The following is a 66,056-nucleotide window of genomic DNA, read 5'->3' on the forward strand; positions in this document are numbered from 1 at the left end:
GATTCATAAAAATCAATACCCTCTTCTTGATCATAACCTTGGACCACTAATCTAGTCTTGTTACGAACAACACCTTTCATCCTCACCCAATTTATTTATGAAAATCCACTTTGTACCTGCTACCTTCTTACCATTTGGGTAAGGCACAAGAGACCAAACCTCCGAATTGACTTAACTCTTCTTCCATAGCCTTTACTCATGAGGGATCTTCGAGAGCTTGCTTGACATTTTGAGGTTCTAAATGGGATAAGAAAGCAACATTGTTGGATTCAGCTTTCTTTCTTGAGGATCTTGTAGTGACTCCATGAGATGGGTCTCCAATGATAAACTCATGTGAGTAGTTCTTCAAGAACTTACACTCTCTAGGCTTTTAGGATGAAGATTCATCTTGGCTTTGACTGGGTTATGTTTCATTCATTGTTCTTACTTATCTTGTATCATTATGAGACAAAATAGAAATGTCTTCTTCATTCTGAGGAGCAGGTGCATAACTGACTTTCTCCATAGAGGGACCTGAATTGATATTTTCTTGATTCATCTGAGGGCTTCCCACAGCCTCATATCCTGCATCATCATCTAAAACAGCACTTGGAATAAAGTTAGTATCGCAAAAAGACACATGTATGGATTCCTCAATTGTTCTATGTTCTTTGAGGTAAATTCTATACGCTTTACTTGTAGTTGAGTATCCTACAAACATACCTTCATAAGACTTTGGATCAAAATTTTTAAGATTATCTTTGTTATTTAATACAAAACATTTGCATCCAAATATGTGAAAGTATTTGAGATTTGGAGGGGTTCCTTTCCATAGTTCATAAGATATTTTCTTCAAATGTTTTCTAATGATGGTTCTATTTAAAATGTAGCAAGCTGTGTTTACAGCCTCTGCCCATAGGAATTTTGGAATCTCATTCTCACAAAGCATTGCCCTGGTCATTTCTTGGAGACTTCGAGTTTTCCTTTCAACAACTCTATTTTTTTGGGGTGTTCTAAGACATGAAAAGTTATTAGAAATTCCAAACTCATCACAAAATTTTTTAAAAATCTTGATTCTCAAATTCTTTACCATGATCGCTCCTTATATGGGCAATTTTTAAATCTTTTTTATTTTGAATTCTTTTACAAAGATAATAAAAAGCATTGAAAGCATCATTTTTGTGAACTAAGAAAAGTACCCATCCAAATCTAGAGTAGTCATCAACTACTACCAAGTCATAATGTTTACCTCCCAAATTTTTAGTTCTAGTAGGACCAAAAAGATCAACGTACAACATTTCTAATGGCCTTTTGGTAGAGATTTTATCTTTGGGTTTAAAAAAGATTTTATTTGTTTGCTCAGTTGACAAGCCCCACAAATGAAGTCCTTGTCAAATTTTATTTTGAGAATTTCTCTAACCAAAATTTTTTAACAAGTTTTGAAATTTGGTACATGCTAACATTTCCCAATTTCTTATGCTAAAGCTATTTTTTAGATTCTATGGATGTAAAATAAGTCACATTTTGATCATTTAAATCCTCTAGAGTTATTCCATACATATTGTTGCATCTTTTTGCTTCAAACAAAATCACACCAGATTTTTCACAAATGATTAAGCAGTCCAATCTTCTAAATATAACCAAATATCCAAGATCACATAATTGGCTAATGCTTAACAAGTTGTGTTTCAAACCATCAACAAGAAAACATCATTTATGAAGGATGAGAAATTCTTACCCACTTTACCTATGACCACTATCTTTTCTTTGCCATTATCACCGAAGGTTACAATCCCTCCATCATACTCGTCTAACTTGATGAAGAATGTAGACCTTTCGGTCATATGCCTAGAGCATCCGCTGTCTAAATACCACATGTTGTCATTTCTTTTGGATGCTACAAACCTACAAAAATTCTCAAGTGACCTTAGGTATCCAAATATTTTTGAATCCTTTAATATCAAACCATCTCTTTTGTCCAAGACCATTGTAGTTCCCAATTACTTTATACACTTTATCTCCAATCATTCTTTCACTCATGAAACATTAAATAGGAAAATGCCCATTCCGATTGCATAACCGACAAAATCTTTTTGGTTGCTGTTTTTTCATATTGGTTGGGTTTTGAAATTTTATATCATCTAAAGTGAAATCCATATTTGAAAAAGGAGATTTTTTAATAAATATTTTAGATTTCTTGTGAAAACCCAAACCAGCTTTATGATAGAGAGATTTTTGACTAGCCAAAAGTTGATTCAAATTTTTCGAACTTTGAGCAAAGTTAACTAGTCCACTTTTAGACTTTTTACCTCTTTGTGAAACTTTTCATTTTCTTCAAAATAATTTAAGTATGCAATCATAGAATGTTGTTTCTTACAGCCCTAAAGTTTAGCCTTTAGTCGCTTATTTTCTTCAACAAGATCAACAGCGGTTTCAACTTCCCTTAATTTATCTTTGAGAAAACCATTTTCTGCCTTTAGAATGATATTTTGAGACTCAAGTTCATGATTTTCATTCAAGAAGCATCTAAGTTTTTCATTGAGATGATCGATCATAAGATGAAGGTTTTCAGTAGTAGGTTCAATGAAACGTACCTCATTAGTTTGATCGGCCATGAGACAAGTTTGGGATTTGCTTTCTAATTCTTCCTCATCATTAGAATCATTTTCCAGATCTTCCCAAGAGGCCATTATCCCTTTCTTCTTTTCTTTCTTGGTCTTGTCTTCTTTTTTCAACTTCGAACAATCAAACTTGTAATGTCCAACTTCTTTGCAGTTGTAGCAGATGATCTTGCTTAAGTCCTTTTTTGGTTTTCTTGAGCTACTTCCTTTGCTTCGTTCTTTTTGCTTCATCATTTTTCTGAATTTCTTAGCAAACAAAACAAACTCATCGTCAGATAAATTGTCACTGGATTCATCACTCAAGGACTTAGTGAATGATTTGAGAGCAATTCCTTTCTTCTTTGAGTCATTTTTCAAATAAGTAGTTTCAAAAGCAAGTAAATTTTCTTTCAGATCATCATATGTCATTTGATCAATACCACTACTCTCAGCTATGACTATAGCTTTAATTTCCCACTCTTTAGTGAGACTTCTAAGAATTTTCCTCACTAGCATAGGTTCAGGGTGAGTGATCTCCATAGCATCCAAGCCATTGATGATGACGTTGAATCTTTCAAATATTTCATCAATCGTTTCTCCTTCCTTCATGGAGAACATTTCGTACTCTTTGCTCAACATATCTATTTTAGTCCGCTTGACTAGTGTAGTGCCTTCATGAGTGACTTGAAGCTTTCCTAGATTTTCTTTGCTGTTTTGCATCTAGATACCCTTCGGAATTTCTCGAAGCTGATAGCATAATTAAGCAAGTTGACAACTTTGGCGTTGAGCTCCATTTTCTTTTTGTCTTCTTCGTTCCATTCGGCCTTAGTCTTAGGAGTGACCACGTCATCTGCTCCTGTTTTGGTTGGGACTTGGGGACCATTCAGAATGATCTTTCAGATGTTGTAATCTACCGATTGAACAAAGATCTTCATCTCTCTTTCTAGTAGCTGTAATTTTTTCCATTGAAGAATGGAGGTCTGTTCCTAAATTTCCCTTCTGTCAGAGTGTAGGCCACCACATTAGAACTATTGTTATTTGCCATCAGGACCTTTCCTCCAAGCTGCAAAGCTTGATCTCTTTGAGACCAAGCTCTGATACCAATTGATGGTTATCAGTGGCTAAGAGAAGGGGAGGTTGAATCTTAGCTTCTTTTTCTACTGTATAGTACTTTTACTTTTTCACAGAAACTTAGGAGATATTTTTACTTTTGTCTCGTACCGAGTTGAGAGACATTTTCATTTTGTCTCCTAAGTAACAGAAACAGAATCAAAATAGAGAAGAAGAAATAACACCAGATATATCCTGATTCAGCTACTTAGTGCAATATAGCCTACATCCAGTCTTCATCGCAACTATAATAGAATTTCACTATCTTTTTTTCAAGATTACAAACACCAATGCTTCCCTAGGATCTACCCAATCCTATCTGGGACAAATCCAGATTCTAACCCCAATCTAAATTTGACTAGGACTCTCCCTAGCTTTCAACTACAAAGTGCTAAGCCAACTTGCAAGTGAATCCCCACAGGATCATGACACAAAACAGAAAGATGTACAAAAAATCTCTGAGACAACTGATGGCTTTTTCTCGCTGTTTAACTCACTGTCTTTTACATCTCATTGGCTTTTTCTTACAAACCTCACCATGTTTGCCTTTTACAATGAGACTCAGACATATCAAAACTGAAAAAAAGAAAATACTAAATGAACTACATGAAGGAGAAGAACTCTAATAACTTGGGTAGCTATGAGAGTGAACTCTGTGCTTTTTACTTACTCTCCTTTCCTTCAACCCTTGGTCATTCACCCTTAATGTAGAAGAGTGAAGCTTCCAAGGTTGAAATAAGTTCAACCCTCACACTGTCTTTTTCTCCAATATCAGATACTAGCAGTGGCTTCATCAGAGAGAAGAGAGAGAATCGAGTCTGTCTGCATGCAACTCACCTCTTCTCTATCTCTCATCCTTTTTCTTCAAACTTCTTCAATCTTGACCGTTCAGCTTGACTTTAGCCCCAAATTTTGATTATGATCGTTGATGAGCTTCTGACCCAAGATGGCTTCACGTTCTTCTTTGTTGCTTCTTCCATGCTTGAGACCTTGTGGCTTTCTTCTTGGTTCCTCTGTGTATCATAAATGAGGAAAGAAAATTTTGACGTGCTTTGACCGAGTGAGATTAGCTACTTAGTTGTAGCCCCTTTTCTTTGCTTTGATTTGGCAATAATCTTTTTGCCTTTCAAGGCTCCATAGCCTCTGTGCTTTCCTTTTTCTTTCTTTCTTTCTTGGAAGAGTGAGTGACGTGACCGAAGCAAGAGAGAGAAGAGAGAAGTGATGGCTTTTGATGAAAGTTTCAAGGAACTTAATTGAATCGAATTTGAAGTTTCAGTTACCAAGAAGTGAGAGAACCGTATGAAGCTTGTGGTCATTTTACTGATTGGGCTTGGTTCCTTTCTTTGTCTTTATCATACTTGGTTCTTGGGCTTGTGATTGGACTTGAATTTTCTTTCTTATTTTAAAGTCCAGCCACTAAGTTTTGGATCAAGTTGATGGCTGAATTTGTATTGAGGGACATGGACTTGCTTATTTGTTTATTGGGCCAATATGGAACTCAGATTGCTTTTCTGTGCACTAAATAAAAATCATTAAACAAACAATTTGTAATAATTTAATAAACATCTGATTAACATTTTAATAATGTTTGATCATCATTTTAATATTAGTTTTCCAAACTCAACTAACTCCAAGCTCAATAATATAATATTCTATGGAGTCAAACTCCAAGCTCAATAATATTCCATGGAGTCAAACTCCAAACTCAAGTATAATATGTATGCCCATGGGAGAACCCAGGGAGTTAAAGTTCCCAGTCACATCTTGCGACAAGGGTCAACAAATAGCCTCAAATACACGAGCCACATAATAATATTTTTCTTTTTTAAATAACACTTAAAATCAAAACTCCAATTCTTATAGAAATTTCGACAGTATCTCCTCTAAAACTCAAATTTCTGCCACCTTTCACGGGTCCCAACCACCAAACCAAACACCTCTCAATCATTCAAATCATTTCTAGTATCAAATTATTTCAAAACCAAACTAATTCCAATATTAAATATTTTCTAAAAAAATCAAGCAACTCCAATAACAAACCGTTCACAAATTCAAATCACACATCATATACCTTTTACACAATCTATCAACAATTCATTCAGTTCATTCCTATCTTATGGTCTTCTAGCCTGAGTTTTCACGTGACATTAAACATTAACTACGAGAAACCAAAACCATACCTTGGCCGATTTCTCCCTAAGCTTAGAACACCTCAAAAACCTCTCCTTTCACAAGCTCCAAGCTTCCAAGCGTCAATTCCTCAAACTTAATCACCCAGATTTCGTCTCAAACCGTCCAATTGAACTCCAAATCAACAAGAACACAATCTAATTCAAACAATATCACTATAATCATCATAGGATTCACTAATTCAATATTTCATAAGGGTTCAACAGTTTCTTACCTTACCCACGAATCAATTGGATAAAACCCAGTGATTATCCGCTACTAGAGTTCACCTAAACTATCAAAATCATTCAATTCCTCAATACCCAAACCCTAAAATCACGAAATTGAGGAGAGAAAGAGCTGGGAGAGAAATGATAATTTCTTACCACTTTATTCGGATAAAATTGAAGAGAATTTTGAGACGAACACGTGGCCGCTGATGCCTCGTCAATCGGAGCTTCGGATAGAAAGTTACGGACGATTGAATTTTGGTGGGAGGGTTGAGGTTTTTGGCATCGATTTCCTCTCTTCTGCGTGCTTGCAACGAGGCAATGGGGGAGAAAGGGTTGGAGGTACATTTATGTAAGTGGACTTGGGTCTGGTTTAGACTCGGTTTGACCGATTTGATCCGTTAGTCCGGTTTTGGGCCAATATCTTTAAAATTAGTGCCAAAATTTGTATTTTTTATATTCTTACTCCTTTAAATTATAAATTTTAATTTTCTTAATTTTTTTGAATAATAATTAATTTATTGATTAATTATTTATTAATTTTTCGGTGTTTACACAACACTAAAATTAATTCTACCTTATACCAAATTATGTTTTAAACAACACTAAACTATCATTAAATGTAACAAAAATAAATTGATCAAAAAAATAATTCAAAACTCCTATATTCAAATTCAAATCCAAATCCTTAATTATCAACACTAATATTCACAAACAAAAATGAAATTATTTAACTCGTATACAAAACCACTATACAAGCATCAACTATTCAAGAACTACACTAATCAAAAGAACAAATCAAATCTCGTTAAGTTGATTGGATTCAGAACTATGATCAAATTCATCCTGGTTTAACTGATCTGAACTTGCATCATATATTATTTTCGAAAACGAAACTATTATACGTATAAGAAGAAGACAACGATGGTGGTGGTGGTGGTGGTGGTGGTGGTGGTGGAGGAAAACGACGGAGCAGATTAAAGAAAATTCTTAGTTATTAAACATTGATGACACAATAGACGACACGTGGATGAATACTATTGTGACACGTGGCCAAATAGCATTGTGACACGTGGCACAACCATCCACATCAGCAAGCCACATGTCACTGGTCACCCACATCATCGTACTATTACACGTGGCCAAACTATGGAGTGACACGTGTCACTAACAGCCCACGTCATCAATCCATGTCATCACATCGTTAATAGAAAATGGGTCAGGGACTAACATGATGCACTTTTGTCAATCTCAGGGACATAATTGGTGCAATTGGAATCTCAAAGACGATTTTAGTGCACGACGCCAATCTCAGGGACCATTTTGGAGTTTAACTCGTCTTTGAGCACCTCAAGCATGGGACTTGCCCTAATTTCAATCCGCTGCCAAACTAATTTCCTCTGTTTCTCCCACTGCTGCCGCCATGGCCTCTTCTCATTCTCCTACGGCCAACCACAACCACCGAAAGAGGAGCTCCACTTCATCAATCGTGGCCACAGCCAAACCTGCTACATCGTACCACGTGATGCTGTTGGCAATGGTGGATCCATTGCGGTTCTGCGGGAAGACCACATACACATCGTTAGGCTCCACGACGGTTACACCAGTGGATCTGCTGGCGCAATTGGCACAGCAGTCGCATTTGATGCTGCTGGGAGAAAAAGACGATTTGAGAGCTCTTATTATGTTGGAAGACAACGTATAAAAGTTCAAGAGTCCAAAAATATTAAAGGATGAAGTAATTTACAAATTTGATTAAAAAACTAACAAAAATTAAAATTGAGATATTTTTGTCACACAAAATTTATTTTTTAAAAATATAATATTAGTTTTTTTATTTGATAAAAAATTTTATCCGTATTTATAAAATTTATAGACACAAATGCTTGTTTTTCTATTTTGTTCTTTAGAATAATAGGTAAAGATGAGATTTTGGATAAGTTGCTTGCATTCATTATTCGTTGGTGATAGGCCGTTAGGGACTGAACAATGGATGAGTAAGGATGGCGGTTTCATCTTTTGACTATTTTTTGGTGCATTCAATATCAAGGTTCATTCTAGATTATTTGTGAAATGAACTCAAGGAATCAACTATTGGTTACAATTTTCTTTTTGTGACAACTGTTGGTTACAATTTAATAATGGATAAACTATTATTTGGTTGGATTATATAAGTGTATATGATAATGACAAAAGAAAAAGTAGAAGTAATAGCAACAAATAAAATACTGGTGGTTCATAGTGTCGGCATTGTAACTTTGAGCCAAGTGTATGTGCAATTGTGCATCCCTAGTAAAAAGTCGAGAGAGGAAAATTTTCATTTATCATTCTCAAATAGTAAATCAAGTTTTATTTGATCATAGAATAAATATTCGTATATTGAGTAATGATTAAAAAGTTTAGTTTATCTCTCTTTTTTTCTTTTTAACATTTAAATAAATAAAAGTTTCAAATGATTTAAAACTTAAAAATTCTCTTTATTTAAATATTAAAAATAATTAAAAAGTAAAACTAACATTTTCAATCATTTTTCTTTCTGATACCTACACCCTCTCTTTTTTTTTTTTAATTTCTTTCTCATTTTCACATTACATTACATACGTTAAAAATATCCACTGTTGATAATATTACTTAAACTTTCATGCAAAGAGAATTTTTCAGACTTACAAATATCTAAGACAGAGCATAAACTTTATTCTCTACATGGGATTGATTTCTTTTGATACTAATTTTAAATCATTTGAAAAGATAATAATTAATAATCTGATAGGTGCTAGTAACTAGAAATTTCACATATTAGTATATAGCATAAACTTTATTCTCTCTATGTGGTGGTATGTAAGAAGGGATGAAAATAATTCTTTTCTGTTAATTTCCATTTCCACAGGAATTTTACGGAAATGATTTATTTTAGTAAAAATTATGTTAATTTTAATATAATTAAAATAAAATAAGTTTAATATTTTTAACTATATCATATAATAAAAATAATAAATGTTAGATTTTCAAATATTATAGTAATAAAAATAATAAAAATAGTAAAAATAATAAATAGTAATAAAGTCTTAGCTTATATGAACAAATTCAATTATATATAGTTATATAGACAATTATTCCCATAGATTTAAGGTTAATCGAACGAAAACTGAAAGTTCCCAGAAGTGACAAATCACATATCTACGTGTTGAGAGTTGAGAGATCCCTCAACCTGATTCTTCATGCACACATTACCAACCACTTTTCTTTCCATTTCTTTATCCATTCATATCTAACTCTTCCTCTCTTGTTACCTGTCATTCTACACTTTAATACACCCTTACTCTCGCTTTCTTAGGAGTTTTCACACTTCAGTGTTTTTGTCTTCTTCTTCTTCTTCTTCTTCTTCTTTGTTGGTTCACAAAGAAAACAACCCAAAATGGTGATCACCTCCGCTGTCACAGATCCTGAAGAACAAACACAAAGCTTGCACTCTACTTTTGCTTCCAGATATGTTCGTGACCCTATTCCCAGGTCTATATATATCTTAATATCTCCCCTTTATTTTTGCACTAGTCACAACTTCACACTCATTTCTTCACCAAATTCAACACTCATACGCTTAGTTTTATGTAATCTTTGTCATGATATCACTTCTCCACAAGTACATGAATGGCATAATCTCTAGAACGCTTCTCAACCAATAACTTTCTTTCAGGATTGCTTGAAATTTTATATAGGCTTTCTAATAATCTTAATTTCACAAATGATCGATATTAAAGTAATTTGGCACGTGTAGATTTTATTGGGTAAAATTAATTAATGCTTGGTTGATTGTGTTGGAGTGAAGGTTCAAGATGCCAGAGAAGTGTATACCAAAGGATGCAGCATATCAGATCATAAACGATGAGTTGATGTTGGATGGAACACCAAGGCTTAACTTGGCATCTTTTGTGACCACTTGGATGGAGCCTGAGTGTGATAAGCTCATCATGGCTTCGCTTAACAAGAACTATGTTGACATGGATGAGTATCCTGTCACCACTGAGCTCCAGGTTTCTCTCTTTCTTTCTTTCCTTCTTTATTTATTTATCACTTCACTTGATCATAAAAAACTAATTGGGGGTCATGTGAGATCTCTTCAATCATGACCAAGATTGTTTGAATCATGGCTTAAATAGGTTTTTTGGCCTTACAGACTTTTTCTTTTGGTGGTTTTGGTAAAGAAAAAAAGTATTCAGAAGTGAAATCAGTCCCTTCTGCCATCCAAAATTAAATAAATTTGGATATGGTTACTTATCTTTGAATCATCAGGAACCATAGGTTTAGTTTACCATAAAATTGCTAAATTTTACATGGATCATAACCTTATTTAAACCCTTAAGTTCTTATAATTTATAAATTTATGGCTGAGATTTTCGTTGGTTGGACAATAGATCTATCAGTAACAGGTGTTGGAGAAAGGGGGATTTTTTATTTATTTATTTATTTTTTTGATGTCAAAGCATAGACTAGAATAAAAAAGTAGCTTACATATGATAGATAGATTTTGGTTTTTATGATGTTTGCCCTCAAAATTTGGTGTTTCTGTTGGCAACTTTTTGGATCTCGTGTGTTTTCTGGTCAGAAAATGGAGTGAATTGCTATAACTGAAATAGCCACTGAATTCTGAATCTTATGTGAAGTAGTAACATTGAACTATTGAAAGCTGTAATATTATATATGTAAATAATTTATTAGCTGGTAGTTACAATTTAAACATGAGACATTGACAAGTATAATTTGTTCAATTGTGCAGAATAGGTGCGTTAATATGATAGCGCACCTATACCATGCTCCTATTGGTGAGGATGAGGCTGCAGTCGGTGTGGGAACCGTCGGATCATCAGAGGCAATAATGTTGGCAGGTCTAGCTTTTAAAAGGAAATGGCAGGCAAAGAGAAAAGCAGAAGGCAAACCTTATGATAAGCCTAACATAGTTACCGGCGCTAATGTGCAGGTCAATCTCAACTTCTATTTAGTCTTCGTGGCATGCTCCTATCATCGGATAGGAGATACATAGTCTATAAATTAATTTTGAGATGTGGTAGAAAGGAAGTGATTTAATTGATTTGTGGCAGGTTTTGGAAGCTTTGTCCCTTTAGATATTGACATCTGATACTCTTTGAAATATGCTACACAGGTTTGTTGGGAGAAGTTTGCACGGTATTTTGAGGTTGAGCTTAAGGAAGTGAAACTCACAGAAGGATGCTATGTGATGGACCCTGTGAAAGCAGTTGAAATGGTTGATGAGAACACCATCTGTGTGGCGGCGATTTTGGGGTCGACACTCACCGGAGAGTTTGAAGATGTGAAGCTTCTTAATGAGCTTCTTACTAAGAAGAATAAGGAGACAGGATGGAATACCTCGATTCATGTTGATGCTGCCAGCGGAGGGTTCATTGCCCCATTTCTCTACCCTGATCTTGAGTGGGATTTTCGCTTACCATTAGTGAAGAGCATCAATGTTAGTGGTCATAAGTATGGTCTTGTCTACCCCGGTGTCGGTTGGGTTGTTTGGAGGAGTAAAGATGACTTGCCAGAGGAACTTGTTTTTCACATAAACTATCTCGGATCGGATCAGCCAACATTTACCCTCAATTTCTCCAAAGGTAATGGATGAGTTACCAAATTTTTGCAATTGCTATCTTTTTATCTTTAAGTAGTTGGCTGTTCACATGAAAATATCTTCACAAAGATAATAGCTAAGATGTGAATACGTGTTTATGTTAAACAGTTTAATCAAATATATATGTCAAAATATTTAACAGTTCTCGACTATCATCTTCATATAGTAGTCACCCTTTTAAGCGTTCAGCTCGAGGAGCTATCAAAATCCAAGAGTTGTTTTCAGTATCTCTCTGCATATGTCTGTCTAGAGACTAGAATCCATCAAATTTGAAGTGAGCTGAAACAATCTTGTCCCTACCTAGAATGTGAAGCTATGTCTCATTGAATGGTGTCCTTTCTTTCTGTAGCAATTATCTTTTTTAACAACACAACCCTGCTTTTGTTTGTTGTTCATTTTCTTTCAGCAGGCTCTAGTCAAATTATTGCTCAATATTACCAATTTATACGGCTTGGCACTGAGGTAATTATAGTATTGTGTTTATTCTGAATTTTAATTATAAGCATGATAATTCCTTGTATTTTAGGTTAATCCAGATAGAGAGGATACTACATGAAAGGTTTAAGATTACTCATAAGTTTCCCTGTGTTTACGCAAATTGTTTTAAATGGAACCAACTTATTAATATTGCTTAAGTATTTGAAGAGATTTAGCTTCCAATTTGTATGAATATGATAAAAGGGCAAGGATAAAGGCAAAATATAATAGGAAAATAATTGACTAGTTTAAAAATTCATTGAACAGTTGCCACCATTCAACCACTAAACCAAAGTTGAAAAATTATAACTACATAGAGAATCACATAATCAACATCCTAGACAGAACTTCCCACATATTAGCCCTATTTCTTTACATATCTGCTTCATTGTGCAATATCTGTCTTACTTAAATACACATGGTTGTTTTTCTTGCTCTTGTAAAACAAAAGGGCTACAAAAATATCATGGAGAACTGCAGGGAGAATGCAAGAATTCTGAGGGAGGGAATTGAGAAAATGGGCCGGTTCAATATCGTCTCTAAGGACGTTGGCGTGCCGCTTGTCGCCTTCTCTTTGAAAGACAGCAGCCAACACACAGTGTTTGAGGTGTCAGACCATCTGAGAAAATTTGGCTGGATAGTTCCGGCCTACACAATGCCGCCAGACGCGCAGCACATTGCGGTCCTCCGGGTGGTGATCAGGGAGGATTTCAGCCGCGGATTGGCGGAGAGACTCGTGTCCGACATAGTGAAAGTTGTGGATCTCTTGGACACACTTCCAAGCCCTCTATCAACAAAAAAGGCACATGTGGTAGCTGTTGCTAATAATGAGACAAGTGAGAAGGCTAAGAAGAGTGCATTAGAGACTCAGAAAGAGATTGCCTTGTATTGGAAGAGGCTTGTGGATGGCAAAAGAGTTGGAGCATGTTAGGCATCTCATGAAATCTTTTGAGTTTTGGGGTGCCTTTGTGTGATGAGTTGTTTTTGCATATTTGCTTTTACCAGAACATTATGTATGTGTGTGCATGTTGCTACGAGGTTGTCCCCTTCGGTATGTATATATGTGTAGTTCTATAAAGCAATAAGCAATGCCAGTGCATGATGGATCCTAATTACTATTGTTTTTCCCATAATGAATTGATGTAGAACATTTGCTTATTAAATATTTGTGAAGCTTTCGTGGCCGAGGCTTGTGTATTGGGGTAAGGTTAGTTGTCTTTTAGATATTTATACCTATGATGAATAGATACGGACACGGGATATGCGGAGAAGAAATTTTTATTCTTTATTAAGATATAATTGGACACAGAAGATACGCGTATCGGACGAGTATCGAAATATTGAAGAATGTCATGTTCAAAATGTATTCGACACGTAAATACGGTAAATTTAAAAAGTGTCTGTACTTCATAGGTTGTACTAGATTTGAATCCCACCAATAGTTGGGTTATGGTTGAATAGTTTTTAAGGGTTATGGTTGAAGAGTTTTCAAGTGTGAATGGCTGAATGTGTGTATGAAAAAAAAAGGACAAATTGGTCATTGACCTTTTGGTCTGCAAATATTTAAGTCTTCTCAAAAAATTTGGATATATTGATTTCTGGGTCTAATTTGTCTCATTTTAAAATTCTCTAACGTATGTATCTGTATATCGGTCACGTCATTACAAAGGCATATTGATTTTTTCGTTGGGTACTGATCCAAATAAATAGAGAAGCGGATGTGTCTAAATTTTAAAAAATTTAAAAATTTAAATATATTTTTAAATTTTTAAAGATTTAAATATCCGTAAGCCAAAAGCAAGTGATGAAGTCTCAAAAAAAATATTGTAAAGTGATGAAGTCTTCAAAGTGAAAAAGTGTTTTGCTAAGTGTTTTTTGCTCTAGTACGATGAAACTATATTTACATTAATAAATATTTTTATTTTTATTTTAAAAATATATTATATATCTTTTAAGATTAATATTTCTTTAAATTAATTATATAAAATAAAATATTTTTTTAATTGATATTTTTAAAAGGATTAAATAAATTTTTTAATATTATAAAAAATAATATTTAAGAATTAATAAAAATGATTAAAATGTTTTTGTTTAAATTTGTTTAATTAAATTATAAAATAAAATTTGAATTTAAATTTAAAAATTAAAACATAATCATGATAATTACTGTAACATAATCATCTTAAAATAACCTTTATTATATACATCAATATACAATAGAAAGTAATTTACTTTCTAATTTTGTATGGATATCGGAGTAGTTGCTATAAAATTATTAGGCAACTATTCAGATAATGACATCTTTATATGAAGATGATATTATGAATCCTTAGATGATTAATCAAATATATTTAGTCAAACATATCAATTTATCTAATGATTTACAATGCTATCTTTATATAAAGATGTCATTATGAAAATATCTACCAAATTATTATTATAAATCATTTAGGATCACAAAATTATTTTACCAATATTGGTCAGCTATTAAAATCTGTAAAATAAAAAACATGAGACTATGACCAAAGGAAAATACGGACGCTAAAAAATTCTAATAAATGGTGAATAATATAGAAGTAAAAAGTAATTTTTTTTTTAATAATATAAAAAGACAGAACCAATAGCTTCGTCAGGAAGATAAATAAAATTTAAACATATACATAGATGAAGTAAAAGATAAGAGAAATTTATGGAGGCTAGTAATTTTTAGTCTTTTTTATTATTATTTGACCATTATAAATATTAAATTATTTTTAATAAATAAAATTTATTAATTTATATGTACAAATTCTGAAAAATATAGATGTAAAATGTATTAATTTATATATAAAATTTCGATAAATATAGATTTATATAAAATTCTGGTAAATATAGATGTAAATTATATGTTTTTTGTGTACAAAATGTTTTATAAATATGGGTGTAAATTTTTGCTGGTCAAGTGCTGACAAAAAAATACACATTTAGTTTAATTATTCGGTTGGTCCTATAGTTTTGCAAAATTTTTAATTAGGTTCCTATATTTTTTCCTTTTAATTGAATCCTTGCATCAATTTTTTTTAATTGGGTCTCTATACTTTTTTTCCCTTTTATTTGGGTTCTTGCACAAATTTTTTTTAGTTTGATTCCTATACAATTAAACCAACTACTGTCGAGAGAGACCTAATTAAAAAAAAATTGTACAGAGACCAAATTAAAAGAAAAAAAAGTATAAAAATCTAATTAAAAATTTTGTGAAATTATACATACCAACAGAATAATTAAATAAAAAATATAATATTTACTGACTAAGTAACATTGTTCAAAAATAAATGTGTATAACAAATATGACGAAAAAAATATTTAATTGAAAAAAATAAATAAATTCATAATAGATAAAAAAGTATTTAATAAATTTAAATATAATTTAATAATTTTATTAATATACTCACTAACGTTTATTTAAGTATGTCGATCGATAAATTAAGAAATTTTTGTAAATACCATATGAACTTGAGTAAGTCAAATATTAAATAAAAATCAACCTCAAAAAATAAGTTGAGTAATCTAACTATTTTAGAAGTTGAGTAGTTATTTCGGAAACAAATTTACACAAATCTCATTACATTAGAAGTCGACTAATTACTTCAGAAACGAGATTATAAATTTAGGATATTAAACTACTCTTTTATTTTAGCCCATGACAATAGTAAAAAAATTTCGTGACCTATAAATTTAACTCAATAGAATACGTAAATTCAGTTATAATTTTAGTTTTTATTATTTTATCTTATCTTATCCTTATCTTATATTTATTTGTTCTTATTTTATCTTTATTTGTTCTTATCTTTTATAGGCCAATGCTCTATATATATTTAGTTTTACCTTCATAATTTACAATACAATTCAATTCAATTCAATCAATCAAAACATACAAAGTACAATATTCTTCGCCAAGAAGCTATAGCTCAAATGGCATAATTTCCCCATATTCAATTAAGAGGTTGCGGGTTCGATCTCATTTTTTCATAGTTTTATCATGGTATCAGACCTACTGTCCACAAACAATTCAATTCCACATTTGAAGATGAAAATTTTTTTCACCAAATTAAAATCGTACTACTGTCCACGTCCAACTACTAATAAGAAGTTATCGAAGTCTTCGCCGTCCAATGTTACCAAATCACAAAAGAAACCCAATGTGGTCTTACCTAATTTGCCACGCGGACGCGTCGTCCACGCCTCCGCGTCGCTCGTGCTTTTCTATTTTGCGCGGTCGCGTCATCCATGCGGCCGCGTCACTGCGATTTGACCTTCTCCGCGCGGTCGCGTCGTCCATGCGTCCGCGTCGCTTCTCGCTGGTCATCTCCTCAATTTCTTGTGTTCCTTCCATTTTTGCTAGCTTCCTTTCCAATCTCCAACTCATTCTTGCCCTATAAAACCTGAAACGCTTAACACACAGATCACGGCATCGAATGGAATAAAGGAGAAGTAAAATGTATAATTAAAAGTCTCTAGGAAGCAGTTTTCACTCATGTAATAATTTCATGAAGGAAATATAAATGCATGCTATTTTAATGAATAAGTGGGTTAGGATCATGGTAAAACCACACAATTAAACACAATATAAACCATAAAATAGTGGTTTATCAACCTCCCCACACTTAAACATTAGCATGTCCTCATGCTTAATTGAAGGAGATGAAGTAAATAAGTATGAACATGCGAAACTCATGCAATGCAACTATATGATTCTTGTCCACTTGATCAAAAGTAAATAAGTTCTTCAAAACAATCATAATTCAAATTCCACTAATTTAATTCTTATAAAGTAAGAGCAGATAAAAATGCAAGAGGATAGCTCATGAAAGCAGGGAACATAGAAATTCAACAATGGAACCCTCACTGATGGTGTATGTACACTCTAGTCTCTCTAGTGTATAGGGTAATCACTCTATCCTTTTCTAATCATGCTCTCTAACTTTTGTTTTTCTCCTAATCAATCAACAACAGTTAACATATCAATGCAAATATCATGAGGTCTTTTCAAGGTTGTAATGGGGCTAAGGTAAAGGTAGGGATACATATATGGTCAAGTGAGCTTATAGATTGAATCTTTAATTAACCCAAGCTTCAACCCAACCTATATATTTTACATAACTTTAGAATTCATGCCTAACTACTCAGAATTCTCCTTTTACATTCCATACTCATGTATCAACTTTTTTATTTTAATTTTTATCATATGTGCATTGATCCTTGAATTCTTAATTTAGCATTGGGGTAATTTTGTCTCCTTATTTATTTATTGGTTTTTTTTTTAACATAAAAATAAACATAGCTTATCAATGCACATAGATTTTTAATTCTTATAGTTTCACATGAGTAGGTATCCAAATTCTCATTGTATTATCATGACACATTCCCTTAATAACTTTTGTTCCCACAATTTTCCATACTTAACTAGCACACACAATTCTATCTTAAACTAACCAAAAATTCAATTTGGGATATACAATTGTTTTTCCGCTTAAGGCTAGTAATGTGGTGAAATATAGAACAAATGGAATTTAAAGGCTCAAAGTGGTTAACAAAGGTAATTGAAAAGGGTAGGCTTAATTTGGATGAGTGAGTTTAAACAAATAATGGCCTCAATCATGTGCAAGCATATAAATATAATAAATATTGGACATATAAAATAAAACAAAATATAGATTACAATCATAGAGAAGTAAACACACAAGAATAAATTAATTATGGTTAAATAATGTAACCATGTATAAAAGCTCAAATCTTCACAGGTTGTGTGTTCTTTAGCTCAAAAATCATGTTCCAAATAAAACTTCAAGCAAATTTATCATAAAAATTTTAAAAATTAGTGAAATTTTGTTCAAAAGATAGAGTTTTAGAAGAAACTTATTGTCTTTTCAATCAAGCAGAGCATGCATGCAACTAATATATTACTGTGCAATTTATCCTATTCTATAAAAGAAAGAGAATCTAACTAAATATCCTAATTTACTGGTGTACAGAAAAGAAATTACCTCCGGAAGTCAGGTACTGACCGACCTCCCCACACTTAGGGTTCGCTTTTAGTGTTGTGATGTGTTCGAATCTGTGTTGATAACTGATAGTTAAATTTTTATGCTATTGGAGTTGCAATTGTACATAATGGAACAATTAGTTGGACTTCTATATTTATACCATTCTATTTCAGGTGAATTTTTTCTTAAAAAAAATATAATATTTTTCATCAAAAAAAAAAACCAAAATTATAACTAAATTTATGTATTCTGTTGGCTTGAATTTGTGGGCCATGAGACTTCTTTATTGTTGTCAAAAGCGTCTTCTTCAACAATTTTATCGGAACTTATCCAAGCCGTGGATTATTGACATCTTCCATCCATCAGCTTGTGGAGGGTATTAAACTACTTTTCTACCTTAGCCCATGACAACAATAAAAAATCTTATGACTCACAAATTCAACCCAATAAAATACATAAATTTAATTACAATTTTATTTTTTATTATTTAATCTTATCTTTATCTTAGATTTATTTATTCTTAAATCAAACAGAATATTTGAAAATAATTTAATAATATACACTTTGCACTATAAGTTTTTGTTCTCGATTTTAATTTTAGTCTCTCTTCCAACGGCTATCTAGATGTTTTATGTCCTCGTTGATTGTCCCGTAACAAAGAGTGAATTAGCAATGACATTAATAACTTCCTTCAAACATTTTGGAATTAATAACTCCTCGATTGATTTGGTAACAATATGAAGGAAGTTTACTCCTAATTTCAATGGGTTTCGCGGCCTTTGTTTTTTTTTTTTTTGTTATAGCTTGCTGCAGATACCAACATAATGGCTGGACCTTTGAGAATTTGGGTTGTAATTTGAATTTGTGTGTCCGTCAAAGTTTGAGTCTGACCAAAGAATATCAATCTTTAATGGAGTGCATGAATAAGAATAAGATTTAAGTGTTGTAGTTTTCAATTATTCACATAACTTGGCGTTGCTTATCGAATCTTAGGATAAAGATCAACACAAATAAGCCAGTTATTGATTCCGAATTGGAAGCATGTTGTGATATTCTTCGAGATCATTATGGTAATTTTAACGTAGCTTTTAGTGTAAATTTGAATAATTGCTCAATCATTTTGTAAATTTTGAGATATATTTTGGGCTCTTCGTTATTTTGCAACGAAAATCGGAAATATTTAAAACAAAAAAAATTAATCAAAAATAATCCTAACTTATCTTATTTAATATTTATTAATTATTATGATAATTAATAAATATTAAATAAAACAAATTCGGACGATTTTTTTTTATCTTCCTAGCATTATTCACAAAAATATAATAACATCTAAGCGCAGAAAGTCAGAAATAGACTTTAGAATAGTTTTAAATTTTTGTCAGAGCTATTTGCATGACTCTCTTACAGGCTTTTTACGGCTAAAATTTTTAGATATGGATAATTTTAATGTGAAATACGACAATATTTGTTCATTTTGGTATTTTACAATGCTATGATGGTAGTACAAAACGTCACTAACATTTTGTAAAACAAATATTTTTTTAAATATAAAAAAACAAAACGTCACCAACGTTTTGTAAAAAAATATTTTTTAATTATAAAATGAAAAAACGTCATTGACGTTTTGTAAAAAAAATATTATTTTAATTATATAAAGTGAAAACGTCACTGACGTTTTGTAAACACCCACAATAACGTTTAACACCTAATTTAGATCACTTTTAAAGACTTCACCACTCATAATCCAATATACAAAAATAAAAGTTCGCTTTTTACTTCTAAGCAGTGATCAAATTTTATTAGCCAAAAAATAAAATGTGACTCAAATCATATATTCGAGAAAGAGAATAACTGTACAAACATGTTAATTAAATGTAGACACACCTAAATTTTTAATTTAGTTATTTATGATTCACCTTTTAATACGATTTCATTTCAATTTTCTACTGATATTAGTAGATATGTTTTTATATAATACTATGAGTCCCGCTAGGGAGATAATGGACCATTTGTACAATATGTATAATGGGTTATTGAGTTACAAAATGAACATCCCCGATACTATTTAGAATAACCATTTGAGTACATATGTTTTTATATAATACTATGAGTCCTGCTAGGAAGACAATGGACTATTTGTATAATGTGTATAATGGGCTATTGAGTTACAAAATGAACATTCCCTATACTATCTAAAATAACCATCGGATAATAAACATCTTCCCAAAAATTTAAACTGATTTTTGAGTTTACCAAGAATCAAACTCTTCCTTTCGGATTTAGAGCTCTAATACTATGTCATGATACCACTCATCTCAAAAATTTCAGCTGATGGAAAAAGGTAATACTAATGGTTATATCTCTAATACTCCATAAACCTCCATTGTTCACATTGTATAAATATTCCATTAACTTCTCATAATTTTCCTAATATTATTTGTGTGATTAGTTTTTCTTGCTGTATAGCTAACAAAAAATACAAAAAATATTAAAATTATTATAAAATAGTTATTATTGTGGATATCATATTATTAATTAAAAATTTGGTAATCAAAGAGCTTGTAGATTGAAATAATTTTGGTTGAATTTACAAGAATGTTAATTTAAAGAAAAGGATGACAAAAAAAAAAGAGAGATTTTGATCCTTTTATATCTTGTCCAAAAATGAGGTTCCGCATACAATGTATTAGGATTGACAAGATGTCACACAAGAGTAGTTATCTGATTCTGTACTTAGTGGAAACAGTAGTTATTTTTTGGATTTAGAAGGGACATCTGTCAGTGTAAGATTGATTAGATTGCTCTATAAATTAAAAAGGCTTGAAAAAAACAGAAGTTGAAATTCGTTTTTAAAAAGCTCTTTTGTACACTCACATCTTAGCAAATTTTTTAGTCTGTCTTGAATTCATTTCTATACTTCCATATCTTTCTGTCTTTACATTTATCTTTTTAAATTCCTGTAATTTTCCTTCATGCAAATTTTTTCCTTCAGCAAAATCATTTCTTTTCTTTCTAAAAGTCCTCAGTTTAAATTCAAATTCCTTCGACTGTGTTGAAGGCATTCATTACTTTCTTTAAATTGAAGTCTTTTATTTTTTTTTAATAATTTCAATTTCGAGCAAATTAATTTCAATTTATATTTTATATTTCTGAATTTTTTATTTCGTTCAAAAGTGAACTTTTTGGTGCATATAAAAACTAGTACCCGCAAAAGAAGTGTAAATTTCATTCCCATATCATAAATATCGAACAAACTCAGATTTATTAAAAATCCTCATAACACATATAGTGGAGTATTATCATACATAATGAAGCAGTGTTATCAGAATCGGACCGGACTGGTCGGTTCGATCGAAAAACCGGTGAATCGGTAATTGGCCAATTCGGTTAGTAGTTTTGGACCGGACCTGCAATTAAGCCGGTTAACGGTGGTTAAATCCGTTGAAAACCGATCAGTTCGCACCCTATATTCCACTAGATCCACCGGTCGAATCGATGGTCTGGCTGGTTCAGTCAGTAGTTTGGACCGGACCTGCAATTAAATCGGTCAACGGTGGTCAAACCCGTTAAAAACCGACCGGTTCGCATCCCATATTCCACTAGACCTGCGCGGGTCCATGGTGCACCCGCGCGCTACCGAACCATGGTAGAAGCTCCTGTCCAAATTACTCAAAAAATGAGTGACGCGGGATTCAAACGCAGGGAAGCCAGCAATCACGCCCCCCATCTTACCACTGCGCCAACATGTATTTCAATATAATAAATGACAAAAGTTAAATATATAATAAACTATAACTGAATTTTTATGTTTTTTTATCCTTTTAAATATGGATTCACATAGTAACAACTAACAACACATAGTATACAAATATATTAATATATTGATATTGATTGTATTATGTTTTATTTTTTTTCTTGTTCATTAAATTGAGAAAGTATTTTGTACTAGTGACTAATTTATTATCTCATTTTGCACCATAAATTATATATAAGAATTGATATTTGATTGTTATTAATATATTTTTTAAAATATGTATTTAATTTTTAATTTGATTTCTATAATAATATAATAAATATAAATTAATTAATAAATTATTGAAAAATAAAAATAATAGTTATTTTAATATAAAAAATAAAATAAAAATATCTATAATAGAGTAAAAATAATAAAATATTTATTGTTCTTATTCCATATTATTTTAAAATAGCTTAAAATTCTTAAAATATTAGTAAAATATGTATTTTAAATTTTTAACTTTTTTTATTTTTATTTATAATAGGACCGAGTCAACCGGTTCAACCAGTGACCCACTGGTTGAACCAATGACCCAGTAATTCAGTAATCTAACCGGTTCGATCACCGATTCGGTTCTGACAACTATGTAATGAAGTGTAGAATATTATCAATTATGATGTCCTATCATAATAGAGTATGGAATATTTAATATTATCAATTAATGAGACATAAATTTTCATAAGGTGATTTCACTAATTAGTAAGTGAATTAAGTAAATAATATCTCACTATTATTTATTTTAAAATCTTCAACTATAAATATATATTAAAGAAAAGGTTTTAACACGTATCAAGTTTACATTATCTTAACTCTTGTGTATCGTTTTTTTGTAAGAGAAAATCTATTATCATAAATTATCAAGTGTTATATTGTCAGAATATCGTCAAGATATAACTCTTTTATATTCTCATATATATATACTCATACTCATATTTATCTACTTTTATCGTAGTTGTAACAATCAAACCAGATTTACCGGTTCAACTAAAAAACCGATGATATTTTTTGAATTAAGTAAATAATATCTTACTATTATTTGTTTTAAAATATTCATCTATAAATATATTTAAAAAAAAGTTTTTAATACACTTCAAGTTTACATTATCTTAACTCTTGTGTATCATTTTTCTGTAAGAGAAAATCTATTCTCATACGTTATCAAGTATTATATTATGAAGATATCTTCAAGATATAACCTTTTTATATTCCCATATATATTCTTATTTATCTACTTTCATCGTAATTGTAAAAATCAAACTAGACCGACCATTACAACTGAAAAACCGGTGATATTTTCCATCGGATGATGTTTTTTGAATTAAGTAAATAATATCTTACTATTATTTGTTTTAAAATATTCATCAATAAATATATCTTAAAATTTTTTTTAATACACTTCAAGTTTATATTATCTTAACTCTTGTGTATTGTTTTTCTGTAAGAGAAAATCTATTCTCATATATTATCAAGTATTATATTATGAAGAAGATATCATCAAGATATAACTTTTTTATATTCTCACGTATATTTTTATTTATCTATTTTTATCATAATTGTAAAAATCAAACTAGACCGACCATTACAACTGAAAAATTGGTGATATTTTCCAAAAAATGCAACAGCAAAAATTCAAACCTTGAACATGAGACTTATTAGCATGCCACTCTACCACTAAGCCAGTTGTCTCTTTACTACATTTTGTGTTTATAATATTATATATTGAAACCTAGTGTAACTTAAAAAAAAAAGAGTTTTTATTTGTTATATGTATTTGTACATATAAAATATATATGTTATATAAAAATTCATATTACATTATAATTATATATAGTTTAATTAAGTTAAACTTAAGTTATATGAAATATTAATTTTATATTTTAATAATAATATTGTATTTTTTTATTTTTACTATTAACATTTTTACTGTATTATAATTTTATATGTTTATTTTATTAGAAAGGTTAAGTGCGATTTTAGTCTTTAAGGTATAGATCAAAATTTTTTTTCGTCTCCAACCTTTTTTTGCATAAAAAATCGTCCATAAAGTTTAAATTAGTTTTAAAATATCTTTAGCAACAACAATGAAGCATAAAATAATATAATAAAAAAAACAAAAACATAAACAGAATTGGAAACAAAAATAGAAGCAAAAACATAAGTAGAATCAGAAGCGTAAAAAACAGAAGCAGAAGAAACAGAAGCAGAAGAACAATAGGTTAACAAAATAAGAAACAAAATCAGAATTAAAAACAATGTGATTAACAATAGATTAACAAAGTCAGAATCAGAATTAGTGGGTTTAACAATCTTATTAACAAAATTGAAAACAGAAGCAAGATTGGAACCCTAAGGAGGATAGATTTCCCAATCTGATTAACCAAATTCCATTGTAGCTTCAGCATGGTCCTTCAGCAATTGGAGGGAGAGAGAGGTTGGTACCTTTGGAATCGAAGATGCTGAGGAGCTAGAGCAAGTCCCTTTTAGAAGACTCTAGAAGGTTCCAAACCTTGCGAAAATCGCCAGTGGTGATAATGGAGAACACCTGCCAGAAGATGCCGTCATTGCAGCGGCAACAGCATAGGAGGGTGAAAAGCAGTCGAGGGTGACTTCGGCGATGATGCGACGCTCGTTGAGGGGCTGAACAGTATCGACGCGAATGACAGAGCGGAGGTTGTCGCAGAGGAGCTGAGTTCGGCAAAGTCGCAGTGGCTCTCTCTCCCTCTGATTCTGATTCCCGACGGCGACGGCGGCTCCAAGCCTCGCTGTCGTCGACGCCGTCCCCCCTTTCCCCCTTTTCCTTTCTTTCCCTTCTTCCCTTTCCAGTTCTTCTTCTTTCCTCCCCTCGCGTGATTCCCTTTCTCCTTCATCCGTTTTCTTTATTTTCTTTTTTTTTTATTTTATAATTTTTTTGAATAGGAGTAATTTGGTAATAAAATTTAAAATTTAAGTAAAAATAACAATTTTAAAATTAAGTTAAACCTTAGAGACGATTTTTTATGCAAAAAAAGGTTGGAAACGAAAAAAATTTCGACCAATACCTTAAGGACTAAGATCGTACTTAACCCTTATTACAATTTATACCATTACTAAAATAAATATTAAATATTTTAAATATTTACATAATAAAATATTAGTGAAGATATGTATTTCAAATTTTAGTTTTAAGTTTTTGATTTTTTTTTTATTTTTTATTTATGTAGGATCGATTTTATTGGTTATTTGGTTCAACCAATAATCTATTGATTGAACTAATAAACTAATAAACCAGTAACTTGACTAGTTCAACTATCAATTCGGTTCTCACAACTTTCATTATATTTTCACAAAAAAAATTACTTTTATCCTTTTTTCGTTCGAGTTAATTAAAAGGAGTGATTTGTTTTTCTTTTAGAAAAAGGGAGAATGGCTCATTGGTTTGTTTTTTCCTTATGTCATAGTTGAAAAAATTGGACCGATTCAGGAAGTGAGACTGAAAAATGGGTGACCCGATTTCCTGGTTTGTTTGGACTAAATTTTAAACCGTATAAGCATTATGGTTCTAAAAATCGAACTGGACTGGTTGGTTCAACCGGATTAATCGGGAACCAGTTATCTAGCCGGTTTGGGTAAGCCTAAAACCGCCTGACAAAAAATCAGTCACAAAATCGGTCGAACCGGCGGTTAACTGGTGAACCGGCAGAACTGTTCGGTTTTTTGGCGGGTTTTTGGTTCGACAATAAACCCCCCAAACGGCGCCGTTTTGTTTAAAAAAAAAGGAAAAAATGGCAAAAGCAAAACTGAAGTTACTGAACCCTAATTCCCTAAATCAATCCCCGTAACCCATCTTCTTCCCAAACTCATCTCTCTTCTCTTCTCTTCTCTGAGAACCATAGAAGCCACCAAGAAGTACGCCACTGCATCCCCCCGCCGCCACCGCATCCCCCACCGCGTCGCACATCGCCGAGCTCCCTTCTGTGTGTTCGCCGAAGTCGCGTCCTCTGTCGTCGCCGTTGCTCGCCTTTCATGTTATCCTCCCCGTAAGCGTAAACGGTAAACCCATCTCCTCTCCTCTCTTCTCTGAAGACTGAAAGTGAACCATAGAAGCCACCGCAGCGACAGTTTTGAGTACTGCAGCCCCACAGCCCCCACCGCGTCTCTGTAATCGCCGATCTCGCCTTCTCTGTGTTCGGCTATTCGCCGGTGTCGCGTCCTCCATCGCTCGCGTTCCTCCTCGCCGACCTCGCCTTCTCTGTGTTAATCGGTAAGCATTGATTAGCCATCTCCTCGGCGTCTGCTTGCTGGTTTAGTGTTTAGGCATTTAGCACTTGATTAATTGGATTTTCTGAGATTATTGTCTGCTGATTTATCATTTATTTGTTATTTCTGATTTTCTGTGTGTTGAATAGTGATTTGGTTTGGGGGGAGATATGGCTTCTGGGGCCATTGTGTTGAACCTTAATTATTCTTAATTTTAGTGTTTTAGCTGTCCAAATTTGTTGTTGGTGTTGTTGTCAGTCTGTATTCTAGTTCATTTCATTCACTTATCCATAGTTTTGTGGTATTTCCCTTTCATCTCCAACACAGACCTGTTTCTATTACTCAATTTCACCATTTGGTGTCTTTTTCTTTTTCCTTGTCATTGTTTCTTTTCTTTGCATATGTCGTTTCGTGCTTTGATTCAATTTACCTTTTATTGCAACATCAATCATTACATACATCAGAAATAACAAATAAATGATAATTATGATTTTTGATAAGATACCTTTGATTAGTTGAAAACTTGTTTGTTAATGTCTTTTGTGATAGTAGAACATTATGTGTTTGTTATTATTTGCGTTTTGGTTGTTTTTCGTTATGAACTTCGATGTTTGAAGTCATTTGTGAACTTCTAATATTAAATTATGGATAATTTATGGTATGAAATTGTGAAATTTTGAATTTTATTAAGCTAGAAATTATTGAATTTATATATTCAAAATTATATATAAGTTTTTTAATAATTTTATTTAATATTTAATTAAACCGGTTGAACCCCGGTTGAACTCCGGTCAAACCATTGAACCAGTGACCTTACCAGTTTATTGACTGGTCCGGTTCTCGCAACCTTGGTTAGAATTGATTGTTAATTGCCTAATTGATTATTAATTGTTAATAGGCTTCGTTGCTACAATGTGCCTGTTGATTGCCTAGTTGGAATCGATTGCTAATTGCCTAATTGATTGTCAATGTGATAGTGTGATTATAATTAGATAATAGGCTATGTTAGAATTGATTGTTAATTGCCTAATTGATTAATTGTTAATAGGCTTTAATTTCTTAATTGGAATTGATTGCTAATTGCCTAATTGATTCTCACTATTATTGTGTCAAATTAAGATATTATTGTAGTATTGACTAATATGTCTATTTTCGTATTAGTTATTTTAGAAATTGAGACTTGATTGTTGTTAAAGTGTAGGTGAAGATATATATATTTCAAAATTTAATTTTAAGTTTTTGACTATTTCATATTTTTATTTAAGTTGGATCGGGTCAGTTGGTTCAACCTGTAATCCACCGGTTGAACTAGTGACCTGATAGTCTCGATCACCGGTTTGGTTCTGACAACTATGCCTTATGCTACTCTTTGGCCCCTCCGGTCTTCCCTCTCAAAAACGACGCCGAATTTGGAACGAAGCTGCATCATCAGTCACTGTAAGCTCTTCCCTCCCATTCCTCTGTTTCCAAGTACTTCGCATAAAACCTACACATACCCACAATCCAAATTTGTATTGCTATAATCTATTTCATCAATGCCTTCGATTTCAAGAAGCAAAACGATGGTGGGTATGTTTCATAGGTACCTAAACTATCTGAAAAGTCCTTCCTTTTCTCCATTAACCCTTCAAGCTCCACGTCAAACTGAAACCACACTTCAATTGCCAGTTTTTTCTTCTTTTCAGCACTCCCCTTGCCATATTTCAAGATCACATGCTTCTTGTGTTTACTTAATTCAGTCTTCATCACTGCATATTCACTCTTTTGGTAAACATGTTGTTCCAATGCGGAATTATTGTTCAAAAACTGTCTCAGTGATCCAAAATTCTAGCTTTAGTGTGAATGTTGAAGAAGTTAATGGTTTAGAGAGCTATGTTGATAAGGTTTATAACTCTGTGATGGATAGTTCACTAGGTTTTAACAATTTGGAAAATGCCCTTGATCAATTGGGTGTTCCATTGTCTACCCCATTGGTCACCGGGGTGTTGTATAGGCTTCGTTATGACGAAAAGATTGCATTTCGGTTCTTCACTTGGGCTGGCTGTCAACAGAATTATTCACATGAGCCTTGTGCTTATAATGATATGATGGACATCTTATCTTGTACTAAGTACAAGACAAAGCAGTTCCGGATAGTTTGCGACATGCTGGAGTATATGAAGAGGCATAACAAGAACACGGTGCCAGTTGAAGTCCTCTTGACGATTTTGAGGAGGTATACAGAGAAGTATCTGACTCGTGTGCAGAAGTTTGCGAAGAAGAAGAGGATAAGAGTGAAGACACAGCCAGAAATAAATGCATTTAACTTGCTCTTGGATGCCCTGTGCAAGTGTTGCTTAGTTGAGGATGCTGAAGGTCTGTATAAGAAAGTTAGGAAAAGGATCAAGGCGAATGCAGATACACACAATATATTGGTTTTCGGCTGGTGTAGGGTTAGAAACCCGACTAGGGCAATGAAATTCCTGGAAGAGATGATTGAATTGGGTCATAAGCCTGACAATTTCACTTACAACACCGCCCTTGATACCTTTTTCAAGGCAGGCATGATAACCGAGGCACTAAATCTTTTCGAATTCATGAGAACGAAAGATTCAACCATATCTTCTCCCACTGCAAAGACTTATGCAATTGTAATTGTGGCGCTTGTGCAAAATGATAGAATGGAGGAGTGTTTTGAACTTACGGGGCATATGATTAGCAATGGTTGCCTTCCTGATGTTTCAACATACAAGGATATAATTGAAGGGATGTGTTTGAATGGAAAGATAGATGAAGCTTACAAGTTCTTGGATGAGATGGGAAATAAAGGTTACCCTCCAGATATTGTTACTTATAATTGTTTCCTCAAGGTCCTTTGTGACAATAAGAAGTCTGAGGAAGCCCTTAAACTATATGGAAGAATGATTGAATTCGGTTGCCTTCCTAGTGTTCAGACTTATAATATGCTGATTTCAATGTTTTTTGATATGGATGATCCTGATGGGGCATTTGAGACTTGGCACGAAATGGAGGAGCGAGGTTGCAGACCGGACACACACACTTACTGTGTGATGGTTGAGGGGCTATTTCGCTGCAATAGAATTGACGACGCTTTTATTCTTTTGGAAGAAGTGATAAACAAGGGAATAAAGTTGCCATATAGGAAGTTCGATTCCTTTTTGATGCAACTCTCGACAATTGGTGATCTCCATGCCATTCACAGGCTTTCAGATCACATGAGGAAGTTCTATAATCATGCTATGGCAAGACGTTATGCACTAAGCCAGAAGCGTAAGAGCATGAGTTTGAGAGGAAAGTAATAAGTTCTTGATTGGTTTTGTGCTACTAATTGTCATCGGACCCTGGAGGAGGCGAAGACACAAAGTTAGGACAGCTCTTTTCATGATAGGTTCAATGAATATTACCTGCAACCATGGCAGGTTTTTCATGATTTCATACGCCTTAAAGTTCATCACTGCACCATTTATTGGACTATTTCATGACAACAACTAGTTGCGCATCTAATGTGCTTGACTTGTTATGCTATAAAGTGTGAAAATTTTCATCACTGGATCTTATTTTTGCTCACTTTTAGCTCGTCCATTGAAATTCTGGAAGCTTCGATGATGCAGTTTGATTGTGCATTGTTGCTTAGTTGATGCAACCTGCTGATCTAGCGATTTGAAGATCCATGCCTGGATTTTATGGCCTCATGCATTGTGGTTGTGAACTTTTAATAATTCCATTTGTGAGATTCTGTTTGGCATTTTGACGAGGCTACAGTATGCTGTGCCTTCGGAATTATCTCAATTGTGTAACAATCATAACAAGTGGGCCTTTTTTTCAATAAGATCATTATACTTTTCCTTTCTAAACTTTTGGGCACATTGTATTTTCCTATTTCCATTTCCTCATTTCTTTTCTTCATTCACTTTGTTAAAGAGGGTAGTTTGTTTTGCTGGAGAGTTTAGATCAGGTAACTAGGCAAGTGACTTAATGCGAGATCTTTACTTTGATTGCTTTCTGTATCTATCTATTAATCTATTAATATATAATAGGAGAGTAGTAGGTCCTTTACTCGACAAGTGGCGCGTCCAATGCTTGACAAGTGCTAGCTTTCATTGTGTGACATGTGTAACTTATCAAAACAGCAGCTGTGTGAAATTTAAAATTTGAAGCTTAGCAGGGATTTTCCCAAAAAGAATAGCTCCAGTAATATTGAATCTTTTTCCATTTCAAATCCATGATTTGAATCTCTCTCTTGCTCTCATTTCTCATTTTGCTCTGCACTCTGAAGAAGTAGCTTCAAATTTTTGGGATTCATTTGGTGTTTACTTTCATTTCCTCCCCGTATCGGCACCAGTGACATCGGCACCGTCTACCTCTGCCTGGTCCGACTTGCAGAAAGTACTAGCCTTAACCTTACACAGTTGGCACTTCTTCATCATATCTACCTTCTCTGTTTTGAACCGTGTTCATCATGCCTCAGTCTCAAAGAAGATACATTCAGGTGAGTTTTTGTGAATTATTTTCACTATTTTTTTTTAAAAGCTTATATAATTGTTTACATCTACCAAATACTCTGTTACCTATCTTTACTAACCCATCTTCCCACCGAAGCAGAGAAGAAGAAAGCTAGGGCCTTCCACGAAATGCAGGCCAAGGTTGAGAAAGAGATGGACAGTGTTTAAGGTTTTTATTTTCCCCTAAAATCAGATTTTTACTTATTTAAGCCTATTTGTTTCATTTTATCTGTTAATTTTAATTTAATGTTCAATGCTGAGGTTTTGTTCAAGTTGGTAGTAAGTAGCAACATTTTCTCAAGGTTGTTGAAGATGGAAACCTGACTCTTACCCTTCAGGAGGCAAATTGAGACAGTTAATTTCTTTTTTCAATATTTCTTTTCTATATGTGAAATCACTTGATATGGTATGGTATGTGATTCTAAAAGTGTAAACTAGACAAAATTTAAACGGAAAAATATAAGCTGATTGTTGATAAGCTGTGATCTGTGGTTGGAAAATGTGATGGAATTGACTGAGATTATGGTGTTGTGGTAACATGTAGGTAGATGAAGAGGATTGTTATGCAGAGATCCTAAAGAATGCTATTATCATGTGAGATGAATCAGCACTCCCATGAGTGGATCCAGCAACAACACAATCGCTACTAAAGGACTGCTCATGCCAAGGGACAGCAAATAGGAGAATAAGGCTAAGGATTCCAAATAAAGGATTTGTCCTCCTTTAGCTACCGTAATTTGTTTCCAAGGTTCAATGCCATAGTTTTTCTTATTTTGTTTGTTACAGTATAGAACTTGAGTTCAGGCTTATTAGTCCTAAAGATGATTGGTGTGAATCATTTAGTACGTATCCCATGACCTATGATCCCTGTTTTTGAATGGTGCCACAGGTTTCATCAAATTCATTTAAAAAATTGTAGAGTCTGCTATGATTATTTCTACGTGTTTTTAAAATTAAATATATTTTTTATAATTGCAGCTGGAGTATTAGTATCAAGAAATTAAATATATTTTCTCATATCTAATTAATGAACAACATTGTGGATTGGATTGGACTGACAATAGCTTAGTGGTTAGTAGAATCACTACTTTTCTTAACAAATGATATTTGAGAAGAGAAAAAATCTCGACAGATATGAGGAGGAATAATTTTCGTAACTTATATGTTTAGTTGTAGATAATTACCAGCTAATTGAATTTATCAAACAACTTTCTTTTAACATAGTAATTCACAGAAATGTGTATTCAAGCTATGTGTATTCTTACTGTATGTGCTTCAAGATGTTATTTTACAGTTATAAGTTGGTTTACCCATGGCTCTTTAGTAAACAAAGCTCAAAGCTGCAAGAATGCACATTTATGTCAGGCTGGCGTAGCAAAGATGCTATCCTGGAAGAGGAACAAGAAATACCAACTCAGGTAGGAATACAACAATCTTTTCATAAATCATATGATGGAGTTTAGCACACAGAGTACATCATTTTCTGTCAGATACGTCGACTATGTGGCTAATTTACAAGCATGGAGGATAAAACTTTTGAAACATATAATTAAAATTAAATATCAAAACACATGGACCACTGTGATTGCAAAAATACATGGACCACTAAGTTGAACATTAGAATTTACCACCAAATTTTGTGAATATTTTGAGCGTTTTTTCCCATTTGTTTTAAACTCTTATCTTTTTGGCTTTTGAGATGATGCATGATGATAGGATACTATTTAGCATTTTTGAAGAAATGAATTTATATAGAGAGAGAATATGATTTTATATGTGATTTTGTATGAAGAAATCTTAAAGATTATAAGACATTGTATTAACTAGCCTTTTAATTATATATATCTTACATTAGGACTGATTTGTTTCTCCTTTTTTTTCCCTGTTCTCTTTTTTGTACTTCTTTGGACATCTGTTTGATTCTACAAAATGATATCAATGCAAGTTTATAGATAGCTAGATTAATTTGTAACAATCCATTCAGTTTCCAAACAATATAAAAAATAAAAATTGTTCATAGTCAAAATGATGCCTAAAGAGATCATGTATATGTTAATGAAGCTTTTCAAAAACTCAGTGTCTAAATTTGATTTACCAAATATATTAAGTTTGTCTTTTAATTAAATTTTTATTAATACAAGTATTTTTGATTAAATTGAAAGTTAAAATTTTCAAAAATCCAATTAAATTACATAAATTGTATAGCCGTAAGGTTGGTGATATGCAATGATACGACAGCAGATGGGAGAATACACATATATGAGGGGAAGAAAAAATTTCTTGGTGCAATTTCCTTCTGTGCGATTTAATAACAAATTGTGCCCTGTAATCATATATTTCAAAATTAAAAATAAACAACAAAACTGATTGAATGGATTGCCAACGAAGTCCAAAGCTTCTTTGTGTCCTTTGTTGTGTGTGTTATTGTGGTAATGTTTTGGCAGAGAAGATACAGAATGTAGTAGGTCGATGCTGCTGTTAGAAGAGTGTCTGGCAAAGGAAAGAGAAGATGGTGGCAAGTGGAAGATAGAGTGGTTCGGAAGAAGAGGAGAGGAAGGAGAAGCCAGTGAAGGGTGAGAACAAGATCAAGCACAAAATGAAGATTGATTCATAGTTGGAAGTTCTGGAGAAAACTTATGCTGGTAGGTGAAAGTATTTTAACCATTTTTGAACAATATTGTAATTTTCCTTTTCTTTTGTTGGTTTTTTTCCACGGTTTTCGTGTTGTGCATTTTTTTGGTTCAGGGGAGGCTTACCCTTCAGAAGTAGTGCAAGCTAAGTTATTTTGAGAGTACTTTCGAGTATTGGTAAGTGGTAACTAAGACCTTTATTTTGGGCATACTTTCAAGTAAGATGTTTTTGTTAAAAGTTTTTCGAATGCATTCACTTTGCCAGTAATTTCTGTTGCCATGCCTTCATAAAAATCACAGCTACCTGCACTACTGAAGATCAGTTTAGAGATTAATGCCATCAACCTACTCAAAAGAGATATCTTTGGCAGAGCTTTAGGGACTACTTGATGAGAAAGAGGCGAAGTTATCACACTACAAGAGGTAAGCATGTTCAATTCTCTCAAGACTCTAATGAGATATAGATATTGATTTTGTTAATTAGTTGTGATTGAAGTATGGAAGGGAGTATTAGTTCATTGAGCAATTTTGCGAGATGAAAATTCTCAGATGTCAAGAGGCATACATCCATCTCCTGGCATTGGTAATTGAAGCAAGTAATGCTGAAGAAATGGATGAGGAACATTTTTGTACATGTAAGTGCTCAATATTCATGGTAGGTACATTTAGCATCTTAAAACAAATATTCCTATATAAGCAATTCTACTCAACCATTTAATTATTTTTTACAGATTTTTGAAAATTAAAAAAAAAAAAGAAAAAAATAACTAAGATAACATTCTTAGCACACTTATATGTCCATACAAGATCAATGTATGAAGAATTTTTTTTGTTATTTTTCAGCACATCTGAAATTGTGCAATTCAGACTGAAAAAGTAATAATTGAAGTTGTCTTAAATAAACAGTAGTTTTCTATTATTAGAAAATTAAGTAGGCTTAGGCATCTCTTAAAACATAAAAAACAAAAGTCGCTAAATATACGTATGTCATGTTGTATATCATATATATTTTTATTGTTATTCGTTTATAATGTATAATCATTTATTGGTTTGAATTATGATTTCTTAAATGTTCTTCATATCTATGTGTCATTTTGATTTAAATGGAGGAGAATATGAAAAGTCGGTTGAACACCTTTGCTACCTCTTTTTAGATTCGGAACTTCAACGAAGAAACAGATTCGATTTGTTGACATACTATAGTCGTGTAAGTGATGTTGTAAAAATACTTTAGTGACCGTAGCATCATCATTCTTTTTGCTTGATTCTTTAGGTTACACTTAGTAAGGATGAAAGTTATTACTTTATAAACGATAATTGAAACTTAATTTGTAAATATGACACTTGGTTTACTATTTTTTTTTCAATTTTTTTTGTGAGATATCTGTAAAAGCTACTTGGATTTTTTTTTTTACAATCCTTGAATAACTTGGTGAATAAGTGCATTGGTTTTGCTGCTTTATAACCATCAACTGGAGGAGGGGTGGAAGGTGTTTAGATGTGCTACGGGTACTTTGTTATTATTTTGTTTATTCGTGTCCATCTATATCCTAGGGATAATCGTCTCCTTCTCTTCCTTTATGTTTCACAGCTTTTTGTGGCAGCTGATAGCCTGACAAGGATTATACCATGTTTAACTTATGAAAAACTTGAGATCCGAGATTATTGATGCTGATATTATGAGCTGGGCAAACAATAAAGTGAAAAAAAAGTTTCAAAGGTAATCAACCAAATATTTATCAATTATAAGTTATCAATCTTTTATCATGGATACATTGTAAACTGGCTCCCAAAATCTTTTTAATTAAAAATTAGTATTTAATTAAAGGAAGAAGGTCATAAGTCATAACAGTTCCTTTGATATGTCTTTTACAGTACTCCCATATCACGTCTGATTGGAAGTATCTACAGCAAAAATGTTTTGCAGTAAGTAATATTAAAATCAGTTTTTATCATTTTTTTAGTATAGTATCAAACTGAACCTCGTTCTAATTAAGTTAGTATCTAGATCATAATCCACTTTTGTTTTTATTTGTAACATATTTTTATTGTTGACCCAATTTGGTATATTTAATCATATTTTACAAATGTGATATTTATTAAGCTCTGTATTAGTGGGTTTTGCCTTTGATTTTATTTTGTTTATTTACTTTTTTAGGGAAAGCCAGGCTTCAAACATGACGCCATTCCTCTTTGAGAGCAAAACTATAATTATCTCTTAAAAGAACTATTGAACATATAAATAGCAAGTGAAGGATTTAAGTTTTTCATTCTATTGATCTGTAAAAGGGGCAGATCTTTTGCTATGAAAGTCCTTAAATCATTGAGTTTCATTCTAAATATTTTTATATTCTTATTTCTCATATTTGGATCGAAGGTATCAAAAATAATATTTATTGAATGTCTCTAAGATATTGAAATGGTGAGAAAACTAATTTGTTAATTTCATAAAATTTATATATATTTTTTTACCTTTATTTATAAATAATAATATCAATTAGCGAGTTTCAGTAGTCGTATGCCAAAGATTATGGAAAAACTATGTTGTATTATAGTCTATATTAATAGCAAGGAAAATTGGCCAATAGTTGGTTTTAGAAAATTTTACTATACCATTTTTTCAAGCATAGAATTCTAAATGTATAAGTTTTCTTACAACGGTATACTAGCAAGTTTGGATCAAACAAGCTCATTCAATTACACGTTTTAAGGATTTAAGAAAAGGTGAAAGCTCAACATATAAGATTTTTTGCTTTTAGAAATATGTATATGCAAAAGAAAGAAGAAAGAAAAATAAAGAACACTGACAAATCAAATAAAGAAGAAAATAAAAGAGAAAAGAAAAATAAAGAAACTAAAGGAATACAAAAAAGTGAAGAATTGAACAAACTATGTATTTATTTTTGTTCAATTTTATATCATTGTCAAAAAAAATTATCATTTAGCTATGTTAAAAACATTCATTAATAATATTTTAACACTATGTTTAAAATTTTACATGCGCATACATATAAAATATAAAATAATTTTTAGATAAATTGTAATGATATTTTGATATTTTATTAATATTAAAATATAAATTAAAATTTTTAATTATTTTTAATGTCTTATTTTAATTATATCAAGTATTTAAAATATTTTTTGTTTTAATAAATATTAAATAATAATATATAGTATATCTAAATTTATTTTAAGAATATATGTTAAGAATAAGATTGGACACGCTGACACGTGATGGTATTTAGGTGTCTAGGTGTGTCTGGAGAATAATTTTTTATTTTTTATTAAGATACGGTCGGACACAGCAGATACGCATGTCGGACGAATGTCGGTGAGTGTCGTGTCTGAAATGTGTCTGACACGTGGACACAACATCTCAGCAAAATGTCCGTGCTTCATAGCTCCAACATAATTTAAATTTTATAAAATTTATATCCTTTGAGAATTTGTGTGTGCAAATTGATTGAAGTTGGTATCATGCATGATTATGTTTGTGAAACATTAATCATAAATGAATGTAAATTCTCTCATTTATATTTTTTCTATTATTGAATAAAAATTATAAATAATTTGTTCATTAACTTTTTTTCGTCTATTTATTATTAAGAGTAAAAAAGGTGTAGGTTAAAAATATTTATCAGTTTAAACATTAATATAATAAAAAAATTGAGATAAACAGTTTTTTTTTATACTAAATAAATTAATTCTTTCAATAAATATATGTATTAATGTTTTTGTATACGAACTATACATAAATATAATAAAGTAAATTAAGTAAAAGATTTGTGTGTAATGCGAACTATATATTAGAGGTCTAATAATATAACTAAATGTCATTTAGTTGGTATTCGTACATTATATGATTACAATATAAATTATTTTTATTAAAATTTTAATTTTTTTAATTGTATTACAATAATGGATGTCTCAATCATTTTGGTATCATGCTTGGTGACCATGTGGAACGCTAGCTCCTTTGGTTCTTTTTGTGCACATTTCTGATTTTCACTTGAAGTTAGAAGATGTCTGGCACCTTGGGTATTGGCGGTGAGATATTTTTTGCACAATGATTCCGGAAGAAGTTAAACTTGATTTGATGCTCTTTGATCCTATCAAGCAGGCAGGAGATAAAACAGGTTGGTTTTGGACAAACTCAAATACTCTCACCTACTCGACTAAAAGCGGGTATGAATGGCTATTGAAGAAGAAATTTGGCTGGAATGATAATGAAAATTGGCTTTGGCTTTGGCGCTTGAGAATACCGGAGAAGATAAAGTGTCTGCTCTGGCTTTGCCTCGACAACGGAGTTCCCACAGCTAGTTACCGATTTCAAAGAGGTATTTCTACTTCTGATTTTTGTCAGAGATGTTATCTTGCTCTAGAGGATATTAACCACTGCTTTAGGACTTGCCAAAAAGCTCGTCAGATTTGGATTAGCTTAAATTTGGGAATGACCGCTGAGGACTCTAATTTGGATTTTGTGTCTTGGATTTGTTCTAACCTCAACAAAAATGAGTTTCTCTTTGCAGCGGCCTTTTGGTGGATTTGGAGGGATAGGAACAATGATATCTTCCATCAAGATGATCCATGGAGTAAAGAGAAAATTGTTCACTTAGTTAAACATGCTGCTCGAGATTTCTCTAATGTTGTTATCAACCAAAAACATATTATTCCTTCTTCTTTGAAATATAACTGGGAACCACCTCCAATGAATGTTTGTAAAGTGAACTGCGATGCAAGCGTTTTTGAAAATGAGCAATTAGCTGGCTTTGGATGTATTATTAGAGACAGCATGAGAATTTGGATAAAAGGTTGTTCTGCCAATATACCTCTTTCTAGTGTTCTCTGTTGTGAGCTTCATGCTATTTGGAGAGGGCTTGTTATGGCTTGAGATTGCGCGTGCAAAGATGTCATATGTGAAACTGATAATCTTGATGCGTTTCTTCTTGTTTCGCGAGGCACAACCAGCATGATTAGGAATGTCTCTGATCTGCTTGACAAAATCAAAGAGATGCTCAGCGCAATTGGACAGCTACTTTAGTGCTCATCCAGCGAGAGCGGCTGATTTAATGGCTAAGACTGCTATTTTAAACAAGCAGGTGTATCTAGAGTGGTTACTGTCTCCTAATAATTTAGACATTATTATTAGAGAGGAGTACTACTCTTTTTCTTAGGTCTTTTTTCTTTATGTTTTGTTCAGTCACAAAAAAAAATATTACAATAATGGAGTATAATAATATTTATTTAAATATACAAACATAATAATTTTTATATTTAAGTAGAATTCACTAATATGGACTAAAAAAATAAAATTATTTTGGCTTCTAAAAATAGAAGATGAAATAATCTTATACATTGTACAATAAATTTTTAATTTTTCATACATAAAATATTTTTTAAATTAAAAATAACAACTATTATTATCAATAAATAAATATCAATAAATTTTTATAAAAGAATAATATTTGGTCCGGACGCAGCCCAAATTTTACACTAGTATATATATATATATATGATAAAAATGTAGTAGGTGGTTGGTTGCTCAACAAGTGGAGCTTCAAATGGTCGACAAGTGTTAGCTTTCACTGAGTGACACGTGGTGAAGCAATAAAAAATTGTTAAAATAATAATAAAAAATCAAAATTCCGTGAATAAGATAAGTATGGGGCGGGAATTTTAACCATAGGTGGATTTGAACAATTTTGTTGTATCCCTTTTGTTTTTTGGTTTTTCCCACAGTTTAGGTGGATTGTGAAGTGAATTTTGTGTTAAAAATTGATATGTGAAACTTTGTGTCATGGTGTTGTGCACTTTTTTCTTTGGTTCAAGGGAGGCTTACCCTTCAAAAGCAGTGCAAGGGAGTTATTCTGAGCATACTTTCGAGTATTGGTAAGTTGTAGAGCTTTATTCCTGTCTTCTACTTCAGTAACAAAAAATGAAAGAGAGAGAAAAAAAAAAAAAACAGAGAAGGCTCTATTTTGAGCATTCTTTCTTGATTTACTACCATACCTATTATTCATTTGTTCACTTTTAAGTCTTTCATGTTTGATAAATATGTGATGCAATGATTTAGGACTTATTCTTATGAGAAAAAGGAGAAGTGAATGGATCCATGAAAAAAGCGGCTGAACATTTTATTGAAACAGCCAAAAATTAAACCCTAAGAATGGAGAAACTTTAAAATATCTGGGTCATTATTATAGCCCCATTTCCATTGATACTAACAGCGCCCTTAAGTGTTATCAATGAGCTGTTGCTCTCAATCATGGTGATTCTGAGGTGAGGTTAGTTGTTCCACATTTGTTCCTTTTTAGTGATACAAAAAGTAATAATTTAGCTTTTGAATTGTATAACAATGAGGGCATTTTGTAATTTTGTTTATGCTTTAGGAAGTACAGAGACATTTTGGACAGTTCTAAGAAAGTTTGGACATGATAATGATTTTAAACTCTGAGATAGCTTCCTTCCAGTTCCATCTTAGAAGGCTCTTGAGCAGGTCATATTTTCATTTTTTTTACTATCTTGAAGTTCTAATTTTTTTTTACGTGGTATTTTCATTTAATGATTTAATTGTTATTTGGTTCATACAATTCCATAACAAAAAATGTGTCTAATTGCTAAAGTAGAATAGTAAACGTTAGACATATAAATTGTACTAACGAATTTAGTTGTAAACTACGAATTTGAGCTACAGACATTACATATAGTGGAGGCAATGCACGATGAAGTAGCTTTGACAAATAGGTAGTCTTGCTTTTCATTAATTTTTTGTGATAGTGTGATAGTATTGTTATTTTAATTTTTTTTGTCCTCTGTTAGCAAAATCAAAATTTATCTTCTATTCTAATATAATTTCTTCTTATGGAGGCAACATGTCATCACTTTATGGTTAGTTGGTTGTTCTATTTCAATTTGTGCCGAACTAATAATCATAGACCTATAAATATAATTAAACTCATCTTTCTGTTTTTTTCTTTATTTTGTTTTGAGTTATTAACCCTTCATTCAGTTGACATTTTGTGGTCACAATATTATGATGATAATTTTTTTCATAAGCTTTATACGTCATTGAGAATGTGATATGTAGGTCTTCAGCATTTTGTTTCTTTTCTCTTTTGAAATTTAGCTGAAATGCAGATTATTGCTGTATAATTTACATGTCCACTATGTATTATATTCACATGATGTTTCCAATTATCCATGTAATTGAGTTTGTGGCAGTCAAATATGGTGGCTGCCCCAACTGAATATTGCTTTTGTCAAGCATTTGGACTTTTGTTAACTTTTTCTTTTCTCAAGTCCTCTAAGTTTTGTCATGCTTTTATATATGGAGTTCTTTTGACATTTGATTGGTTAATTTTTACTGCAGAAATCCAGTGACAATCTTGATAGTGTTCTCATGCCAATAGTACTGATAGATCAAGACTCGGATACTGAAGCAACAATTGTGCGCTCTTATTGACATGGTGACATGGCTCTTTGAACTTTATTTGTGCTCAAACTCTCAAACTTTGCAATCCATTTGAATGTATTAGTGTATTCTTAGTTAGATATTGTTGAAGTATGATAGCGTTGCTTTTTAGAGTTAGAGAAGATTTATTACTCCTCTTACTTTTGCTCTATTGTCAGTTTTTACATATCCCTCATGCCATGTCACTGTAAGTGAGAAGGTTGTGTTCAATGTAATTTTTTTCTCCTCCAAATCTTTATAAGTCAGTGATATTGCAATGTTTGATGGCTGAAATGAACAACTTGTTTGAGAAGTGATATTGTACACTCATATAAGAATAACAAGTTTCCTTTAGTTTTTCTTGTAATTTCTGATCAGTTCTAACTTCTAACCTTTAGTTTTTAAAGGTTCATTTAGTTCCTAAGAACTTAATTGAAAATGAAGTGAAACTATATGAGTGAGAGTAATTTAACCTTTTTTTAAAGTAACATTTGGTGCAGATATGTTTAAATTGTATTCAGAATCCTAATTATTACAGTTGGCGACTCTGAAGATTCATGTATAATGGTGTTTTGTTGGTCATGAACTGATAAAGAAAAATACTCCCTTTTAATGTTTTATGTATTCAATATACAGATACAATTTACAAAAGCCATTTGGGACAGTTGTTAACCATAATATGACGGTGTTGTAATGTTTTTTTTTTTTTAATTATTTGTCAGAATTAGTAGTGATAACTTTCTCAAGAGTCTTAATTTTGTCACTTTTACAAACTACTAGACAATCAGCCTTTTTGTTGGGATTTTACTATTAGAATGATTTATGATTTACAAATATCATTAACTTTTGGATAAAAAAAATGGTTATCACCACTAATAAGATGTTGAACTCTGTTCTATGTTCTATCTATTTCCCCCCTACAAAAGCTGTTTGATCTTGCCTAGTTTAAACTTAGTTGCATACTAGTATCGTTGGGCTAATCAAGTACTTGTCATTGTCAAGCAGACTTTAATTGAGCTTACATAACCTTGTTCAACTTTAAAAATAGTTAGGAAAACAAATCAAAATTTAGTTCACCAATCACCAAACATCTTTTGTAGTAGTTATTTAGTTACCAAGGTAATTTCCTTAATTATCACATATAATCAAAATATCTTTCTTCACCACTCATCTCCTAAATCACCATATGTAAAAGAATAAGTTGTTTAATGAAACAAGCGGATTTTTATTAAATAAACAAATTAAATTAAGTATTTACCATTATATGTAATTTAAATATTATTTATATTTTTACGTTGTATTACATATCTTGTTATTATTACAAAAGTAATAGGTATATACATATTTTGTTTACATTACAAACAAAATAAATTTATAAAAAAAATTTGCACGTATTTGATTTGTCAACAAAATAAATAATGCAATATTGTGTTATTATTTTTAATTAATAATCTATGTGTAATGCATTTAGGTCTTTTTTTGGGAGGTGAGAGAGCAATAACCAGATGGGCCCAGGTCATTACTAGGGTTATGGGCAGTTCTACTCAATTACAGTACAGTTCCTATTATGGGCATTCTAGTAATTCTACTCACTCACAATTTTCCCGCCGTTTCTCCCAAATAATCAGAGGTTTTTCCCGCCGACCCGTCCCTACCAGCTACCAACAACACTCAGACTGTGTGACTGTGAGTGAGAAAGAAATCCAGAGAGAGAAACCTTGAGAGAGAGCGAGATGAGTGCTTCGACGAGGAAGAAGGTGCAGAGGAAGTGCAAGATCAGAGGGCGCGTCCTCAAAGTCGAAGCTCTTGACGAGATCCTCTCCTTCGTCTCTCGATTCGAAGGCCCCGATGAGGACGAAGCCATCGATCTCCTCCTCGACGAACTCGAACTCGAACTCGAATCTCGTAACCTCAGTTCCTCACTCTCCTTTCATTTAATATTTCTTCCAATTTCAATTGCAATATAGTTTTCTGAATTCTGATGGAAAAAAAATTGCAGAGAAATCCACTATAATCGAGAAAGAGCCGGTGCACCGTGTGGTGAGCCGGCTGTTGCAAGCTGATGCGGCTGTCGAGGAGAGCTCCGATCCATGCTCTGCCGGCGGTTCTGCCATTCGCGTCGTCGATGCGTTCCTGGTCCCCAAGTTCAGATACGACCCTATTAGAAAGCAGTTCTACGAGTAGGTTACTTTTTCTTCCTTTTATTTTGCCCTCTTTTCTTTATCCCTCAAAGTTTTCCCTTGTTTAATTTTCATTCTGGTGGTGAAGATTGAACAATGACTAGAAGTTCTGGCAAATGAAACAAAAGAATGTGTTTAATTGATGAAAAAAATACAGACAATTTTGGGTAAATTACCAAAATTGGAACTTCTGATAAAATATTTACAATGAAAAAAAAAAGGTCTCATTTTGTTTGCTATGTGTTTGTGCAATGAGCAAATTTTATCTGTCTTGCCTGGTTGTAGGCTTCATAGCGATGTTATTAAAAATAAGACGGAGCTCTATTAACATAGGAAGTTTCAGTGCACAAAAGCTGAGGAACTTTGCTATATTAGTGGAAATCTGTTGATGAGTTATAGTTTGAATATATATTATTTTAATGTTTGTTGTCCTGCACTTGGATTTGTTTATCATATGGTGCAAAAATAGGTTTGTGTTTTTCATTTCAGGCACACAGGCAGCTTGCCTATTCATGGTGACGCATCAGCAAAAGCGGCCTTGTATAGGGATAGGTTTTTGTTGTTGTTCCAGAGGCTCTCTCGAGATCAGAATTTTTCGAAACCTGCTTTTGAATCAGAATTTTCACATTTTGGGAGCTGTGAGGTATTGGCGGATGCTGCAACAAGCCTATGAACTTTTAATCTATTAGTTTGTTTGATATAATGCGGAGAATCCGAAGAAAATAATCGTGTAGTATGCTATGTTGTCTTTGTCAGATATCTCCTATCCAATCTCTGGTTGGACAAACGGGTAGAAAATGGGTAATGGGAGTAATATCTCAGCTGGAGGATGGACATTTTTATTTAGAAGATCTTACCGCTTCAGTTGAAATTAATTTGTCTAATGCTATATCCTTTTGACAATCATTACTTATTATTATTGCTATTGTGACTTTTGTTGATGGTGGTGGTGGTGATATATGCTATAAATCGTGCAAGCCACAACATGTATTTCTTATAGGCACGCATGTAATGTTATCAGTTTCTTTGACTATCAATACAAGATAACTACAGGATTCTTTTCTGAGAACACCATAGTTGTTGCTGAAGGCGAGATGCTGGCATCGGGAATATTTCAGGTTCTTCTTAGCATACTCTGCTCTATCTCAAAATCCGTTATCTTATGCACTTTTTTACACCTAAGTGAACACAGTTTTTTCTTAGGTGTAAATTGAATCATATAAAAGTTCTTTGTTCCTTCTATTAAGGGTTTATCTTATAAAGAAATTTAGCATGAAGAAATATTAAGGTTACCTGTGTCTTGCTTTTAAGTTTTAATCTTGCTGTTTAATCTGTTTTTATTTTTACTTGAGATGGTTTGATAATTGATGCATCTGTCTTCAGGTTTTAACGTGTGGATTTCCCCCACTGGAGGATAGGGATAAGTCACTTAGACAAATTGCAGGGCATGATTTTTTCGGTAGTGGTACTTTAACGAAAGAGGAAACTGTATCCTTACTGTCTCCTTTTTATTCGGTAGCATGTTAATTTTTATGAAATTTAAGTGTGTCTAGGAATGTACTCAAGTGAGATTTATTATCCTTTACTATTACAATAGATCAGACTGGCAGACATGGAGAAAAAAGCAGTCAATGATATGTTTGTTATTCTGTCTGATATTTGGCTAGACAATGAAGAGGTATTTTGAGTTGTCATTTTCTTTATTTTTTCTTCTCTTTTCTCTAGCTCCTTTATTTTCAAGCTAGATTGTTATAATCTTGATGCTGTTTCTCCGTAGAGAAGGCTATGGGAAAGCTGGAGACTGTGCTTGATGGTTTTGAGAGTGTGGAAGTTGTTCCTTCCTTATTTGTCTTCATGGGGAACTTCTCTTCTCATCCATGTAACCTTGCGTTTCATGCTTATTCAACCCTCAGGTGAGTTTCACTTAAGATGTTATTACTTCTCTCATGGATTCTGAAGTGATTTGTCGTTATCATTATAACAGCACTAATAAACACCATTGTTATTACTTATTGCTTTGAAAAGGACAATAATTGAAAAGCCTCTTTATGCAGGTCACAGTTTGGAAAGCTAGGGCAACTAATTGCTGCCCATCCACGGCTAACAGAGCACAGTAAATTCCTGTTTATTCCAGGTCCTGATGATGCAGGTAGTTGATTCTTGATAATCACTTGCAATTTCTATTTTTATTTTCTGCAATATTAGTGACAACACTTTCGGAAAATTTTTTTCCCAGGCCCTTCAACAGTTCTGCCTAGGCGTGCTCTACCGAAATATTTGACAGAGGAGCTCCAAAATCACATACCAAATGCCATATTCTCAAGCAACCCCTGCAGGTTAATGGTCAATTTGAATAGGATTGCATGGGACATCTTCAGCTGTATATTTATGTGCTTCTTAGTTGCTGTGACAGCTGATGTCTTTCTGATTGTTCTTACAACAAATAACTTTTTGGTTGCAGGGTCAAGTTCTATACTCAAGAAATTGTATTTTTCCGCCAGGATATGCTGTATAGAATGCGTCGATCATGTTTAATGCCACCTTCTATGGAAGAAACTGATGATCCTTTTCAGCATGTAAAATTTCCTTTTTGCGTGCGGTTTCTGTTATTAACATGTCAATTTTGGTTTTAAAAATCTGAGAAAATTCTAATGGAAATGGTTTAAATTTCAGCTTGTGGCTACCATGACCCATCAGTCTCATCTCTGTCCACTCCCTCTAACTGTACAACCGATCATCTGGAACTATGACCACTGCCTTTATCTTTATCCAACTCCGCACACGGTACTGCTTTTATTTTAATCATGTTATTATCCTCATAACGTGAATAATGGGAACGTAAATGAGAATTAAGCAATGGCATTGTTAAATGCCCTGGGCTAACCATGGTGGAGTGCAAGTAATCTGATGCTGGTTTTCATGCCGTGATCTATCTATCGTTGCAGATTGTCTTGGGAGACAGAAGTCAGCAGAAGGCATTCAAGTACACAGGAATCACTTGTTTCAACACTGGTTCCTTCTCAATTGACAGCACTTTCGTGGCATACCGGCCTTGCTCTCAGGAAGTTGAATTGTCAGCCTTGTAACAGGATAGTTCCTCTTGGTTTTGTCATTCTCTAACCATTCTTTAATCAGAGATCCAGGAGAGATGAGTGGTATCGGTGCATCGCTGTTCTTTCGTGCCACAGCTGTTAATGTATAATATAGCTTAATTACCTTGGCCAACCAGAGAAAATTGTTGTATAGTAGGAATGTTAGCCTAGTTGAGACAGTTTAATTTTATTTGGATAATTATTGTTAGTGCATACTACAGGAAATTTGCTCTTTAAATAGTTCTATAACATTAAATAATTGAGATATCAACCAAGGCTTCAAGATTCATCAAGGAGGAAACTTACTGGGGATAGGGATGGCCACCTTAACACATTCAACATGTTCAGCCCTGTTAATTGAGGTTTTGCTAGATAATGTAATAATTCGTATTTGTCTAGCCTGAAGCTGCCTGAAGCCTTATTTTTGTACCTTTTGATCCTAACCATCAAAGGGTTTAACTACAGATAATCTAAACCTCAATTACTGTTTTTCACCCTTCTCTCCAAATAAGTTTGTAACCAATAGGATGGTTTTCGCCTTGGATTTTAAAAATGGATTTGTAATGAACTCATATTTCTTTGTTCGTAAGAAAATATGTATGGTTTCTATGTACTTTTTTATTGCGTTTCCCTCGTATGGTTTGTAGGTATTTATTTAATAAATAATTCACAACTTTTTTTTAGGAAATAAGGATGTTTTAAGAAACGTGCAGTTGCTCCCGATAACCTTAAGCATGTTTATTGAGTTTTGATGGGAATACTAAGTTTACGGTTTAAGGGCCAGTTTGGTTAAACATCTTAAATAAGTTCTTTTAAAAAAAGAGCTTATAACATAAGAATTATAACTTTTAAATAAGTTATTTTGTGTTTAGAAAGTTATTATAGAAGTTTTTGTTTTAAAGTTGTGCATTAAATAGGAGTGATAAAATAGCTTTTGAAAATAGGAGAAGTCATATTTTTTAACTTCTTCAAAAGCTCTTAAATAACTTTTTGAAAAGTTAAAAGTTTATCTAAAAAATTGTACCAAACACTATTAATATAACTTTTTATAAGTCAAAAAGTTATATTTTAGCATTGTTCACACAAACTACAATGTTGTGACGTAATTTCTCTGATTTGTAAGCATTTTCCTTCAAGTTACAAATGAAAGTTTACATAAGTGCTAGGTTGAATCCAACTACATTGCCAATGGCAGAAACTTGTACACAAAAACGAAGATCCTAGTTAAATAGTAGCTAAATTTTATTGGTTTGAACATGCCTGAGCAATTGAGCATTATTTAATGCACCCGAGGAATGTATCCACTGGCAAAATTTGTAGGCTTGCTAGATGCCCATCGATCTCTGATCTAGACCATGAAACTAATCTTGGTCACCTAAGCCAACCTTATTTTCGGATGTTCCATACAAGCACAGCTGCATACAATGAAGGCATAGCCAATTAGACATGTGTTGAAAACAATATGAAGCATGGCTCAAATCTTCTCAATAGAAACAATTCAAACATTCTTGATTAGCATGGATCACTGAAGATATAGTTCAGCTCATCAAATTGGCTAGTCTTTTCAATTAATGAAGGGAACCCCAGACCCCACTTTTTTGGCATATTCCTTGTATTCACGTCCGAAAAACCGCCTCAGGAAATACTCTTCATAGGGTATTCGCTTAGCGAAAAAGCGCCAGACAACAACTGCAAATGCAACAACTGATATGGGGTTGCAAAGCATTATTTGAGTACCAACAGACCAAATGAAGAAACCGGAGTACCCTGGATGGCGCATAAATCCATATATACCGTGAGTAACCAGGCGGTGATCATCATGACGGTGAGTCCTTATAAGATGAGTAAAGGCATGCCCTGCTGTTAAAATAGCCAACTTCCTTATAACTTCCCCAATCACAACTATTGCCAGGCCCACATTACTAATAACCCAATATTCCTTTAACTCTGGAAAGAAAACAATCTCAAAAATGTATTCTGCCAATGAAAAGATCATTGCCAAAATATAGTGTGCACTAATTAGAAGGGAACTCAGGGTTACATTTGATCTCCCATGAATAACGATTGCTAGAATGAATTCAGAAGTGTGAAAGAAAAGTATTGCAAGGAACATCTGAGATAACTGTCTGCAAGCTGTGTAGCTGAAGATTTCTGTCATTTTTGCCAAATAAAGTGAACAAGTTTCTGCTGTTTTGCAGTGTGATTAGTTCTAATGTAATTTGCTATGCCACAGAAAGACTTTGCTGGTGAAAAATATCTGAGGTACAATTTGAACCTGAAAAAGATGCCGAGTAATGTAAAATTAGAGCTCGATATTGTATTATGTCACCAAGAATAAGCTTCAAGTAGTAGGACATCTGCAAAAGTATGGATACGGGGTATATCAAAAACAATTGAGCTTATTTCTCAAGCAAGCAAAAACTACACGGCTTGTTCATGCTAAGATAATCGGTTCCGATAAGTTGTTCAATGCAACATGCCATTAACTTTGTGGAGGGAAAAATACTTCAATTATCCATAGGTAGACAAGATAGATAAATTATAACTTTGTAAACAATTGAATAGTTGGTTTCCCATTGGATTGAAACGAAAACCAAAATTTCAACAAACCAATTTAGAAAAAAGAATCCATTTACTCTATTTCAAATTCTAGTGTTCTGGTCCATGAATTCAATATCCGTCCAAATTATATGATCAAACATATACTTTCAAAGTTTTATATACATATTGATATGCAAAAATAGAAATGTTAGAAGTTACCAATTAAACGGGACATGCATTGGGACATGAACAGAACAAGATAATCACCACAAAAATGAACAGAAGCAAACAATGCCTTTTCATTTCAACCCTTCACAAAATTTTATCAGTTCCCTTTACAAAAAGATAGATCCCAAGTCCCAACCCAAAGTAATAAAAAAAAAAACTCCAGAAAAATAATAAATACGCAAACTTATCTAACATCATAAAACAAAAGCATAAAAAAAAACTTTTGAAATGGTAAATGAACCATGCGGTAGAAAACAAAGAAGCGAAGATCACTGTCCAGAAATGAATTTACCTTGAAACGCAAATTCTTAGCGTCCAGCTCTCCACTTTCTCGAATTTCCAAGCGCGCCGTGGATTCCTATCAGGTAATAGAAAAAAATCGAAAGGACGAGGGCATCGAAATGAGAAAGGTGCGATTCGTTGTGAAAGGATTTGATTTGAAGAAAGACGCACAAAATGAGATTGAGATTGTGCGTCAAAAGAGGGATCAGAGTTGCAGTGTGACAACGAGAAGAATGAAAATGTGAAACCTATGTTTTTTTGGTTTGAATATTTGTTGAGGAAATTTTTGGATCATGAAGTGTTTCCCAAAAGTCTTAGGCCCAATATGCTGCGGCCCTCGGCCCAAATATGTTCTTGAAAAATAAATCCGATGGCTACCAAAAATACTGGGAAACGAATAAACCGTTTGAGTTCGTCTAACAGTTAGGTCACTAATCCATTTAAATATTGGGATTTAAATTTTACCTTGTAAGTACAGTTATTTATTGGCTAATAATAAACTTTTAAATGGAATTTCAGTCCGTCACGAATTATAAAAAACATTAGTTAATGACTATAGAAAACCGCATTGAAGATTCTAATTAGCCAAATTAAACCAAATTTGTATCACTTTATTATTGTTGCTGTTAGTGTTATTATTGTTGTTATTATTATTGTTTTAGGCCATTTGTAATTTAGTTCACTTTGTCTTGGTAAATTTATGAGCTAGGATATTGAAACTAAAAAGTATAAAATCTCTATATTTTGTACATATTTTTTTAATATCTTTTAATAAAATTTTTATTGAATTCTTGAAAAAATTGGGTGTAAAGAAAAAAAGATACTATCATTTATTTAACTATTATATCAGAAAATTAAATTGAAACAGAATGTTTTTTGTTTGATTTTTATCTTATTTTGGTTTTATTTTGTATCATGTCATTTTTTTAAGTGGCTCGAATATATATATATAGTAAGTATAGGTCCCTTAATAGTTACCACTTACAGCTACAGGACATAGAATGGAAATACAAATAACAAACACACTAAAAGGTTCCTTGGCTCCTTTAGTAGTTAATACAAACACGTTTAATTTTATTGGATGGCAATAGATAACAATAAATAGGGCCATTAAACAGCATTATTATCAGTTTTTAGTCAAAGATAGAGTGATTAATTTGGTGTTTGTGTGGGTCACAATGTGACAGGAATTAGGAAAAGGTCCCATTAGAAAAAAAAAGTAACTATATATAATATTTCTATTACTGCTGTACACTCTCATTTGTATTTTTAGCATAATTAAAAATTTGACGGCTACAACCATATGAGCCACAATAATAAGAAAATGCCACATCAAAAATTCAAAATAATGGTGAACTCATGAGTAACATTCCTTCATTTGCGCTTTGCCCTCCAACGCGGCATTTACACATAAGAGTTCAATTTCAAATTCCTAACTTGGAAAATTATATGTTTGTAGAATTGAGTGGAATAATAATATCTTAGTGATTATTGTACCACTAGTATCACAAATACTAGTCAATTAGTCATTGAGTGATGTAGAAGATTGTATAATCTTTTTTCAGAATGGTCATCTTAGATGGAGTTGTTACAAAGGAATATAAGGCTTTCATGTGTCCAAATCAATATATATGTGACAAAAATGTTGCAATTGCAATCATCCTAGGGAGACTAATTAATCATCTAGGGGATCATTACATCGCTACAACACTTAAGTCGAAAGTTATGGGTCATATTGGAAGTTTATTAATTATGATCCACATGCTATTGACAAATAAATTATTTCACTACTTTCATAACAAAAAGATTTTTTGTTAAGTGCATTATCCATTATCCATATGGAAGCTTGTGATCAAAAATATATTAAAAAATTAAAAATACTATTTATACACCAAAATTACTACCAATATATATATATATATATATATATATATATATATATATATATATTAATTTATTTTCAATGTGTATTTATATTTTAACATATATTTTATCTTGGTAATTGACTTTAGTGACTAATTTTTGGTATACATATAATATAATAGTTAAAAAATATATATTTCTTGGTGATGCTTGCAGTTCTCTCACTAAATTTAGATTTTTTATATTATTAATTTAAGAGTTTAATTTTAATATATTAATAATATAAAATATTTTATACATTTGTTGTATAATTATATTTATTTTTTTAATGACCATTCACATATTAATATAAAAAAATATTATTTTTATTGATGTAACATTATATAATTGAATGCACATATAAAAATATTTTTTACTGTATCAAAATTAAATTCTTATTTTAAAACTCACTTTATATAAAAATTTTATCTCAATGGTTTGAGGATGAAGAAAGAGCAAAAAAAAAAAGTAATAAAAACTCAAAAAAACAAAATAATAACTTGTAATTCAAGTAATGATGAACAAGAGCTCTTTCTAACTCTGTGATTGAATGTGAATGATCTTACTAGCTGTTGATCACTCATCTAACACCAAGGTATAGTTGCTTTGTGTAATACCCCACCACATGTAATTTTATGCTTAAGTTCGTAAATAAGAGGTGGTGAAATATTACGACCTCTAATAGTAAAAATGCGTACATAGATATATATGAAAAGAAATCTAACTAAGAATCTTAAAAAAAAAGTTAAGCAAAACAGAACTCGAAAGATGCATCACACTCAAAACCGTTAAGCATAGAAGAAGTAGGCAACAACGCACAGAAAAGATAATATACATGTGAATATAGAGTTCCAAAGAAACATATAGCTAACTCCAGACACGACTTACGAAACAAAGACAAGCCAGAGTATATATATATATATATATATAACCTCAAATAAACCCAAAACATAAGTGCAGATCTTGATTCTCCAAAGTCAACCTCTAAATATAAATTTATACAAAGGTAGAGAGTCCTACATATATAAATATATATACAAGATACAAAACATAATGTCCCAAAGTAGATATTCGCTTCAACAGAGTCTCCAGCACGCTCAACGAGATATCTTACGTCCTGCATCTGAAAAATAGTAGAATATGTATGGAATAAGAACTGAGGATTCTCAATATAGTAAAGGTGTTCGTATAGATAATAAATAATATCTCGAAAAACCAGAGGTATTCTAAAACTCTAATAATCCATACTCATATCCTAAAGTTTCCACTAAAGCAGAAATATGGTGACTTTGTCGATGATTCCTAATCTAACTCTTCGTTTTCGGTTCTCTGCAAACTTCCAATTCACCAAGTGAAACAACCCTCAGCGCCTTCTTCTCTCGCCAAAGGAATCTCTCAAAAACAAACACAAGCAAGACAGACAAGAAAAGCACAAATATGGAGACAGATACAACAATTAGGTCAAGAAGCAGTTAATTACAGTTAAGCAAATAGGCAATCCAAAACAAATGCATACTCAAACAAAACATACAAGTGCATATGATGCATGTTTGCCCTATGGCTGATGAGTCTCATCTGTTGGTTATACAGCCAAGTCCGATATTTCCGGTAGCAAACCCTGGACAAAAACACTACAATACGGAGTAAGTGGGACGAAACTGTAACCCTTGCATCTTAGCTGCGTAACCCATAGCAAGGGGAATAACCTCACCCTTACCTCTTACCCAGGTGGTGTTATAATTCTCAACCCGGAAAAAGAGTGACAAAACTCAACCCTTTCATCTTACCCGGTGTCTCAAACCTTTACCCGGAGCAAGTGGATAATGCCACTGCATCTTACCCGGTATCTCAACATATAACCGGAGAGAGTGCACAATGCCACTGCATCTTATCCGGTGATATATCTCAAGCGAATTCAATTTCAATATCAAGTTCATCCTCCATCTTACTCCACTTCATTGATAGTATTAATTATCATTAATCATTATCTTCTCTCAATATCATAATCATACCCATCATCCCTCAATTCATCATCCATCATCATCATTCCTCTTATTACCCTTAATACATCTCTCCTCAACCTCAAACTAACTTCCTCAATAGATTTGTTCTCATTCCGAAACCTAAAAACTAGCTATCGGACCTTAAACAGAAATTACAGAAGTTTAAAAAGTTAGAGGAATTATCAAAAACACAAAAATTTCATTTCAGCCAAAACAGGGTGTCGCGTATGCGAGCTACTTTCACGTACGCGAGCATGTCAAAAAGCCCAAAGTCACGTATGCATAGAACCTTCCGCGTGCGCATGCATGACAAAACTTTAAAAAGCTTATAAGTCCAAAAAATTAAATTTTCACACCAAACTTCAAACACACGTAACTTGTTCGTTAAAAATCATTTTTAGTTCGTTCTTTAAACGTTACAAACTTCACGGACCAAACTTTTATTCAAAATAAGTTTTACAAGATTTTGAGATTCGAAGACCAAGTTATGACCCGTCGAAGTTGGTCAAAAATTCAATTTTTACCAAAAATTCAAATCTTCTAGTTTTTCAAAATTCTCAATCCAAAACCAACCAAACACAACCAAATCAATACCAAATACTCCTACACACTATCACATATTCTTTATTCACTTCACAATCACTTCAACACCTAAATTTATCAATTCATTCAAACAATTTTTACACATAATTCTACCAATTTCACCAATCAATATCAACATCACATTTATACATATTTAATCCACAACCAAAACAAATTCTACTTCATTCTTCATATTCATTATCAATATTCAATATCCAATATATCATCAACTTAATTTCACAATTTTACCACCACTTAAATCATACATTCATATGCATATATTCACTTACTAACCACATCAATCAACCAATTCACATGATTCAAACTTATCCTAAGGCAACTAGCCTAAGTTTTTACGCAACATTGTATATTAACTATAAGAAACTGAAATTATACATTGGCTAATTTTTCCAAGTTCAAAACACCTCAAAATCTCCTCTTCACAAGTTCCAAGCCAACCCAACAAGTTTTCAGCCACTAGAGTTCTAATTCAAGCACCTCACTTCACCAATTTGACATCAATTAACATAAATTCAACCTAATTCCATACAAAATTGAAGAGTTCATTGGAGATAAGAGTTTTTCACCTTTACCCAATGAGTAATTGGATGAAACCCAACTATATCTCACACTAGAGTACCCATATACCATCAAAATTAAACAATTCCTCAATTCTCAAAACCAAAATCACAAAAATGAAGAGAGGTAAGGGTTGGGTAAGAAATTTTGAATTTTTTACCACTTTGTTTGGATGGATTTAAAGAGTTTGGCAAGACAGTCACGTGACCGCAAACGGTACAGCGATCGGAGCTCCGGATTGAGAGATATGAGTGATTGAAGATTGAATGGGACTGGGAGTTAGGTTTTGTTCCCCTTCCCTTTTTTCAGCGTGAATGCCACAATTGAAGGGAAGGTGTGGCTGAGTTAATGTTATATATATTGGGTCATATATAACATTAATCTGTAACTACTTTATCTCCCTTTGAGTTATCCTCTGTTTTAATACCTCCCTCAAGCTCAAGTTGGATTTAAGAACAATTTTGAGCTTGAGTTTGACACTTAAAAGTTGCTGATGAAAGGGCTTTAGTTAAGATATCAGTCATTTGTTCTACTCCAGGAATATGAACTACATGAAGAGTCTTGTTCCGAACCTTCTCCCTCACTACTTTAATGTCCAATTGGAAGTGCTTGATTTTATTAGGGGTAAGTATTGTTTTGGTCCCTAATGTTTAGGGTCGGAATCAAATTCATCTTCAACGTTATTTTGGATTTAAAATCGTCCCCAACATTTTAAAATGGTATTAAAATCGTCCTTTTTAATAAAATTTTTTTTAAATGACAAAAATGCCCATTTTTCACCAGTTCACTACTCCTTCTCCTCCTCCTCTTCTTCTTCTTCTTCTTCTTCTTCTTTAACAAAATTCAAACTACACAATCTTCTTCTTCCATTAACAAAATTTAAAATTACAAATTCTTAAATACAATTAACAAAACTCAAGATTGTGATGAACAAAAACAAGAAAAAAAATTAGAAAATTAGAGATTGTGATGAACAACATCAAATTCTCAAATCCAACAACAACATATTCAGATTTAAAAACAAAAACAAAAAGAATGAAAAACACAACAACATCCAGAAGCAATTCAGAAACAACAGAACAAAAACAAGAACAAAAATTATTCTTCAAATCCAACAACAACAACAACAACAACAACAACAACAAATTCAGATAAAAAAAACAGAAAATTAAAAAAACAACAGCAATCTAAAAACAAGAACATAACAAAAACAAGAAGAAAGATTAGAGAAGGTGGTTGCAGTAGCAGCAGCGACGTAGGGAGGGGAGCAGCTCGGGACGACCTCCTTTAGCCTCGACGGAAACCACTGCACAATTTGTGATGAATTTGAAAATTAGGGATTGTGATGAATAAGAACATGAATTAGGAACTTGAATCTTAACTTACTTGTGATGGCAGTGACGGTGGAGCTACGTGGTGGTGGTGGTAGTGAATCTGAATAGCAGAGAGTAGGGAGGGAAGGGGAAGGGAGGTGCGGCGATGATGCTGGAAACGCGAGGAACACGGCAACCACCACCACCACCTCCCTGACGACGACGAGGAACAAGAGGCGAGGGTGAGGGCCAGGTGCGGTGAGACAAGGCAAGGCGAGGGCGAGGTGCGGTGAAGCAAGGGCGAGGGGGAAGGCGAGGCACGGCAAGGCGAGGTCGAGGGGGAGGGTGTTGGCAACCCCAACGACGACGGCGAGACTTTCTTCTCTCCTTATATCTCTCTGAGTCTCTGCTCTGAGTTTCTGCTTCTCTCTTCTCTGGATGTGAGTGAGAAGAAGTGAAGAACAAAGAAGAGCCTTGCTTCTCTCTCTCTGTCTTGTGATATACCCAAGGATAAAATCGTCGAAAAGGACGATTTTAATATCAAATAAAACGTTGGAGATGATTTTAAATCCAAAATAACGATGAGGAAGAATTTGATTCTGATCCTAAACGTTAGGGACCAAAACAATGCTTACCTCATTTTATCATGAAGAACTGGATTTGTAGTTAGTAGAACTGTGCTCATATTATCACAAAAATGATTGGAGTAGTTGTGGCCAAATCAATCTTTAACTCATTCAACAGATTCTTCACCCAAGTAATTTATATTTTACATGCATCTAAATTATGAAATTCTACTTTTGTAGATGACCTGAAGATGGTTGCTTCCTTCCTACAAAACCAAAGAGATTAAGTTAATTCTTAGGAAGACACAATATCTAGAAACTGACATTCGATCCTCCAAAGTCTGTAACCCAGTTCGAATATGCAAAACCATACAATCTTGTGTCTAAGCATGCATAACCAATCCATGATCTTTTGTTCTTTGTAAATATCTTAAGATTCCTTTTACAAATTTTTAGTGAGCCAGCAAAAAATTACGTATGAACTGGCCCACTTTTTGAACTGCAAAACTCAAATCTAGTCTAGTGATTATTACATATCGAAGTGTATCAACCATTAAACTAAACAACTTTACATTTTTAATTTTTCTGAACCAGAAGATAAAAATTGTAGAGAAGATATCATGGGAGTAGGCATTGTACTTGTTTCTGTCATACCTAACTTAGAAAGATTTTCTATGTATTGTCTGAGAAAGGTGTAATTGGCCAATTTTAGACCTGTGAACTTCAATTCCAAGAAAATTTGATAATATTCCAAGGTCTTTTAGAATTAAAATTCTATGCAGTTTTTGAATCATGATGTTAATTTCATGAGAAAGTATAGGAAGCCAATTAAACCATCATCCAACTTGAACAGCTTATTAAAAATAAAATTTTGAATTATTAAAAAATAAAATTTTAAATAATTAGGATTAGCGCCACCAAATTAGGGTTAGTGAAACATAACCCTCCACTGACTGTCATCGCATAATCGCTTCGTCAACATGAAGCCCCCTTTGATTGCGTAGCTGGTACCTTGTCTTCAACCATCCATCGCGTTACTGCGCCTTCCGCCACTACTCTTTTGTGCGTCGTGCTGGGCCCACCTGCATCGAAAAAAGAAATATCACAAGTTTAACAAAAGACACCCCATGTTTAACAAAATAAATCCCAATTTTAACAAAAAAAACATCCCACAGTTAAACATCCCAAGTCTAATAAAAGAAACATCCATATTTAACAAAAAATATCCCATAGTTACCTTCTTTGGGCATCCATTGCAATCTGCGGCGAGAGAATTTTTTGTCCACCTTTCATGGCAAACAAAATGCGTGGGTAGGGCCGGGTGTGGGATGGACGACGGCGTGATTGGGTGTGGCGCAATGGGTGCTATACGGAGATCCCTTCGTGGCGTTGTTGACGTCGTCTTCGGCAGCTCTTGCTGAGATGGACGATGCCGGTTCGACGGCGGAGTTGGGTGTCGCGATGGTGCGAAGGAGGATCGGTTGGTTCCCTTCGTGGGGTGGCGTCATGGTCGGCACGAGAAGACTAGGGTCGTTGCTGCAACGAGTGAATGACTGGCATCGATTGTGGGAGTGGCGTGACAACATAACTGGAGCAGGAGAGGAAGATGGCATGGTGAATGGTATGAGTGGGAGGAAAAGGTGGAGTGTGCAGTTGGTTTTTTTATTTTTACAGTGAATAATAGTGAAAAATTAAGATAGAGTTAAGATTAGATAATGTTGTGGAGTGTTTTTTTTTTTTTTTTTGTGTTATTAGACTTTTTTATTGGAGCATACATTGTAATTGACAGAATTAACTGGTAGCCTAGTTAGTTATTTAACAAAATTGTAATTTTATTGGGATCATTACCTGTCATAATAATATATCAACACAACAAAGAATATACAACACATAATTGGGATCATGTTTAACAAAAAGGAAAGTATCTGAGTTAGTGTTATTAAAATCAAAAGCATGTAAAGTACTATTTAATTAGTTTCAAGAATCATTCTCTAGGGTCCAGTTTGAGGCCATAAAGGAATTTATTTAATTTGCAAACAAGAGTTTGAGGTTCTTTAACAAAACTAATAGGTTGATTCATGTAAATGATTTTATATAAGTTCTCATTTAAAAAGACATTATTAAAATCTAGTTGCCTTATGACCCAATTTTAGATAAAGTTATATATTAAGAATGATTCGAGTGGTTGTAAATTTAATCACAGGTGAAAACACTTGTTCAAAATTAAAACTTAGATTGGTGGAAGTTTTGCGCCATCAATCTAACTTTATATTTTTGAATCTGACCATCAAATAATCTTTTGATAGTAAAAATTCATTTGCAAGTTATAATTTTTGCATTTTGAGGCTTTGTTACAAGAGTAGGTCTTAGTTCTAGTTAGAACATTGAATTCTTCTGACATGATCTCTTTCCAATGAGAAAGGGCTAAGGCAACATCAACAGTTTTGGAAATTTGTTCTTCTTCTTGTTGGTTAACAACATTAGTAGTAAAAATTTGTAAGAAAAATGTTATAGTTAACATTTTTTATTAATATTAGCCAATACTCTGGACTAATACTTTATTATTAAATTATTAAATTATTAAATTATTAAAATAGGATCTATAATTTAGAATTTAAAATGTAGAATTAAAATTTAGAATATTGACCAAATATTATATAAAATTGATCATTTTATTAGTTATGTAATATTGTTCATTGAATAATTGGTCATATCTTGAATAATATACCAAATTTTTATTTTCTAAAATTACATGCAAAAAGTTGGTTAGCTTCAGTATCTTCACACGTAACTTTGAGTAATAATCTAATTTCTTGTGATGTATGAGAAATTTATTGAAGGTGTAATATTCCATCAAGTGTCAAGTGACCTAATGAACATGTAAACCTGATGCCCTATAAGTACAATTACATCTATGTCCTGTACCTAATGCCCATAAGCTTATGATGAGTTGCACTTGCACTCAAAGTAAAGCATACAATATCAATTGTATATTTGTATTCACCTACGCATATAGTGATTAATTAATAAGTCTGAATATATATATATATATATATATAGGCCATCAGACATTGCAGGATCAAGTAACCTCAAAATTGGAATAATTTGAAACCAAGGAGGGGTTTAAAGTAAGATAAGAGGGTGTACCATTATTATTTTGGGGTGGAGGGGTCATGATCATAAAATAGTGATTTCCATGGAACATTAATTTTTGGTATGTGTGTGGGTGGGAGGGGGAGGGGGAGTTAGTTTTCAACAGATTATACATAAGTTGACTGGTGGATATTATTACTTACCAAAAAAGAAACCCTTCCAATTACTGGTGAGTGGTGACTGTATCAATCATATATAACATCTGAATCAAGCTCAGGAAAACAATAACTTAGAAAGTTAGTGCTTTTTTTTTCCCTGTTCACTTAACTTAATCCGGTAAAAAAAAAAAAAGCTTATTTAACTTGTATTAGAGTAGAGATATTATATCAAACATTTAAGGACAGTAAAAAGAATAAATCTCTACATGTGTACGATAATTTAAATGTTAAAAATATTTAATTTCTACTGATAAAAACTTTTAATTATTCAAAACTAATAAGAACTTCTCCAGCCAATGAGTTATAGTTCAAATGGCATAGTCTCTCATACTCAATTAAGAGGTTGCGGGTTCGAGTCTCCTATCTTTGGTAAAAAAAAAAAAGAAGAACTTCTCCAAAGCTAAGTGTATAAATAAATATTATTGTGTCAAATTCTTAAGTAGTTGAAGTAGTCCTTAAAATTCTTTCCTAAAGAATTCACCAAATGGTCATTAAAGAGTACTTAGTTGATCAACTATATATATATATATATATATATATATATATATATATATATATATATATATATATATATTTCAGTCGTTGAAGCTTCAACTCTCAAGCATAACCATCTAATTTTGACCATGATTTGCAATTTGTTAGTTAATTATTAGTTGGAATAGAAATAAAGGGGTATGTAACCATATAAGTAAGGATGAAGGGTGTGCTATCCCATTTGGTAGTTATGTTAAATTGTTGATGAGTTATCTGCCTTATTATGTTAGGAGAGACTAACACAATTGAAATAATTATTAATTCCCATATACTAATAATTAAAAAATATAATAATGTTTTGCAAGCATATGCAAGTACATGAATATTCTATGGTACTACCAAAACTCTCTCTCTCTCTCTCTCTCGGTATATATATAGATATAACAGTAAGATTAATAATTGCTAATATTGTTTGTAATTAATTAGAAAAAGTTGGTGAAATTGGTGAACAGTCAAGGGTGCACACATGAAAGTTGAGAAATTCGTATCTATCTACGACTGCTATATATATATATATATGGTTCTACCACGTATTAGAAGCTAGCTTACCTGAAAAGACTATTATCTTCCGCTATAATATTATTATATCGTTACTATATTGCTATTACTATTATTGGATTACCATTCTCTCAACTTAATTATATATATGTTAATACACTTTTCACTAATTACTAATTGGATTAGCCTATGTGACAACTGCCACCTATATATCTATATATATAAAGACAATGACAGTATATGACACCATTAATTAGCTCTATGTGAGGAATCTAATCAATTACTTTATACAGTTCAATAATAACGAAAGGGGAAACAATAAAATTAAAAGGACATATATATGTATATGTATGTTGCTTCACAGTTCATAAAACCAAAAGTTGCCAATGAGTAATAGCTCAAATAGCATAGTCTCTCCATACTCAATTAAAAGGTTGCGAGTTCGAGTCTTCTATCTTTGGTAAAAAAAAATAAAAAATAAAAAAATAAAACCAAAAGTTTGATCATATAAGCCCTCAGACCAGGGTAAAAAAAACAAACGCACGCAAATAGCATCAATGGTAACATAAAAATTTCCATTTTTTTCTTTTTAAATCCTTCATATAAATAAGACCTAGTATCATCTACATTAATTGTGTGCTCTTAATTAATAATTAATTTAAAAAATTGTCTAGGACAATACAGAAATAATCTAAAGTTATTATCATATTTTACCTTTTTAATTTATTATTTAACTTATTTGTATTTTTTAATTCGATAATATTATATGTACAAGTATTTTTGTAATTAAATCCAATCAAATTGATATAAGTAAAATCTATCAAAATTCAACGTGTACGTGCATCACACGTTTTTTGTTATTAATATAGCACATAAATTTTTGTTAAAAAGTATAAAATTTTATTTATATAGCACATAAATTTTTGTACTTAACAAAAAAAATTTGTACATAATACAAATTTGTCGATATAGCATAACAAATTTTACACATAATACATAAACTTGTTGATTTAGCATAAAATTTTTTTGTACATAGTTCAAAAAATTTTGCTGAATAACTCAAAAATTACTTCTATTATCACTGTTCTGGATTCTATGCTCAATTGTTTTGCTGCACAACTCAAAAATTATTTTTATTGTTGCTATTATGGGTTTTATATTGTGTACTAAAATTTTTATATTGTGCACCAAAATTTTTTTGCTCAATAACTTTTATATATATAAAAGAAGAAGATGACGACCAAAAAGATGACGAAGGAAGAGAAATAAAAAAAAAAGAGTAGAAGAAATCAAATGAAAGAAAAAGAAAAGGAAGGAAAAGAAAGTTCCAAAAAAAAAAGTACTTGAAATGGGTTTTTATTTTTCAATGCTTAGTTAAACTTGGTTGTATAAAGTATTTGGCTGCCTAACATTTTTATTTTTAAGATTTAGCTATACTATGTTTTAAGAACACATTTTAAGAGAATAATGACAATAGCTTTTTAAGTTTTTAAAGAATTCATTGCATTAAAAATTTATCTTTTCAATAATTTTTAATAAAAATATTTTTTTTAATGATATTTTAAAGGATTTTACTAACTTGTATCTCTTAAGGACATAGGTTAAACATATTATGAAAAATATTTTATAAAAATTATTATAAACATTAATTTTTTTACATTTTTAATGTATTGAATAAATTAAAAATATTAACAAATTTCTATTATTATATTTTAAAATATACCGTTAAGACACAAGTTAATTAAATCTTATTTTAAACACATATTAACAAGACCTTTATTTTTAATTACCATTGAGATAATTAAATAATATTAATATAATAAATATGTAATTATAAATATTATATATATAATATTATAAATATTAAATTAAATAAAATTATTTTATATTATTGTCTCCTTAATATATATTACCTATTGATTTATATTTTATATATGTTTGTTGCATTTGAAATTTATACGAAGGCCACAAAAAGAAGCAAAAGGAATGTTATGTGAGGATGTTATGTTATGTTGGGTTTGAGTTTTCAAATAAATAGAGATTTTGTTAACAATTGAAGAAAGCGGCTGAGGTAGCAATAACACTTACCATTACCATTCTTTGGAGAAGAGTGAGTGGTGGGTGGGTGAAACATAGATTCGGCTCACTTTTTGAACAAGCTAAGCAATCCCTTTGCAACTATATGTTAGGCCAACGGTCAATGCCATCATATTTTCCCCCCTCATTAAATATTTATAACGGAATGTTTACCAACACTTCAACTCCTTTTATATCATCACTTAAGGGTAAAATCGACTTCTTACACCACTATTACCGTTAAGCCAAATTAGCCTCCACTCTTTTTCTTCTGAGATTTATGAAATTCGACGCGATTATTTTTAAAAACATGAAAAGCTAGTCACTTATGAATTATTAAGGATTTTTGTTTCCTATCATTTTTATATAGAAATTATTCAAAAATAATTATTCTCTCATTTCTTTTCTCATTTATTATTATTCTCACTTTCAAATATCTAAATATATTTGTATGAATTTAATTTTAATACAATGACAGCGTGTAAAAGAGTTTTACACATATATATTACTACATTAACAAAAATAATTATTTTTAACAAGAATAGTATTTTAAATAAGTCTCCAAAAATTGTACCTTTAGAAAAATTTGTCTCAAAAAAATTTAACTAAAAATTTGATCTCAACTTCTTTATTATAAGCCAGATATATCCTCAGTCCCGTTTAATCCAACGATAGTGACATGTCAGATTAAGTGATACGTGTCATCTTCTGCACAATTTGATTGTATGACATGGACAAAACGACGTTGTTTCTGTTGACCATCTTCACTACATTCTCACTCTCTTAATTGCTCTTTGCTTTCCATCCCTTCGTCAATAACTGAAAGAACATGGTGTCTCTCATCCTCGCTTCCGACTCTGCCTTAGCCTCCTCGAACTTCGAATCCAACCTGCTGCCAATCAACTCCCTCCGAGAAAGCGCCAGCAAACCAACTTGGTTCAGGAACATCCTGAACTTCGGGTGCTCTAGGCTCGAAAACAAAATCGAAGTTTAAAGATAAAGATAAGGAAAAATTCAAGTACTTGGAAAGAAAATCAAAGTAACAAAAATAAATTAGAAATAAAAGGAAAAATGAAAGAAATAAATAAAACGTATAAAAAAGATGGACTCCAAACACTTATATACACTTGTATGTCATTGATGATTTTTTTGGTGTCAATAAATTTTGTAGAATTTTGTGTGGTAGTGTAGTATTCAGGTTGAAGTCCTTGAATCTTTTTGAATCTGTTTAATTTTATTTATAGACCACAAGAAGTGAATTGTATTGACACGATTTATACTTCGTCTTTTTTTCTCAAAGACAAGATTCTACTTTGACTATGAAAAATCTTAACTTCCAAGTTTAACATCCCACGTCTTCTCTTATTTTAGTCTTTAAACTCCATGTTCGATATGGTGCTTATGAATAACGTCACATATGACTATCATGCCTCGACTATAGAAGTTACTGTCTCGACTCTATTTTGTATAATAAGTCGAACCTTGTGCTAACATTTTTATGGAGCAACTTCGTCCTACATACCATTAACTCAATTATCTATAAGAGACAAATGACATTTCGTTACACCATAATCGAGTTATTTAAAATGTCGAATTTTTGTACCAGCACTATGTAATTGGTTATTCAAAGCAATAATTGGTTAATATCTAGATGAATTTCTCTATTCTTTCAAAGTCTTGATATTAGGAGGTTAAAAATAATTAAGGTGGAGTTCATAGTAATTATTATTATAGTGATTATGGTAGTTATATAACTTTAAGAGTTAAGTACTTTTTTCGTCTCTAAAATCTTGGGTCAAAATCAAAATCGTTCCTGACCTTTTTTTGTTATTAAAATCATCCTCAACGTTACAAAACGTTATAAAATCATCATTTTGTCCATAAACAATATTTTTTAGACAATTTTACCCTAAAAAAAAACATAAACATGTAACCAAAGACAGATCCCTCTTTTCTTCCTTTCTCATTCACAACAACAACCCTTCATCTTTTTCTTCTTCATCTTCTACTTCTCATAACAACCCTTCTTTTCATATCTTCTTTCTTCTTTTTCATCTTCTTCTTCTTATTCACAACAACAACCCTTCATCTTCTTCATCATCATCTTCTTCATCTTCTTCATCTTCACTTTCATGTGGTGCAGAGATAGATATTACCAATTTATAATCCTAAACCACTACCAGCCCAGCTACTATCTTCAACTCTTTCCTTTTCACCTGAACCTTCTCCCTTCTTTTATACTAAAAAAAACTCACTACCTTCCAATACAGGTGCACCAACAGCAATAACCACAAAATAAATTACCAAAAATTTCAGATCAAACAATTAATAATCATCAATTATGATTTTAGATCCAAAATCAACAACAATAAAAATGATAGAATTGCAAATTAGTAAATGAAGTAGCAAGACAAATTCACCAACAATAGAACCATCTGTAACAACTAAAAACTTCATGCCAAAATTCAAAACTAAACCAGAAATTTTTCAAATAATTAATGACACAAATTTAGTCACGAAAGAGGAAAAGAGCTAACTACATGAATAGATCTGGAACAAGGTGAGCTCCAGGAAGTAGAACAAAAAAATAGAGAAGCAGAACAGGAAGCAGAATAGATCTGGAAGGAAGCACAACGCTGCAAAGAGGCAGAACGGAGGCGCAACACTGCAGGAGGCAGAACGGAGGCGTGACACTGCGAGAGAGGAAGAACGTAGGCCGACGCTGCGAGAGAAAGAGCGCGACGGAGAAGGAGTCAGCACCGAAAGGAGAGTCAAAACGGGATTGAGTCGGCACCAGAAGAGAACGCCAGCAACAGGTCCCTTTCTCGCCGGCAACGCCTTGTTTCTCTTCTTCTCTTCTTTTCCCTCTTCGTCTCCACCTCCCTCTGTTCTTTTCTTCGTTTTCTTGCTCTCCTTCCTCCCCGTGGTTGTTGAAAGAAAAAGAAGAAATGAGGGTTAAAAGGACGAAATTAAGATAAAAGATATTTTTGTCAAAAAATTAGGGAAAAAATGGTTTGATAATGATTTATAACGTTGAGGACGATTTTAATAAGAAAAAAAGATTGGAGACGATGTTGATTTTGATCCAAGACTTTAAAGACGAAAAAAATACTTAGCCCTAATTTTAACAATACTTAAATACTTAAATAATATTGTTAAAGTTAAGGTATATTTTTTTATATTTTTATATAAAATTTTATTTAATTTTTTAAATTAAATAATATTTAAAAATATAAAAAATATTAATTTTAGTAATAATTTTTTTAATATTATAAAATTTAAAAATATTATTTATATATTAAAATTAGTCACTAAAATTAATTATTAATATATTTATATATAAATATATGTGTAATTTAATTTATTTTTAATATATATTTATATTTTAATATATATTTTATATTAATGTATTTTATATTAATAATTGATTTTAATGGATAATTGTAGGGTGTATATAATAATATAGTCGATAAAAATTATATAGCTATCGTAACCATCGTAATGATAGTTATCATAGTTTGTA

At 32.2% G+C, this 66,056-nt stretch overlaps 4 protein-coding genes across 25 annotated transcripts; 3 read left to right on the forward strand and 1 right to left on the reverse strand.

The window, feature by feature from the left end:
- Positions 1-9,188: 9,188 nt before the first annotated feature.
- Positions 9,189-13,394, forward strand: LOC112750846 (glutamate decarboxylase). Of its 2 annotated transcripts, none has more exons than XM_025799732.2 (6): positions 9,189-9,598; positions 9,915-10,119; positions 10,863-11,063; positions 11,247-11,715; positions 12,139-12,194; positions 12,661-13,394. In XM_025799732.2, exons 1-6 carry the CDS (start codon positions 9,504-9,506, stop codon positions 13,138-13,140), a joined length of 1,506 nt encoding a protein of 501 aa, XP_025655517.1. In that variant the 5' UTR covers positions 9,189-9,503; the 3' UTR covers positions 13,141-13,394. The 2 variants fall into 2 exon arrangements, with proteins under 2 accessions (XP_025655517.1, XP_025655518.1); XM_025799733.2 differs by having other exon boundaries at positions 9,209-9,598; positions 12,142-12,194.
- A 14,305-nt stretch (positions 13,395-27,699) lies between these two features.
- Positions 27,700-35,759, forward strand: LOC112750847 (pentatricopeptide repeat-containing protein At1g73400, mitochondrial). 21 transcript variants are annotated; one of them, XM_072216887.1, is made up of 13 exons: positions 27,700-30,753; positions 30,867-30,935; positions 31,069-31,120; positions 31,311-31,514; positions 32,061-32,184; positions 33,211-33,408; positions 33,512-33,573; positions 33,697-33,819; positions 33,893-34,031; positions 34,551-34,603; positions 34,988-35,116; positions 35,272-35,322; positions 35,555-35,759. In XM_072216887.1, the coding sequence occupies exon 1, from the start codon at positions 27,800-27,802 to the stop codon at positions 29,561-29,563; it is 1,764 nt and encodes a 587-aa protein (XP_072072988.1). In that variant the 5' UTR covers positions 27,700-27,799; the 3' UTR covers positions 29,564-30,753; positions 30,867-30,935; positions 31,069-31,120; positions 31,311-31,514; positions 32,061-32,184; positions 33,211-33,408; positions 33,512-33,573; positions 33,697-33,819; positions 33,893-34,031; positions 34,551-34,603; positions 34,988-35,116; positions 35,272-35,322; positions 35,555-35,759. The 21 variants fall into 21 exon arrangements, with proteins under 21 accessions (XP_072072988.1, XP_072072989.1, XP_072072968.1 ...); XM_072216888.1 differs by having other exon boundaries at positions 33,216-33,408; XM_072216867.1 differs by having other exon boundaries at positions 30,867-31,120; positions 31,311-32,184.
- Positions 35,760-42,376: 6,617 nt separating this feature from the next.
- LOC112750848 (DNA polymerase epsilon subunit B) lies at positions 42,377-46,731 on the forward strand. The gene is made up of 13 exons (XM_025799735.3): positions 42,377-42,751; positions 42,846-43,026; positions 43,516-43,669; positions 43,783-43,914; positions 44,067-44,144; positions 44,410-44,514; positions 44,624-44,704; positions 44,809-44,939; positions 45,081-45,175; positions 45,263-45,362; positions 45,488-45,602; positions 45,700-45,810; positions 45,972-46,731. Exons 1-13 carry the CDS (start codon positions 42,580-42,582, stop codon positions 46,110-46,112), a joined length of 1,596 nt encoding a protein of 531 aa, XP_025655520.1. The 5' UTR covers positions 42,377-42,579; the 3' UTR covers positions 46,113-46,731.
- Positions 46,732-47,213: 482 nt separating this feature from the next.
- LOC112750849 (protein-S-isoprenylcysteine O-methyltransferase B) lies at positions 47,214-49,360 on the reverse strand. The gene is made up of 2 exons (XM_025799737.2): positions 49,180-49,360; positions 47,214-48,393 (listed from the first exon to the last, which is right to left on the reverse strand). Exon 2 carries the CDS (start codon positions 48,274-48,276, stop codon positions 47,683-47,685), a length of 594 nt encoding a protein of 197 aa, XP_025655522.1. The 5' UTR covers positions 48,277-48,393; positions 49,180-49,360; the 3' UTR covers positions 47,214-47,682.
- Positions 49,361-66,056: the final 16,696 nt, after the last annotated feature.

Source organism: Arachis hypogaea, chromosome 15 (assembly GCF_003086295.3).
Source record: "Arachis hypogaea cultivar Tifrunner chromosome 15, arahy.Tifrunner.gnm2.J5K5, whole genome shotgun sequence".
NCBI lineage: Eukaryota > Viridiplantae > Streptophyta > Magnoliopsida > Fabales > Fabaceae > Arachis > Arachis hypogaea.

What these genes read in the sequence shown, in the direction of transcription:
- LOC112750846 (XM_025799732.2), top strand. Translation starts at nt 9,504, where the DNA reads ATGGTGATCACCTCCGCTGTCACAGATCCTGAAGAACAAACACAAAGC. An exon ending in CTGTCACCACTGAGCTCCAG is followed by an intron (nt 10,120 to 10,862) that starts GTTTCTCTCTTT and finishes TCAATTGTGCAG; the next exon opens with AATAGGTGCGTTAATATGAT. An exon ending in TTATACGGCTTGGCACTGAG is followed by an intron (nt 12,195 to 12,660) that starts GTAATTATAGTA and finishes GTAAAACAAAAG; the next exon opens with GGCTACAAAAATATCATGGA.
- LOC112750847 (XM_072216885.1), top strand. Translation starts at nt 27,800, where the DNA reads ATGCCTTCGATTTCAAGAAGCAAAACGATGGTGGGTATGTTTCATAGG.
- LOC112750848 (XM_025799735.3), top strand. Translation starts at nt 42,580, where the DNA reads ATGAGTGCTTCGACGAGGAAGAAGGTGCAGAGGAAGTGCAAGATCAGA. An exon ending in CGAACTCGAACTCGAATCTC is followed by an intron (nt 42,752 to 42,845) that starts GTAACCTCAGTT and finishes AAAAAATTGCAG; the next exon opens with AGAAATCCACTATAATCGAG. An exon ending in CATGCTTATTCAACCCTCAG is followed by an intron (nt 44,940 to 45,080) that starts GTGAGTTTCACT and finishes CTCTTTATGCAG; the next exon opens with GTCACAGTTTGGAAAGCTAG.
- LOC112750849 (XM_025799737.2), bottom strand. Translation starts at nt 48,276, where the DNA reads ATGACAGAAATCTTCAGCTACACAGCTTGCAGACAGTTATCTCAGATG.